The sequence below is a fragment of the Maylandia zebra genome, linkage group LG3 (assembly GCF_041146795.1).
Source record: "Maylandia zebra isolate NMK-2024a linkage group LG3, Mzebra_GT3a, whole genome shotgun sequence".
NCBI lineage: Eukaryota > Metazoa > Chordata > Actinopteri > Cichliformes > Cichlidae > Maylandia > Maylandia zebra.
The window spans coordinates 4,720,289-4,792,040 of NC_135169.1; the positions used below are offsets into that span (position 1 = coordinate 4,720,289).

A 71,752-nucleotide genomic window follows, 5' to 3' on the forward strand; every position below is an offset into this window, starting at 1 on the left:
GTCCTTCATCATCAAAACAGACAAACATGTATTTCCTGTATTAAGTGACGTCATCCTCACTCTGACCTCTTACATACATTCTGTTCAGTTTTCCTGCTGTAAGAAATAAACTGTGTGAAAATAGAAATGCAGGGAAACATCCATTAATCACAGCTGAGCCGTTTGTTTCTGACTCACATTCAATGAGGCTTCAGGTGTAAATACCTCAGAAGTGTTTGTGAGTTCAGTAGAAGCAGACCCAGTCGACCATCGTGGCCTCCACAGCACTACACAATGCAACAGAAAGGCCTTCATCATCTGCTGAACCACCTCTGAACCACGACGCTCTCCCTGCATCTAAAAGCTGTTAGTCAGGATGAGATGCTGCTGTGATCGCTCACAATTTACCTGTGAGACCTTTGTAAATATTGTCTTTGTTTCTGGAGGAAACACCTTTAGTCTGTTTGTATTTGGAGTGCAGATCTGGGCGTCCATCACTTTAACCTGCACACGTTTAGTTATTGAGTGTAGTTGATGTTTGGCAGCATTTTATAAGTGACAGTTCATGAACGGTGAAGGAACAGAGGACGCCTGACCATCCTACCTGTGTCAGTAAGAAGACTTTCATCACAACTTCACAACTTAACACAACTGAAACCTGAATTCAGTGTTGCATAGTTTACTAACAGTGTGTGCTGACACTGAAGTTAGCAGTTTGTTTCCTAAGAGCTGCTGGGACAAACCACAGTGAGCGGCTACAGAGTTTAGTTAAGGTGGTTCTAACATGTGACCTGTTGAATTATTTACAGGGATTTATTTTTCATTTAAAGCATCATTTGTGAAGTTTTTATGAAGTTTACTTCTTTTATGTTCTTTGTGTAACGTTTAGATTTTCTTCTCTGGTGTTTTAACTCTTCAGGTTTCCTGTAACAGAGATGTAAACCACCGTTTTCTGATGCTGCTGCACTGTGACATAGACACGGCCACTTTATTAGGCACACCTTGCTGACTGCAGGTTATAACCCCTGCTGGAAACATCCCACAGATTTGGATCCTTATTGCCATCACAGCACCACACAGCTGCTCCAGATGCTGCAGGATGCTGGTCAGGGCTCTAACAGTGAAACTTTACTGAAAGTAACAAACCTGAGAGGAAATAAACTTCTGATCTAGCGGCTACAAGGAAAGAAGAAACAGGAAAACATGGCAGAGGCAACTGTTTCTGTTAGTTTCTGTTAGTTGGACACTGCTAGCACCACAGCACCCATGCTATCTTGCATAGATGGAGCGCTTTAGGTTGAAGTTGCAAAATGTTGCTTTTTTTTTGTTTCTTTCTTTGTTTTTTGTTTTGTGCAAAGCAGGAGATGAAGCATCACTGAATATGTTTCCAAACCAACTTCATTCTAAGCCAAAGACTAGAAAATATGGTGAAGCAAATCTTCCCTTTGGCTTCACCTGCACAAGTGCCGAGGTAGGTCTCCCTGCAGGGTTGGTTTTCCCTTCATCAGAGCGCGCTGGGCTGTTTAAATCACGGACAAACAGGATCCCACAGCTGTTTATGTTTTTAAACCCATTTTGCACAGAGGCATTTTTTGAAAAATGTATTGCTAACAATGTTGAATATTATTACACAGGAAAAAAAACAACTACAGTAAAATAATCACATCATGATGCCTCTGCCTTTGTAAATGGAGGGACAGTAACTGCCTGTAAAACCTGCAGACAGTCAGATTAACAGTATTTTGTCTCTATCATTCTGCAATTCATCTCATGTAAACAATAACGTGGCGCACAGCGTGACGTGAAAAGAGCCACATACCTTTGACGTTGCGTGACGAACTCTGTATTCCTCGTCCACACGTAAACGTAAAAAATGATTTTTAAAAAAATCTCAGTTTTTGGTGATTTGAAACGCCGTTTACGTGGACGAAACAGCTGCATGTTCAAAAATACACGTGTAGGTGTGGAACCTAGCGTAAAAGAGTTAGTAGTTTATTTTATTACTACCTGTAATTTATTGCAGATTACTTGTATTTGCTTAATTGTTTACTAAATGTTTGAGGTGTGAAATGAAACCACAATGGAGTTTGAAAACAAAATCTGTGTGTGTGTGTGCGGTTGGAGGATGTGTGCGTGCGTGCGCGCGGGGGGGGGGGCAAACATTTTTCTTGTAAAACAAAGGGGGGCCCAGCAAAAAAAGTCTGGGAACCACTGCTCCAGGGCATGAAGCAGGTATGAAGGAGATCAAGACTCCAGACATCCAGAGGCCCCCAGAACACAAGAGACCAAGGAAGACCAACAGAGGGGCAGCCGCGCCACTGTCCCAGTAAGAGCTGAGGAGAGTCCCAGATGAGCAGCAGCCGCGGAGCAGAAGTCAGGGGGGGTTGCAGTGATGCGCCCGTGAGCTCCGCCGGCAGCCAGCTGTGCCTGAGTGACCGAGCCCTAGGCCGAGAGGCCGGGGGCACCCCACCCCCGAAGTGGCCCGAGCGAGCCCCAGTGCTCCAGGCCCCGACAAGCGGCCACCGAGGAGTGAGCCGGTGAGTACCCGGACGCCCATCCCTGGACACAAAGAACCGCCAATGCACCGATGTCTGAGGGTGTCTGCCACTGGCAGAGGAAGTGGTTGGGGGTGGAGATAGGCCTCCAAACCTTGGAGGGCCTGAGATGTCCCCAGAGAGGTGGCGTCTGATACCCAACCTGACATATAGACACAGACATACAGGCACACACAGACACAAACATCCATTCTCACCCTCATGCTCTCATATGCACTTACTCCACACTCAACCAACGTGGAGACAGACATAAAGAGACGCTGTACACACAATCACACTCCCCAAGCGTACTCTACGAACTGGGTCTAGGTACCCTGCACCCAGACCCAGGTGGTGTTACCCTTTTCCCTGGGGTGGGGAGAGGCAGACCGCCCCGACTCCGCAGCAGCAGGGAGGCCCCACACTCCAGACCGCAGTCGGACGGCCAACTCCTCCTCCTAGCCCCCCCCCCCACTCCAACAGGCCGCAGAGAACGGGGGTGAGAGAAGACTCCAAACCTCCCTCCGCCCACTCATATGAAGTGTTGATGCATGTGTGTTCTAAGGTGCATTTAAAACCCAGGAGGGCATGGAGCTACCTGCCAGAGAGCAGCAGGTAAGCGCCTAGTCCCTCCTGCTAGCCCTCAATGTCTACGTGTATTTAAAATTGAGAGGTGGGTAACAACACCGGGGGTGAGGTGTACACCCTCATGGTCTATGGGATACCGTGTAGCGTGCCCACCCGCAAGATCCTATATGTATGTGTAATAAGAGTGTGATTAATGTGAATGTCTAAGTTGTGGGATAAAATTGAGGCAGAGGCAGCCAGAAGGGGACAGAGGGGGGGATGCCACAATCATAAAACAATAATGGGATCCCCTGGGGCCAGCTCCCCTGCTGACCCCAGTAGGCACCCCCATACTCTGCAACCCACTAGGGAAAGGGGGCCCAGGCTCATCCGGTCCGGGGCCTAGTTCAGCAGCGCCGCCTGGCCCCACAGATCCCGGGACAGCCCACCCGACCCCACCACAGAGAAAACTGCACCCACCCCGTCATCCGCTCATCTTCCAGACTACACAAGACAATGGCTGAGATCTTCCTCCACCTCTCCTGTATCTCCCCCTCCTGCAGAGTGAGTTCCTGAAGAACACCCTTATTCACAGTCTTCCTTACACTGCTTCACCTTATCTCTTTTGATTAAGAATAAAGTTACTATTAGTAAAAGCACACAATCTATGTCCCATGTCTCTCAACAGTCATGAAAAATGCAATCAAAATAATTTACTATACTTTTTAAAATCAGGTTATTTAACAGTAAAATGTGAAAGGGTTAAATAATTTTGCAACCAATCAGAAAGATTTCACTATTTCCCTTTTGTGCACTTATAAGGTATTTCCTATGCTCTTTTTCATTTTGTAGGTTAGCCTCCTGTCATCTACTCCCTGTTCTCTGGAGAATTTTGGATGTTTATTTTTTACCTCTGTGCATTGTGAAGGCAAATTTCTTTTCTCACGTATCAATCACATATTTAATCATATCACATTAGTTATAGTAATAACACTTTCTCACTTTACTATAGTAAGAGCACTCCTGTCACTAGTTTGCATGCATGTGGAATGTTAACACAGTGAGGCCATTGTAATGGGAGACATTGAACAGATAGTGAGACTCCTTCTGCTTATCGGGGATGTAAATCCTTAGGTGACGGCCAAGCAGAAATGAATCAAATAGACCAATACGGCAAAGCTGGGATGGCCCATTTGGTAAAGTAAATCCATTGGGAATCTTTTTTTGCCTTTAGACAATAATTCTGATGGCAAAAGAACCAAACGGGACAGGCAACAAAAAAAAAGTCTCAAATTTTGTGTTTTTATGACTTTATGGGTTATAAACAGTTAAAGCAACATGTTGATAAATTGTTTATTTGTCATTGTAAACCAAAAATCTCAAAATTCCCATGCAACCACCAAGTTTTAATCATCATCATACTATAATTTTCATGTGTGTGTGTGTCTCCAGATGTTCCCAAACTCCTCCTAGAATAAAACTGTATCTATAATTTGCTTTTAAAATCTATTTACTTTCATTCCTTTTCAAAAAGACTTCCAAAACCTGTTTTCTACATTGGAATTCAAAAATTGTTGGAATGTGTTTTGCATTAATAGTTTAATTGAATTAAATTGCCTATAGGTGTGAGTGCGAATGTGTCACGATCCTGGGTCTTTTGACCCAGCATTTTGAGTTCATTGGGTTTCCTAAGTTAATTTGTTTATTAGTTTCCTCTTGTGTTTTCAACCCATTTGTTAAGTCTTCCTTGTCCATTTCATGTTTCCTGTTTTATTTTGAAAGAGGTCCTGTGTTTATTGTGTTTAGTTTTACGTTTCCCTTGTGACGTTGTTGTATTCATTTGTTTCAGCTTTTCCCCATGTGTTGCCACTTCTCCTGATCATCTCATGTGTGTATTTCCTGTGTTCAGTTTCGCGTCCTCCCTGATAGCTGTGTGATTCTCCCTGTGTTTTTAATCTATGATTTATTATTAGTTTTCCCACTTTGGTTTTCCACCGTTTTGCCTTGTTTTTAGCAAATAAAGCTGCATTTTTGAGTTCACATTCCGTCTTGGTGACTTTTACATTTGGGTCCTCTCCTGCCTACACACAGCCGTTTTGTGACAGAATGGTTGTTTGTCTCTACGTGTTAGCCCTACGACAGACTGGTGACCTGTCCAGGTTGCACCCTGCCTCTTGCCCTAAGATGGCTGGAATAGGCTCCAAACCTCACAAGGATAAGCGAAAGAGAATAGATTGAATGTCTAAATAAGTAAAACAATCAAAAATAAAATTGTAAGTGAATTTACTGATGCATACTTTATTGCACAATTCATTATTAAAGCACAAAATGATTTATTTGGTGCATGTGAAAATTCTGGTCCTCTATAATGAATGCTGATTAAGCTGTTTAGGCTTATGTGTTGTAGGTATTTTAAGGGTTAAAAATATCAGAAAAGGTATGTATAACAATCACTATAAATAGCTGACTATAATATGAGCCACACCATATACAGGGTGGGACCATTTCCATGGTTAGTAAATACATTTGTTGCCTTTAAAATTCTCACTTTGATTTTGATCAAGGCCATGCAACAACTGCCTATATGGCAATGTTCATGCATGCGCAATCAACCATGTAAGCAGATCCAAAAGGTTGATTCAGTTCATCTGGACGCAGCAGGTCAGCTGAGACTGAAGAAGTCACTTGTATAAGTGACGAAATTTTTCTCCCACTGAAAATGCCACATCCAGATCTTTCAATGTTCATGATGAATACATACACAAAATTATCATTAATCATATTGGATCAATCAGTACATACTCGATAAGATCTCTTATAACAGTGTATAGTAATTACAATTGATTAACATTTTCTGAATATTTAAAATAAGTAAAATCAATTAAATTACTGTTGGAAAGACCATGATAATAGTTTACTCATTGTTAATTAGCAGATGTACTAAGTCTCCTCAGGCTGGTTGTGCTCAGAAATTCCATAAACAAAGACTAAACCTGTGAAAATTTATGACAAACTGCAGGAAGACAGCTGCAGTTTAACAGCTTCAACTCACTGACAGGAAACAACATTAGAAACATCATCATCCTCAACTCATCTGCTGCACGGACACTGACACCTTCAACGGACACACCTTCACTTCATTCCTTGTATTAATGTATGGATACATCTTCTCAGTGAAAGTGTGTGTGAAGGTGTGTATGTGTGTGTTAGTATCAGGATCAGAGAACGACAGCTTTCCTCTGTTCCAGTCCAGATTCACTCTGATCCTCTGGAGCTTCTTCTGTACTGAGAGAGCAGTTTCTGGACCTGATAGAGAGCGTGCTGAATATTTTCCATTATAAAATCCTATTCTCCATGAACCAGACCGTATGGGACCCTTCCTGTGGTCAGACTCTGCTAACACACCGAGTCCCCACCGTATACTGTCTCCAACTTCAACATCCCAGCTGTGAGTCCCTGAGTTAAAGCCCTCAGAGCCCAGGACAGAGCAGTAGTAATCAAACCGCTCTGGATTATCAGGAAGCTGCTGCCTCTCTCCTCCATAACTCACACTGGTCAGATCTTCAGACAGGATGAGCTCTGGACTTGCAGTGTTTGGGTCCAGAATGAGAGGAGTGTAGAAGACCATGTCCTTCTTATTATTCCAGATGTTGAAGGTCAGGTTGCCCAGGTGTTTGGCCTGGTCTATCACAGCTCCTGAGGGCAGCTGTGGATCATCCAGCAGGGGGCAGCGCTGGACTCTTTCCACTGCAGCCTTGTAGTTGTGCAGGAATGAGACGTCTTCAGCTCTCAGCTCCTCCTCTGTGGCTCTGACTGTGTCTGAAAGAGCTGCTATCTCTCTGCTCAGAGCCTCCATCTTCTCCTTCATCATCCCACTCTTCTGCTCCTCTTCCTCCCTCAGTGCAGCCAGCCTGGCCTCCTCCTCCTCTGCTAGAAACTGCTGAAGCTTCTTAAACTGCTCCTTAATCTGCCTCTCTGTGTGTCGGGCCTGGACCTTAATGTGTTCTGCTGTTTGATCAAACTTCACTTGAACTTCTTCACAAACCTTTAACTTCTTCTTTAAGGGCTCCAGAGTTTCCTGAAGTTCCTTTTTGTGTTGTTGTGCAGCTTCATCGATGGGTCTGAATCTGTGATTGGTGTGTTTTTTTGAGTCTCTGCAGACGAGACACACTGGCTGCTGATGGTCCAGACAGAAGAGTTTGAGTTTCTCAGAGTGCAGACTGCAGAGAGCCTCTGAAGCTCTCTGATCTCTCTCCTGTAGGAACGACTCACACAGGTTCTTTAAAGCCCAGTTTAAAGGTGGTGCATCCATTGAAGATCTTCTCTTACAAACTGGACACTGGTGTGTTGGTCTCTTTCTCCACCATCTCTTCAGACAGTCTTTACAGAAGCTGTGGCTACATGACAGAATAACAGGATCTCTGAAGACCTCCTGACAGACCGGACAGCAGAGATCCTCCTCTGATCTGGAAGCCATTGAGTCTGTGAGTGAAGCTGAAAACAGCAGACAGGAAGTACAGTCAGTCCTGGCTCCCGTCCGACCTCTACTACCTTCACTGAAGCATTATCTCAGTTCTCAAGTGTGCGAGTCTGTATTCACATTCTCGCTTAGTCTGGACCTTGTAAGTCCACACGGGAGTCCGGACTTGGCGAGAATGCGAGTATGGAGTTGCGATTTGTACAATTGGAACACCAGCGTACTTGATGATGTCACAGCTCCGGAGTTTTTACTGCCATCCCCTTAATCTAACTGCGATTAATATGGTATGAAGCTTAACTTTAATCTCAGCCAAACTGATTTACTCAGGAACAAATAAAAGACTGAAATAAACCAAACAGATTTAGAAGATATTTAGGAGACTTACATATCATGTTTAACCTGAGCCTCAACCTCCCGGTCTGCTCCTCTCCGAAAACGTCAGATCTTGCAAATATGTGATATCTTGATAAATCGAGCAGATATTTGAAGCTTACACAGCTACAGTCTCACCTGAAAATATCTTCAAAGATTATTTTGTGACCCAGAAAGAGTATATTTAAAAGTCTTTAGCCACACTCCTCCGCCATTGCCCATTTCAGTTTTGGACAAAATACATCCTGGGATATTTAGCTGTACCAAGTACACACAAATCACCACCAACGCATGCTCGATAAAACGAGCAGAACGAGAACACATCTGGGAATTTTTCACGTTCTCGGCTTGACGCGTACTTTAAATTGCAACAGAATGGCACGCCATTTCAGCCAAATATCGCGAGTTTTGTAACACGTCTGGTTATGAAATGGTGTAAAAGAAAAGAAAAAAAAAAGAATGCCATTTAATAATTCAGGACGCTGTAAAAAAACAACAACAAAAAAAACACAAAAATAAAACAGCCTTATGCCGTATTTTATGCCAGAGAGTGGCGCCTTGAACACCCCTTCTGAGCAGCTGAAGAGAACGCAGTTTTTACGTCACTCAGCAGAAAACAGTGTTCAAAGATGAAAGATAAAAATGGCATTTTTTCCAGTGTTCAGCGTCAATCAAAGAAGCGCAGACCACAATAATTCATCACAGATTGTTGCTGCTAAGTGACTGTTTATTGGGTACCAATGCGTGTCACAGTTTTTACTTGTATTATAATCCCACTGTGCATTTTGAATGTGTTTAAAGCACGATCAAACAAGCAAAGAACAGAATGCTTTTTCTGAAACAAGTGGAGGCCTTAACGGTGTCTGTTACAGCAGCTCCGCTCATTTCTGATCTTCTTTCTTATTTTCCCCTTCACTTCTCTTAACCTTTAACTTAAGTCTTAGTACATGATGGCAGAATCTAATTGCTGTGGTTTCATGTTAGTTCTGGTCATTCAAGTGGAGTGTCGTCGCCCAAGAAGGAGACGTTACAGACCATCTCCTCCTTCTGTAATCATTGGAAATGTGAGGTCGCTCCTGTTGAGGATAATAGATTGCTTAATATACATAAGAGTTACAGGGACTATAGTTTGTCATTGCTTGCCATATTATAATATGGCGGTTGCTAGGGGGTAAGAAAACATATAGAATAATAGCTTTGGAATGTAAACAAAGAACTAGGGTGCAGGACAGGTAGCAACAGTTACTTAGGGTGAGGGATAGACAAATGGGAAACGGATATTACCTTAAAAGGAGATGGGGGTTAGTGGGTCACTGTGCATGTGTTTTTCCATTGTGGGGGTGTTTACTGTACAGGGAGGAGACCAGGACTGTTGTGTGTGGAATTCTTTAGATCAGCCATTAGAATAAGACTGGGCTCATCTCCAGATGCATCGCTGGACTCCACACTGCCGACCTTCACCCAGTATGTGACCTGCCCCGCCATAGGCATTAAAACATGATACTTACTGTACGCCAATGCAAAAGAGGCATACAGTCCATGTAGTCCATGTCCCTGTGTACGAGACCGTCGTACGCAGGGAGCCACCAATCACCCACACAGTGCAGAGATGGTCGAAGGAGAGCATGATCAAGCAAATAAATGACAGAAACTTTTATCAAACCACTGTTTTGCTTAGTTTAAAGTAATACCACTGGATAATAGCCTTCGATTTTAAAAATATTAACAGCATCTCAGGAATATTTTTGCCCTTTCAACATGCATTAAAAAAAACAGATATGCAGTTTTAAAACAGACCTGTATGCACGTTTTCTGAACTGTGGTGTAAATAAGTAATCTCAAGAAAAGAAAAAAAAAGAATTGTTTTCCATGTAAACTGGAAATGTCCTTCTCAATGTCACCTGAGTACTCTGGAAGTCTTACACAAATTTGAAACTTAACACCAGAGAGTGGGACATCACACTTTCCCTCTCTCTGTCTGTAGTCCCAGCCTGCTTCAAAATGGCCACCATCGTCCCTGTACCCAAATCCTCCACCATCTCCTCACTGAACGACTGGCGACCTGTAGCCCTGACCCCCATCGTAAGCAAATGCTTCGAGAAGCTGGTCAGGGACTTCATCCGCTCTGCACTACCCGACTCACTGGACCCTCTACAGTTCGCATACCGCCACAACAGGTCCACTGATGATGCCATAGCCCTGACACTACATACTGCCCTGTCACACCTGGAGAAGAGCGACACGTATGTGAGGATGCTGTTTGTAGATTACAGCTCAGCATTCAATACTATCGTTCCCTCGAAGCTGGACAGGAAACTGCAGGATCTAGGACTGAGCAGCTCCCTCTGCAGCTGGATCCTTAGCTTCCTGTCTGACAGACGCCAAGTGGTCAGGCTGGGCAGCATCACCTCATCCCCCGTCACACTGAACACTGGTGCTCCACAGGGGTGTGTACTGAGCCCTCTCCTGTACTCACTCTACACCTACGACTGCACAGCCACTAACAACTCCAACATCATTGTGAAGTTTGCGGACGACACTACAGTGGTGGGTCTTATCACCAATGGTGATGAGACGGCTTACAGGGAGGAGGTCAGCGCCCTGACCCACTGGTGTCAAGACAACCATCTCACCCTCAACATCGCAAAGACAAAGGAGCTGATAGTGGACTTCCGGAGGTGCAGAGAAGTACACACCCCCATCACCATCAGCAGCGCTGCTGTGGAGAGAGTGAGCAGCTTCCGGTTCCTTGGTGTACATCTGGCTGAGGATCTTACGTGGTCAGTACACACAAACAAAACAGTGAAGAAGGCGCAGCAACGCCTCTTCTTTCTCAGGAGACTGAAAAGATTCGGCATGAGCCCCCGCATCCTCAGGACCTTCTATCGCTGTGCCATTGAGAGCATCCTCACTGGATGCATCACCACCTGGTATGGCAACAGCACCGCCTACAACTGCAAAGCTCTCCAGCGAGTAGTGCGGTGCTCTGAACGGATAATTGGAGGTGAGCTTCTCTCCCTCCAAGACATCTACAGGAAGCGCTGCCTGAGGAAAGCGGGGAGGACCATCAAGGACTCCAGTCACCCCAGCCATAAACTGTTCAGACTACTTCCCTCAGGAAGGAGGTTCTGCAGCATCCGGTCCCGTACCAGCAGACTGAGAGACAGCTTTTTCCTCCAGGCCATCAGACTGCTGAACACGTCATAGACACCTCAGCTTCACTACTGGAACTTCAACATTATGCACTCCATACTGTATATAAATGCCACTTGTTTTGCACATGTCTCACTCTGTATATTTTATTTTATATATTCTATTTATTGTTTACTCTATTTAATTTGTAAAATATGTGTACACACACACACACACACGTAGAAAAATATTTAGTATACACATCCAGAAATGCATATACTATTATATATTGTACATATATTTATTAGTTTCAGATGTAGCCATTCTTGTATTTTGCTTGTTTACATTATTGTATTTTGCACAACTCTGTTGCTTGTGAAGCTCGCACACAAGAATTTCACTCACATGTGCTGTACCAATGTACCTGCACATGTGATGTGACAATAAAATTGATTTGATTTGATTTTGATTTGATTTGACACGTACTTCTCTAAAAGAGTGACTCAGGTGTGTAGCTCCAAAGGATACAGGAAATGCACTGATTTCCATGACAGAATCATGTTTGTTTAATGCAGTTTCCTCTGAGCGCTTGAAGATCACTGACATCATGACCCTTAGCCTCATTTTTTCTCCAGAGTCACTGAATCTTTTGATAAAATGTATTTTGATGCTTCCAGAGGATGAAATATTTCAAGTCTTCACAACTTTACAGTGAGGAAAATTATTCTGAAATTGTTGCACAATTTGTTAATGGAGTTTTTTTGCAGATTGATCAACCTCCCCCCGTATTTCTTTCAGATCATCTCTGCTTCTCTAAGATGTTCTTTTAATATTCAATCATGTTACTGACCTGTTGCCAAGTAACCTAATTACTTTTAAAATGTCCCGCCAGCCTTTCCTTTTTAGAACCACTTATTTTTCCAGCCTTGCCCCATACCAACTGTTTTGAAACATCATATTCAAAAGGAGTTATTTTAACGACATAGTCTAGGTTTAAACATTTGACATGTTTTCCATGTTCCACTGTGAATAAATTACGGCTTTGAGATTTGCAAATCACTGCTTCCTTTTTTTAAATTTATATTTTTACACAGGAGTCCTGTCAGAAAGATGTATCTGCCTGGGAAAAAAAGTAATCTGCTCTCTAATGTTAACACTTTTTTTGACCTGTGCACTGCCACAACACCGAACACTAAACCCCTCTATGTCCACTACACTATACTGAAACCTACTATACAGTTTTTTCTTCATTTAATCATTTGCTGTAAATGCTTTATAGCTGTGTTTATCAATATCCACTGCTGTAACGTTAAATTAAGTTTACTTTATGTCATATATATATAGATATCTATATCATGTCCTCCATTTCTGTATGCAATATTTTAAATTAAGTATTCAGCTCATTCACCTAAATGACTCATAAACCAAAACAGGGCAGATTTAATACATTGGAGGTATTCGTTCTTTATTTTTATTATTTAAAGGTTAAGAGAACTGAAGAGGAAAATAAGAAAGAAGATCAGAAATGAGCGGAGCTGCTGTAACAGACACAGTTAAGGCCTCCACTTGTTTCAGAAAAAGCATTCTGTCGTTTGCTTGTTTGAGTGGGATTATAATACAAGTACAAACTGTGACACGCATTGGTACCGAATAGGCAGTGGCCTGCACTTCTTTGACTGAGTGAAAGGAGTTGAAAGTAATTGGATGAGAGAACCATGGGGAAGGCCGTGCATGATTTCAAGAAAAGGGCGTTTTAAACACCGTCACAGCTGACACGGAACACCAGAAAAAACACCGTTTTTATATTTGAACGCAGTTTTCTGCTGTGCGACGTAAAAAGCGGCGTTCAAAGACCGGTAAAAACTTTTTGCTCAAACTCACATTCAGTGTGTGGAGCGTCAGCAGCTTGAAGCAGCAGTGTTGGAGTTTTCCACTTTTCTCTCCTGTAGCTGGACTCACTCAGAGGAAGCTGCTAGTTTGGTCTGAGCTCAGTCTGATCGTCTGTGCGTCTCTCTGCACTGAGGAAGAGGAACAGCCTGTTTCCTGGTTTGTCGCATTTGAATAACGTGAGGGGCGGAGCTTAATTCAACTGCCTTTTAGGTTTTGTTTCACCCAAAAACGAGAGTGTGTTTCATTGCAGAGTTCAGTCGTTTACCTGCCAGCAGCTGTGAAACAGCATGTTCAGGTAATAAATTGTGACTCAGTGGTGCAGCTGTTTGGTAGCTTTTCTTTTAGACTTTGTTCTGGTTATTTGTGGAATAAAATGATTAAATAAAGCTATTTTTTATGATTTTTATATACACATTGCTATGTGTTCATTAAAGATTTGGCACTACATTAAAGCACGGTCAAAAGCTTCAGTGAGTGCTATTACTGAATTGAATTATCGTGATTAACATTTAGAAGTGCAGAGGGTTTTGCAAAACATGCTTACACATTATAAATGGTAAATAGCCTGTATTTTTAAAGCGCTTTACACATTCAGTCCTCCACCCATTCACACACACATTCACACACTGGTGATGGTAAGCTATATTGCCATCATAACTGGTTAAAGTCAGGGGGATATTTTCTGGGCCAAGGGAGTGTGAACATAATGTCCTGAACTTAGATAATAAATAGAACCAGTTAGTTAGTTTGGTTATCTGTTGAAGCTGGGTCTGTTTGTTGGTGTGAAGCCAAACGTACTTAAACTTTTTAGGTTAAACCAAGCAGAAGCTTCACCAAACGTCTGGCCTGTGAAATGTGGTGAGGACACAGACTCAACCATGCTGTGCTGAAGTTTTGGTCTGTAAATGATGCAGCAGATAAGAGATAAGAGAGTTTTACCTGAGACTTACATCACTTATGTCTCCATGCATTGAAAACCTGATATGATTCATACAGAAACTAAAGAGAAGTGAGTCTCGCCCCTCTGTTGTACAGGCACTGCTGATGTTCCTGGGCCTGGAACAAATTTTCCCATAACAACCTCCCATCATGTGTAGCTTTGCTCTCAGGTCCAGGACGTAAAAAGCAATGTTTTTCCTGGTCATTAAACGCCACTTTGAACATCTCGCCGCGCCGTTTATGAGCACCATAAAAAACAGCTTATCCTGTCTCCCTCGTACTATCAAGATTTAACGTGTTTATCATCATGTGTACCAAGAAAACAAAGCATTTCTCTGTACAATGAAATTCTTTCTCTGCTGTCCACACACAGATGTCAGGTAATATGTACAATAGATACAATAAAATAGTACTACAATTCTAAAGTTTGAATGTATTTAATAAAGTAGATCCGTTGTCTCTTTGGAACTACTTCCATGTCTATAAAAAGACTGTTTTGTATTAGCATTAAATCTTGTGAACTCACTGCATTCCTGCGGCTCATTTCCTATTTAAACAGCGTCTCCCACAGGTCACATTTACATTAACAGTATGTGGCAGGATGAATGTTATCCCTCGGTCCAACCCACTTTCAGCCTGGCCCATTAGGGGGCGCTGGTATAAATAGTGGCCATTTGAGTGTCCCTGGGTCGCTTGCCTGTGATCTCCTTTTTGGTCACCTGACTTCCTCTTGGTGTGGTAGAGATCATTTGCGGGTTACTCCTCTGAAGTCTCCATCGCAGCTGGTCGTAGCTATAGAAGCCTCCTCTGAGCTATTCTGCTTACGTTCTATGACACGGCTTACTTGGTACGTAATCAACTTTTGTTACGCCTTCTATTCTGCCTTCTATTGTTCTTTTATAGTAATTATTTATTATGTTTCGCAGGAAGTGTGGGCCTTAGTTTTGCGCCAAGCTACGCGAACTGAAGCTGTCAGCTTTTACAGTGGACGTCGGCGTGGACAACGGCCATATGCATGCCGGTTATCGGAGTCAGCTGGCGTGCATATTGATTGACTGTTAACTTGTCGTCGTGTGACGGCAAGTTGGAGCAGTACGGCGATTCCGTTTGCTCCAGATTTTAGAGTTTTATCCAGATTGTATGTTGTTTTATTGCTTTTGATTTGTAGTTTGGATTTTTGTTACACCACTGGTGGGAGGCCCTTTTTCTAGCTGTAGATCACCAGTGTGGTCTTGCAGGGTTATCCCCCGGTGCTACACATTAGTTTGTTTTAATATATTAAAATTTTCTTTGTTTCTTTTATTCAGATGCGGAGTGCCGACGTGGAGGAGACTAGGGTGCCTTGGTGGTGGGATCCCTTGAGTGTACACACCCGCCTTGTTTAGTTTATTAGTGTGATAGTGTCACAGGCTGGGTCTCCGACCCAGCACTCTGAGTTTTCTTTGTATTTTTTGATATGTTATTAGTTTGTGTTATTCCTGGGTTTTCTATGTTTTGGGGTTTTCTATTTATTTCATCACGTATTAGGTCTGTTAAGTTGTGTTGTCATTTCCTGTTTTATTCTGACAATGTCATGTGTTCTTTGTTCATTATATTTAGCTTTCCTCTCCTGGTCCTGTCATTAGGTTTATGTCTGTCAGCTGTTCCCCCATGTGTCCCTACTTCCCCTGATCACCTCATGTCTGTATTTAAGCCTTTTGTTTTCTTCATGCCATGGTCGGTTCGTCTGTTTAATCTCACCAGAGTTACAGTTATAGTCATGGGCTTAGCCTGTTTACCTCACCTCAGTCATAGTTCTAGTTTTCGTCTGTTATGTATTATTAGTCATGGTCTTTGCTTGTTATTTTCCACCACAGTCATAGTTTAGGTTTTGGTCTCAGTACCGTTTAGTATTTTGTTTCTTAGTGTTTTGCCTGTTTGTTTTGGTCTCTTGGTTCATTCCCTGCCGTCATCGCAATAAAGGTTCACTTTTCTGTTAATCATTACAATTCCTCGTCATCATCTGCTTTTGGGTCCTGTTTCCATTACACACCGGCGCACCCCGCCGTGACAGTGTGTTGCACCTGTGTGTTGGTGTGTTTTCTTTCTTTAGTTTGTGTGTGGCATCCCTGCCCCTCCACTGGTAAGCCTCAGCTCTGAATACCTTTTTAAGCATATTTGTACTTGAATATTTATGATTGTGCTTTTATATGGTGTTTTAAATAATTATTAATAAATTGTCAATTTGTTTATTGTTGAACCTCGTCTCTGGATTGAGTATAGCGAACCTAAGTGCCTTTTCGGTGATTTAGTGTTATTTCCAGTATTCTCTGGGTGAAATTCCCAGGGTGGCGTTGTCATTCCTTAAAACTGTGAAGAGTAATTACTTTATATCCCATCCTAAAACCTTTTAAAAGGGCTGATTCAGTGCTGATTTTAAGGATTTAAAACCAGATTGGAAAACCTCTAAAACATTTTCCTTTCCAGAAAGGTCAGTAAATATAGCTGTGAACTATGTTTTCAAGAACAATACCTACGAAGCCTTAAAGCGAGACCCCACAAGCAGCTACAAAAAGAAAGTTATAGCTTTCCTTCAGGACCTTGAAAATGACAAAATCATTGACCGCCTTACATATCATCGCCTTTATCCAGGGGATGCCATACCCTGCATTTACGGACTTCCTAAAATCCACAAGGAAGATGTCCCACTCAGACCCATAGTCAGTAGCATAAACTCAGCCACTTATAACACTGCAAAACACCTTGCTACCATCCTTGCTCCTCTTGTGGGGAACAACCCACACCACATCAAAAACTCCACCGACTTCACCGAAAAGGTCCAGAAACTTACCCTGGATCCAGATGAAACCATGGTGTCCTTTGATGTAGTCTCTCTCTTCACTTGCATACCCACCACGGAGGCCGTGGAGACTGTCAGAAAACGACTACAAGAAGACAGCTCCTTGGAAGACAGGACCAACTTCACACCCGATCAGATTTGCACACTGTTAGACCTCTGCCTCACCACTACATATTTCAAATACAACGAAGGCTTCTACAGACAAAAACATGGCTGTGCCATGGGCTCCCCCGTGTCACCTATTGTAGCCAACCTTTACATGGAGGAAGTGGAAAGGAAGGCTCTTGGCTCTTTCAAAGGAAGAGTACCCAGCCACTGGTACAGATATGTAGACGACACCTGGGTCGAAATTGAGACACAAGAAGTGGAATCCTTCACTGCGCACATCCACGCTGTGGATAAAAACATCAAGTTCACCAGGGAAGACACAAAGGATAACTGTTTGCCTTTCCTGGACTGCGCTGTGCACATTGAAGAGAACGGCAACCTCAACATCGAAGTTTACCGGAAGCCCACACACACGGACCAGTACCTCCTCATTGACTCCCATCACCCTTTGGAACACAAACTTGGAGTAATTAGGACCCTACACCACCGGACAGAACATGTTCCCTCTAAGCCTGAAGGAAAAAAGAAGGAACACACACATGTAAAGGAAGCACTCAAAACATGTGGTTATCCTAACTGGGTGTTCATAAAGTCAGCAAAGAGGCACAGAAAAGAAGATCTGACACCAGCGAGGGAGGATAAGAAGGACAGACGCAACGACATTGTCATCCCCTATGTAGCCGGTGTATCAGAGAAACTCAGGAGAGTTTTCTCCAAGCATGACATCCCAGTGTATTTCAGACCCAGCAACACGCTCAGACAGAAACTGGTTCACCCGAAAGACAAAACTCCTAAGCACAAACGTAACAATGTGGTGTATGCTGTACAGTGCAGCGAGGAATGCCCAGACCTCTACATTGGAGAGGCCAAACAGCCACTTCACAAGTGTATGGCACAACATAGAAGAGCCACCTCCACAGGACAAGACTCAGCAGTCCATCTGCATCTTAAGGACAAAGGACACTCTTTCGAGGATGCCAATGTTCACATTTTGGACAGAGAGGACAGATGGTTTGAAAGAGCAGTGAAAGAAGCATCTATGTCCACTGTGAGCGACCATCTTTGAACAGAGGCGGGGGTTTATGACACCAACTGTCTGCCATCTATAATCCTGTTTTGAGTTCCCTTCCCAGAGCCATGGGCCATCTGACCTCAGGAATTCGCATGATAAGGTGGGGCCAGGTTTCACAATGAGCTCGCCCGAAACCCTGGCTGATTGGGACCCACACCCATTTTTACACCTTGGCTCAGGCGATTAGAGGATCATCAGGGGGTCCTTTTGTCCCTCTGTGGGGGGTCACTCCCACTGGGTTTAAATCTGGGACTCCCCACCATTTGACCTTAGAACTGAAGAAGCTTCTGGGATGAGAGGTGAAACGTCTTGAAGCAACTTAAAGAAGTCCAGATGCTTTTCTTTGCAAGCTCCTTTGACTACGATGACCCGGATGACTGAGAACCTTCACAGACATCTTTTCAAGAAGTTTTGAAGGAAAATGTACTTTGGAGGAAGGGATTTATTTTGCAAGAAATGTGGGATCAAGAGCAGGTTTTTAATCAGAGGTTTGAGTACAGCATGTTTAAAATCTTTATGGACTACACCTGACAAAAACATGTGGTTTACCATCTCAAAAACCAAAGGTCCAAATGTAGGTAACACCTATTTTAAGAGTCGTAGAAGGAAAACATAATTTGAAGTTCCCGCAGGCTTAAAACAACCAGAAATCTCCTATAAAGAGGACAGAGTCACTGGCTTAAACCTATCAAAGACAACAGAGCAAGGAATAGAGACTAAGAGGTCATGAGCAGAATTAGAGATTTGAGCCCTGGTGGAGGAAACCTTCTTAATAAAAAAGTAAAAAAATGTTCACAGGCTGGAATGGAGGGCTCGATGCAGTCAGTATGTCTTAAATAAAATGCGGGTTGTGACAGTTTGACAGAATAATGTCAGTGAAGTGTTTTCTTTTGGCATCTTTTACAGCTGTTTGATATTGACGCCAACAGTTCTTTTGCATCTGGAATGACACTTGTAAGTTGTCCTTTTTTCACTTGCGCTTAACTCAATGGCATTCACGTCTGACAGCTCAAGTCATGTCAGTCAGCCAGGGCTCAGATTTCGTTTTATGCTGCCTAATATCCAAAGAAGTGGAACAAGTAGAATAAAACATTTCCTCAGTCTGGCTGCATAAAAACTCCAGGATTTTACAGTTCTGGTTAAAAACTGTTCCAAAACTGCTCATCCCCACATAGCAAAATTGGTATGGCCCCGATCTGGCCCACACAATGTGCTTACACATGGCCTCATACAACAAAGAATGATAAACCTTTGGTGGCCCAGATCTGGTTTGCCAGAGGTGGCCCACACATGGGCCAGCACAAGGCCAGTTGCAGACACACTGCTGGCCCTGTGCTGGGCCAGATCAGTTTCAGCTCTGGCCCCAGATGTCAGCCTTATGTGTACCTTAATCAAGCCATGTAATAACAACCTGTACCGGAACATAATAGTGCAAAAGTAACATGACAAAACTCTGTTCAGAAAGTGAATGTACTAATTCTATTATAATACTTTGCTACTCTTGCAGATTACTCAAAGTGCTCAATACAACATGACACAATTTCTCTAAACTGAGTGCTTCCCAACTTCATTCATACACATTCACACTCTTGACATACGGACTGGTGGAGCCAGGGACCGAGCCACTAACCTTCCGATCAATAGGTGACCTGCTCTACCGCCTGAGCTACAGCCACCTGTGGTAAACATGAGTAAATCCTCACTAGGTTTTGGATAAAGTGTACACTCATAAACCTGTCAAACCTGCATTTGAAACATTGGTTACCATAGAATTATAGTATTGCAACATGGCATTTGGGTCTTCTAACTAAAATAGGAAAATAGAAACATAAATAGTGCCATAATTGCCAGGCCTAGCCCACATCTTGTTGACATATACCCTGCCATGACACCAGTCAGTCAGAAGTGCCAGCTTGATGCCGGATCTGGGCCAGACCTGTTTTCTATGAGCCTGAGCCACATACACTAAACCACAATTGGGCCAGATGTGACATGCCATCACATAAACAGTGCCATCATTGCCAGGCCTGGCCAAATCTGGATGACATACCACTTATCATACCAGCAGTCAGCCAGCAGTGCCGACTTGACACCAGATCCAGGCCAGACCTGTCTGCTATGTGGGGCAGTAAATGAGTTTAAAAAAAAAACCGACAGTGTCACGGCGAGTGAAAAGAGCCGTGTAGAAAAGGAAAAGGAGGACCCAAACGCAGGCAGTCGTGAAGGTGTAAAGGTGATTTATTGAACACAAAAAGAGAGGCAAACGGCAAAACGGAGAACTAAACTATACTGGGACAACTAAACTACTGAGCACGAACACGAACCTGAACATAAAGGAAGGAAGACGATGGTACATGATGATGACGGCAGGGAACACACGGATGAAACATGGTGGATACGCAGACGGACCAGCAACTACAATGACAGAGGACACGACTTAAATACACACAGAGAAACACAGGGGAATTACACACAGGTGGTGGACACAGCTGGGAATAATCAACAAGACGAGACAGAGGTAAAACTGAACACACTCGCATGAGACGCAGACCTTCACAATAAAACAGGAACAAGAAACCATCACACTAAGACGCAGACTCGACATAGAGAGACAGACAGAAAATGACACATGAAACTAAACCCACACAAAACATGAGGGCACATGGAAACATGGAACTCTAACAATAATAATAATCATCGCACCCAAAACCACAACAATCATTCAAAAAATAAACTAACAATCAAAACTCAAAATACTGGTTCGAAACTGACCCAGAACCATGACAGACAGTGCCGAGCAGCAGCACAAGGTTTAACTAAGGTACAGGCAAGAGAAACCTCAAACATCACAGGACTATGGTCAGTAAACAGCATCACAAATCTCAACGTTAAACAGAAAAAACATGAGATAAAAAAGATCAAGTGTGTCCACGTTCATGTGTGGAACTGGGCACACATTGCACCAGATGAAAAGAATCAATATGGTTTAAAAAACCCTTTGCCATGGGCATATCAGGACAACACAATGAATATTACGATCCCCAACAATAAATTTTGTCACATTTTGACCTGTATTCTGCCAAGAAGTCAGCGAAGTTATTCACAAAGTCCTTGTTGTATTTTGGAGGCCTTTAAGCCACCTCACGCAACACTGAGTGAGAGCAGCCCAGCTCAGAGATCAGGTTGGATCAAATAAACTTGGACAGATCCCATACATGATTACCTCAATACCTTTCGATAAATTACATAATTTAACATCTGTGGAACAGGATGCCTTGAAAAATCTTATACAAGAAAAGCACATTGTTATAAAAAATGCAGATAAGGTTGGTCAAATCTGTAATCTGGATAAAGAGGATTATTTACAGGAAGTCTACTGACAATTACAAGACATAAAATATTAAAATGTTTACAAGCTCCATTAAAACCAGAGACTCAGAATCTTGTCAAAAGTATTGTGAGGGAGCTAAGAAAAGAGGGTTATATTTCAGGAAAAATATATGTCTGCTCCAATTTTTCCTCGTCCTCGCTTATTTTTTCTTTGACCAAAGATTCATAAATCTCCAGAGACTTCTCCAGGTATGTTGCATTTAAAATCCCTGTAGGATGACCAATTGTTACTGACTGTGACTCTAAATCACAGAATCACAGCATATATAGACTCTTTTCTAAATGCCAGTTATGTGAAAGATACTTAGAGACTTAGACTTACAGCTTTTTATTGTCATTGTGCAGTTTCTTGCACAGCGAAATTGGGTAGCTGGACCACAAAGGTGCTAAATTAAGAAGAAGAGAAACCAATATACAACGAAGGTGGAAAAATAAATAAATAAATAAATAAATAAATACTTAATTAAATAAATAGAATAAAATAAAAAGCAGTGTATATGTATACATAGGTGAGTGGAACTATATACATGGTGTATGTGTAGAAAACATTGAAGCAGACTGAGACCAAAATAATTGCACATGAGCCAAAAATATTGATAAGATAAGATAAGATAAGATAGAACTTTATTAATCCCTCGGGTGGGTTCCTCTGGAAAATTCGATTTCCAAAAAAGCACAGCACCGACAGAAGTTACAGAGTTATACACACACACATATATATAAATACAGAGACAATATAAATAAAATATACGAAGGGGATAAATAGAATAAATAGGAATAAAAATAAAAATACAAGTGAATTGCACATTTCAAGTATTGAGTCTATTGCACCACTGACTATTAACAAAAGTATTGCACAGTGAAGTGAAGAGGCACTACAGCTTAGTTGTTCCCTCCTTTGTCCTCCTGTTTCCCCTCCCTCTCCCCTCCAGAGAGGAGTTAAACAGTTTGATGGCGTGTGGGACAAAGGAGTTTTTAAGTCTGTTAGTTCTTGTCTTTGGGAGAAGCAACCTGTCACTGAACAGACTCTTCTGGTTGTTAATGGCCGTGTGCAGAGGATGCCTGGCATTGTCCATAATGTCCATCAGTTTCTTTAATGTCCTTTTCTCTGCCACTGTCACCAGAGTGTCCAGCTTCATGCCGACCACAGAGCTAGCCCTCCTGATCAGTTTCTCCAGCCTGGATGAGTCCTTCTTTGCTGTGCTGCTCCCCCAGCACACCACAGCATAGAAAAGTACTCCAGCAACCACCGACTGGTAAAACATCCTCAGGAGCTTCCTGCAGATGTTAAAAGACCTCAGCCTCCTGAGGAAGTACAGTCGGCTTTGGGCTTTTTTATACAGGTACTCTGTGTTGCATGACCAGTCCAGTTTATTGTCCACCCACAGCCCGAGGTACTTGTACTTGTTGACCACCTCCACCTCCTCCCCCTCTATCTGAACCGGCAGTGGACCTGCTCTAGACCTCCCGAAGTCCACAACCAGTTCCTTAGTCTTTGAGGTGTTGAGTTGCAGGTGGTTTGTGTGACTCCATGCGACAAAGTTCCTCACCAGACTTCTGTACTCCTCTTCCTGATCATCCCAGATACACCCCATGATGGCCGTGTCATCTGCAAACTTCTGAATGTGGCATAATTCAGAGTCGTAGCAGAAGTCAGAGGTGTACAGGGTGAAGAGAAGAGGGGACAGCACAGTTCCCTGTGGTGCTCCTGTGCTGCTGACCACAGTGTCAGACGTGATGTCCTTCAGCCTGACGTACTGTGGTCTGTCGGTGAAGTAGTCGGAGATCCAAGCCACCAGGCAGGGGTCCACCTCCATCCTGTTCAGTTTTTCTTGAAGCATACAGGGCCGGATGGTATTAATTGCACAGAACATGAAAACATACATATGACTTTATTGCCAAACTGAAAGATGTGAATGATCCATATGATACCTTACTTTTTACAATAAATGTGGAGTCCGTCTTTACCAACATAGACACAGGGTTGGGCTTACTGGCAGTGGATAAAATCTTTAACCCTTTACAGTTTTTTCTGAATGCTTAAACCCTAACTGTGATTCCTGTAGCACAATTTCTAAAACTATTCAGACTTATAGCAAAACCACTCACTGAGTTTGCAAAACTAAAAGCACAAAAACTGCTTTGCACTCAGTTTGCAATTTTGTAACACACACTTTGTAAAACTGTAGGCACAATTCACTGCACAACACTCAATTACCAAATTTCCAACACACTCCTAGCAAAAGTATACACATGTATGGCTATCATTAACACTAATTTGCCAACTGTCTGGCACACTTTCACATGTGAAAACTGTTTTAGATAATTAGTCCACTTTGCAATCAGCCTAAGCACTATAAACAGGCCACAGGTAAGCTATCTATGTGGAGTACAATGGAAGGAGCAGTAAGAGTGAGAAGAGTGAGAATCAGAGGAGGCCGAGGGAGAGGACGTGGAGGTGAAGAAGTAGGATGAAGAGGACAACAAGGACAAGGAGGAGCAAGAGGAGGACGAGGAGGGGGGAGAGGAGGATGAGGAGGGGGGATAGGACATAGTACACATATGACTGTGTGGCCACTACCAGCTCCACCACCATCATCAAGTTTGCTGACGACACCGTCGTGGTGGGCCTGATCTCTGATAACAACGAGACGGCCTACCTGAAGGAGATTAGGAATCTGGAAAACTGGTGCCAGAGGAACAACCTCCTTCTAAACGTCAGTAAGACAAAGGAGCTGATAGTGGACTTCAGCACTAAGCAGGAGAGGAACTACCAGACCCCTGTCATCAACGAGTGCCCAGTGGAGAGAGTGGACAGCTTCAAATACCTCGGAGTTCACATCACGCAGGACCTGTCATGGTCCTGTCACATCAACACCGTGGTGAAAAAGGCCCGACAGCGTCTCTACCACCTCAGACACTTGAGAGACTTCCAACTGCCCTCCAAGGTGCTCAGGAACTTTTACTCGTGCACCATAGAGAGCATCCTGACGGGAAACATCTTTTCCTTTCTTGTTTTCTTTAGGTCACGAGCAGTTGTCCAAGCATTTCACTACATATCGTACTGTGTATGACTGTGTACGTGACAAATAGAATTTGAATTTGAATTTGAATTTAGGAAGGGTAAGAAGAGTAAGAAATAGAATTGCTGATGACATCAGAGCTACAATAGTGGACCATGTAATCAACCGTGGAATGACCCTGAGGGTAGCTGGCCAACGGGTCCAGCCTAACTCGAGCCGCTACACTGTAGCAAGTACCATAAGGACATCTTGAAATGAGAATCGGTGAGTACAGTCACTGCGCACTAAGATTTGTAGCACTGCCATATGCCAATGAGAAACACACCAATACCATTGATGTAAAAATACGGAAATTGTTACTTTACAGAATTGCTAGATGACCAGATGCTGGGGGCAGAGGAAGCATGTTCACTGCAGACCAAGTAACCCATATAGTCATTATGGCGATTGCAAATAATCCTATGCTTGGAAATAAACACTTGTGTTTGTTTTGATGTGTTTGAATAAACACCAGTACTTGAAGTTTGGATCCCTCCATGCTTATGGATCTATGACAGAAGTATGAGCTCAAACTGACATAGCCTACCTTGTGCACAGAGAAAGCAAAAGCCAGATGTGTTTTGTATTCATACCATCAGTGTGCAGTTGGCGCATTGTGTGCTTAGTAGATGATGGCTTGTGTGTACTGTTTGATACGGAAACACCATTTTTACGAAGGTGTGAAGAGTTAATCTAGCTGTGTTTGCTTTTGCAAGAGAACTACAATGTTTTGATTATTGGGTGACAGGTTTTCTTATTTGTGTGAAGAGTTTTGCAAAATTAGCCAATAGTTACAAAAAATGTGCTTAAGCAATCAGAAAAAACTGTAAGAACAACTGCAGCTCTGTCACCCTGCAGTCGGGATGCTGCGGTGGTTTTACTCCATGAAGGTTCTGTGGAGGCTTTGCTCTCCCATTTGACGACTGGTTGCTCTGGTTGCCTAGGTGATCCTCTAATGTACAGTATTTACTGCCAGGTCATATATCAAGTAATAGCATAGTATATTACAGTTTTTTACAGTCGCTAACAAGCGTTTGTCCAAACAGTTGTCACATTTGCAAAACTCTAAACACAATTAGCACAGGATCGGTCTGTTGTGGCCATACCATTCACACATTTCATGTCGTGTTCACCCAATATGCAGTCAGTGAACACATTTCCACAATGCTTACATTTTCTTAACAGACAAGTTATACCTCCCAACAAAACTATGGACTGTTCTTGTAGTATCTACGAATGTTAACACACAACATCCCACAATAGCAAAAACAATATTCCAAACCGTAGATACAGTATAAAAACCTCTGCCCCTGCAATGATATCAGTACAAAAACAATATCAATATCAAAAATATATCTCAGCTGTAAACAAACAAACAATTGAATAATTGACACACAGCTGATTTATGTTGGGTAAATTGGGCCAACCACACCTTCTTCCATTCTGGCTTAGACTCAGTGGGGTTCATAAGGCAAGACCTTGAGGAGTGATGTTTTTGGAAACAAAAAAAAGACAAACACTGTAATGTCTGGTCGAGGAGGAGTAAGAGCAAGGGGCCCAGAGAGAAGAGCAGGCCCAAGGAGAGGGCAAGGTATAGGTGTAAGAATGCGTGGTGGTGGCATTCCAAGGGCTGCAAGAACAGTAGTCAGTGATGAAATCCGTGCCACTATCATTGACCATGTAATCAACCATGGTCTTTCACTAAGAGAGGCTGGTGAAAGAGTGCAGCCCAATTTGAGGCGGTCAACGGTTGCCTCCATTATACGCACCTTTCAACAAACCAACAGGTAAGTATTGCATTTTACATGGATTGTTCCTATTCTCACTTGACATGTCAATATGGTCATACAGTAATGCATATGTTGAATTGTCTGTCTTTCTAAAGAATGCAACGTCTTCCACCCTCTGGGGGAAGAGGAAAGCTCCTCAGTAATGATCAGGAGCTTGCCATTGTGGAAATGGTTACTGCAAATAATGCAATAAAACTGCGTGAAATACAAACCAGAATTGTGGCGGACCATGAGATATTTGACAATATCGATAGAATCAGCCTCACAACCATTACGCGGACATTGTCCAAACACAGAGTGCGGATGAAGCAGCTCTACACTGTTCCCTTTGAGAGGAACAGTGAGAGGGTCAAGGAGCTACGACGACAATATGTCCAGGTACAGTGTATATTCAATCCAATGTCCAGTTCTATAAGCTTTGCACTTTGCAAGTAGGTAACCTACACAATACTAGGTTACAGTACAGTATGGTATACAGTACTAACATGACTTACATAAACTTTGTTTCAGAGAGTTATGGAATTGGAGGCCAACCAGGCCCCTCATGAATTCATATACATCGATGAGGCAGGATTCAATCTGGCCAAAAGGCGTCGACGTGGACGGAATGTAATTGGAAAAAGGGCCACAGTTGATGTGCCAGGACAGAGAGGGGCAAACATTACCATGTGTGCAGCAATTGCAAATGCAGGATTACTCCTTCACAAATGTCAGGTTGGACCCTATAATACAGAGCGCTTGCTTGCCTTTCTCAATGATCTCCACCAGCGCCTGGTTCCAGAGCAGGGTCAGGAGGGTGAAAACATGAGGACCTTTGTAATTACCTGGGACAATGTGGCTTTCCATCACTCGCAAGCAATAACAACATGGTTTGAAGTCCACCCAAGACTGGTGAGTCTCTTCCTTCCACCCTATTCACCTTTCCTCAACCCCATAGAGGAGTTCTTTTCTGCATGGCGGTGGAAGGTTTATGACCATCAGCCACATGACCAGATGTCCCTCCTTGAAGCCATGGATGCTGGCTCCAGGGACATCACAGTTGACGATTGCCAAGGGTGGATCCGACATACCAGGCGGTTTTATCCCAGGTGCATCGACTTGGCTGACATCAGATGTGATGTTGATGAAAACATGTGGCCTAACCCTGAAGATCGCAGAGATTAGATGCAACTTTTTTGCCTTTTTTTAGCCCCCCTCCCCCCCTTTTTATCTTGGCTTTTTGCTGTTGTTTTTTTGTTCAGAATGCTCTTGTGTGTTTCATGGATATTTTGTTCACTGTAAGCAATACTGTAAAACTTTCTCTGTCCTATCATACCGTGTTTCTACTGTACCTCCTGTGGTAAACAGTAAAGAAACAAAAACTTGTTTGCTTTTTACTGGAATGCTTTTGAATGTGAACATTACTGTACATGTGGACATACAGTTACCAACCAAGACATTTCTGGTGTCAATATGGTGGATTGCATGTTTCGCATGCAAATACCTGTGACACTGAAACATAAAAGTCTATGCAGTTTTTGTAATGTCAATAATAGCCAGTATTTTGAAACCTGGTGTACTTTGATTGACTGCATGTACCTTGTGAAGTGAAAACAAGTGTTATTCTTTGACAGACTAATTTCATTTTGAGTCAGATTTATAGTGTTTTTGTACAGTTAGTGTGTGCAGAGAAAGATGTGTTCTAATTTTGAAATGAGGAGTTAGTATATATTTAACAAAGTGTATTTTTGGGAAGGATATTATCCATTTGGCCAATTGTGTTTTGTAGGTGTGGGTCTGTGTTAAGAGTTTAGAAAAAGTCTTTTCTTATTTCCTTCCAACCTTAACCCTTTTTCCTGTTTCTTTCTTAAACCTTTTTTCCCTTTTATTTTAGAGGTAAATTCATTCATTCCCTTATCCTTATCTTATTTCTTTCTCGAACCTTTCTTTCCCTGTTCCCTGATATTTTACAGCTAAATTAATTTTCTTATTCTGTGTTTGTACTTTTGTTTACTTTCCTTATTCCCACTTATAGTTTTTTTGGGTTATTTTTTTATTCGGTCTTTCCTGTGACATTTTATGACAAATTCTGGTTGTGGAGGTCAGGAGGAAAATAAATCAAAGTTCATTTTTTCACTTTCATCTTTTTTATCTTAAAGAATAATTTCTTCTCTTTTGGTGTGTTTTATTTGGGATTCAAAATGTGATAAGACATTTAATTTTGGTTTGGATGTAAAAATAAATTGTGTGTATAGGTTGATTTGTTTCTACATTTTTCATCACTGTAATATATTTTCTCTCCTGTCACCTGTATTAATGAATGGCCCTAAGATTGGTTTGGATCATTTTTATGGCTCAAATTGATGGATCTTAGTTTCTGACCCTCCTCCAATTTTTACTTCCTGTATTTCTCCAGGTGATGGGAGCAAATATCCACAAATAAATACGATGAATGATGATGTAGTGCCCCAACTCTGAGTTTTCACTCATTTAATTCTCTAATCTAACCCTAAACAAAACTATACCCTAACTGTAACCCTGACACTAAAACCATATTTTGAGTCTCAAAAGTACTTTCAAAGTCGTGAGGAGGGCACTTTGTCCTCATAAGTAACTGTTGGTCCCCACAAGTACAGTAGCATGCCAATTTTCTGAACTCACAAAGATGTCTAAACATGTATATATACACACACACACACACACACACACACACACACACACACACACACACACACAGTCAGATGTGTTTAGAAAGAGATGTTCCTTTGGTATAACTGAGCTGCTAGCTTTGATCTTGCTAAACACACTGAATAATTGAGAATTATGGAGTCAACAATAATGATACTCTTCACACATAACATGTCAAATGAAAGGGCCCAAAGGTCAAAATAATAATTATTATGATACTTTCCACAAAAACAGACAGAAGTAGGTCAAAGGTCAAAATGGATGTAGTTATAAAACAGTCAGCAGTGTGTTAGGTTTGCACAGATATCAGTGGAGGACTTGACCCTGAAAAATGCAGAGTGTAATGTAGAGTTTGATGGTTTTCCCAGAAAAGGAGGAAGAAGAGATGACTGAGATTCTGTGGCTGGGATTTCATTGTGGATCGAGGTTTCTATCAAATCACTTTGAACGTCTATGTGGTGATAAGGTGTTCACAGCTGAAAATGACACAGTGGGGTCTAAATCTTCTGACAGTGGTTGGACAGCATGAAGGAAAATGGTGGAGCAACTTTATTTGTAAAGAGTTGCTTTGTTGGTGCTGTGAACAGACACTTTATTTCCTGCTTTGAACTGTTTGTTTTAATGACACTTTGAAATTGTTTATTCGACCTGACAGTGAGCGTTCTGTATCCACACACACACTTTCAGTTCTTTTTCTGCTGTAATGAAGGAAAAATTGATTAAATGAGCTCCGTCGAACTTCCTGCTGATGTTTCTATGTGAAGCAGTCAGAGACGTTCCTCCGGCTGGACGACACGCTCTGCTTTGATACAAAATAAAGCTCCGATATTTTCCTCTACACTAGTTTATCTCATGACTTTGAATCCCCCTGAAGATACTGACAGTGAAGCACGTACATAATACTCCAGCCTTTCAACTCTGATCTTATTTAGTTCAACAACATATTTATTGTTGTCATAAACAGCCAAGAAAAAAACAACAAACTGCTCCCCCCATTCAACACATGTCAGTCCATATCCCAGCAAACTAAATCATCTCCATTTACACGTCAAATAGAAACATGAATCACTTGTAATGATTAGAAACTTGATAGAATTTCAAATCTAGTTTGGGGAGTCATTCAGTGAGAAACAGTGAAATGATTTTCCATGTGAAAAGGTGGACAGCAGAAACAGAAAGAAACAGTGAGAACTAAAAGAGAAACAAAGAGCTTTGGAACAACGAGGCAGCAGGAGGACAGCTGCAGTTTAACAGCTTCAACTCACTGACAGGAAACAACATTAGAAACATCATCATCCTCAACTCATCTGCTGCACTGACACTGACACCTTCAACGGACACACCTTCACTTTACCACCAGTGTTAATGTATGGAAACATCCTGTGATTGAAAGTGTGTGTGAAGGTGTGTATGTGTGTGTTAGTATCAGGATCAGAGAACAACAACTTTCCTTTGTTCCAGTCCAGATTCACTCTGATCCTCTCGGGCCTTTTCTTTACTGAGAGATCAGTATAAGTGGATGGTGAACATGCTGAATATTTGCCTTCATCAAACCCTATTGTCCATAACCCTGACTGTTTGTCTCCCTTCCTCTGCACAGACTCTGCTAACACACCCAGTTCCCACCATGTACTATCTTCAACCTCGATATCCCAGCTCTGAGTCCCTGAGTTAAAGCCCTCAGAGCCCAGGACAGAGCAGAACAAATCAAACCTCTCTGGATTATCAGGAAGCTGCTGCCTCTCTCCTCCATATCTTACACTGGTCAGATCTTCAGACAGGATGAGGTTTGGATGAGCAGTGTTTGGATCCAGAATGAGAGGAGTGTAGAAGACCATGTCCTTCATGTTGTTCCAGATGTTGAAGGTCAGGTTGCCCAGGTGTTTGGCCTGGTCTATCAGAGCTCCTGAGGGCAGCTGTGGATCATCCAGCAGGGGGCAGCGCTGGACTCTTTCCACTGCAGCCTTGTAGTTGTGCAGGAATGAGACGTCTTCAGCTCTCAGCTCCTCCTCTGTGGCTCTGACTGTGTCTGAAAGAGCTGCTATCTCTCTGCTCAGAGCCTCCATCTTCTCCTTCATCATCCCACTCTTCTGCTCCTCTTCCTCCCTCAGTGCAGCCAGCCTGGCCTCCTCTTCCTCTGCTAGAAACTGGTGAAGCTTCTTAAACTGCTCCTTAATCTGCCTCTCTGTGTGTCGGGCCTGGACCTTAATGTGTTCTGCTGTTTGATCAAACTTCACTTGAACTTCTTCACAAACCTTTAACTTCTTCTTTAAGGGCTCCAGAGTTTCCTGAAGTTCCTTCTTGTGTTGTTGTGCAGCTTCATCGATGGGTCTGAATCTGTGATTGGTGTGTTTTTCTGAGCCACAGCAGACTAGACACACTGGCTGCTGATGGTCCAGACAGAAGAGTTTGAGTTTCTCAGAGTGCAGACTGCAGAGAGCCTCTGAAGCTCTCTGATCTCTCTCCTGTAAGAACGACTCACACAGGTTCTTTAAAGCCAGGTTTAAAGGTGGATCATCCTTTGAAGATATGTTCTTACAAACTGGACACTCACGTATCTGTTTTTTGATCCACCATCTATTCAGACAGTCTTTACAGAAGCTGTGGCTACATGACAGAAGAACAGGATCTCTGAAGACCTCCTGACAGACCGGACAGCAGAGATCCTCCTCTGATCTGGAAGCCATTGAGTCTGTGAGTGAAGCTGAAAACAGCAGACAGGAAGTACAGTCAGTCCTGGTTCCCCTCCCTCCTCTACGACCTTCACTGAAACTTCCTTTGAGTCGTGTTTTTGCTCAAACTCACATTCAGTGTGTGGAGCTTCAGCAGCTTGAAGCAGCAGTGTTGGAGTTTTCCACTTTTCTCTCCTGTAGCTGGACTCACTCAGAGGAAGCTGCTAGTTTGGTCTGAACTCAGTCTGATCGTCTGCGCATCTCTCTTTACTGACGGAAGAGGAACAGCCTGTTTCCTGGTTTCTCTCAGGTGAGTGACGTGAGGGGAGGAGAAAAATGTTGCTTTACCTGTAACATAGTTTAGTTTCATTCCAGAGTTAAACTGTCATCCTGCCTCTTGCTCACAATTTATAAAACAGACTTTTCATGTCCACAGATCACAGCATGAAGCTCAGATGTGACTCAGTGGTGCAGCTTTTTGGCAGATTTATCTCAGACTTTGTTCTGGTTATTTGTAAGATTCCACAGCAGTGGGGGTGTAATGCAGTCACACAAACACAGGTGGTGTTAAGGTGGATTCACTTTGTTATAGACCTGTAAAAGTTAAATGGATTGCATGGGTGGGCAACTCCAGGTCTCAAGGGCTGCTGTCCTGCAGGTTTTAGATCTCACCCTGGGTCAACACACAAATCAAATGATTAGTTCATTACCAGGCCTCTGGAGAAGTATAAGACATCTTGAGGAGGTAATTTAGCCATTTAAATCAGCTGTGTTGAATCAAGGATACGTCTAAAACCTTCAGGACATCGGTCCTTGAGGCCGGGAGTTGCCCACCCCTGAGTTACTTTAACTGCAGCTACTTTTCAGACCAACATCAAATTCTGTCTGACACAAACAACAGCTGTAGATGAACCTTTGTCCTCCTTTTTACTTTCTGAAGCACAGTTTAATCAATTTGAGCTTTTTAATTAATGTTGTTTAAAACTTTCTGCTGGAATTCTTTCAGGAAGATACCCACATAGCAAAATTGGTATGGCCACGATCTAGTCCCACATACCGCAAAGAATGATGGCCCTCCGGTGGCCCAGATATGGTTTGCCAGAGGTGGCCCACACATGGGCCAGCACAAGACCAGTTGCAGACACACTGCTGGTCCTGTGCTGGCCCAGAACTGTTTCAGCTATGTGGGAAATACCTGCTAAGAAACCACTACCAGGGAAAAGCAACAAGCAGAAGAGATTTGTTTAGGCCAAGAAACACAAGGAATGGATATTAGACTAGTGGAAACTGTGCTCTGGTCCAAATTTGAGATCTTTGGTGGAACCAAAGTTCTTTATGTCTTTGTGCAAAACGGAAAAGGTGAAAGGTGTGATCGTGTGGGGGTCCTTTGCTGGTGACTCTCTATGGGATTATGATTGAAATCTCTTTATTTTATGTATTTATCACATTTTAGTAATAATAATAATAATGGATTGGATTTATATAGCGTTTTTCAAGGCACCCAAAGCGCTTTACAATACCACTATTCATTCACTCTCACATTCATACACTGGTGGAGGTATGGGCAGAAATCTTTGCCATCAGAAACTGAATTTGAATAAGTTAAATTTGAATTGCTCAGATTGAATCTGAATTGTAACTTGAATAAATGCTTTTGAAAACTGAATTTGAATTAGTCTAATTTGAAATTGAATTTATGGTTTGAAAATGATCATCACTAAATTGAAATTGAATTTTATATTTTGAAAATGAATTGATTTGCTTTGAAACTGCATTTTATCCTTTAAAGATTCAGCTCTCGAATAATTTCAGTTTCACTTCTCACCATTCAGTTTCAGTTCTACAATTCAATTTCAGTTCTACAATTCAATTTCAGTTCCAAAATTCAGTTTTTTGGAACTTACATCCGGTTCCGGTTCAAGCGCAGATTAATAGAACTACGTTTTACTAGCGGACCGAAAGTGTTACCGACAGGAATCTACAGCATCTTGAGCTGAATTAAGACTTCAGAAGTCATTCGTCATGTCGAATGACCAGCGGATAAACTCTCAGGTTGGTAATAAATATATTACATGTATAAGAACAAGCGTCATGTTAACAAATCATAGCCGTACGGTAACTTTCATGCTTATTGTAGCTGCTAGCTAAAAACGCTAATTTAGCGTAGTTTGCCCTGAATTCAGCTTTGACAACCAATATGATCGACTGTTTCTAGTAGAATTCCAAAGTTGTCATCTTGGACCCTCTCAGAGTACCCCCTCTGTATGCTTGCAGAGACCCCTAGAGTAGGGAAACATGCAAAACGGTGTCCAAACCTTTGTATTTTAGCTTTATTTATGTCTTACACAGCATCCCAACTCTTTAGCTAACTTAATAACTAAAATGTGATAAATACAAATGGCTGCCATATCACGCCATCGGCCCCTCTGGCCAACACCAGTAGGCAAGTAGGGTAAAGTGTCTTGCCCAAGGACACAACGACCAGGACAGAGAGCCCAGGGATTGAACAGGCGACCTTCCGGTTACAGATGCGATTCCCAACCCCCTGAGCCACGGTCACCCCAGCGAAGTAATATCACTTTTGTGTCACTTATATACATATAGGAGAGCATGACAAAGGTGTTCTACACACACACACACACAGTGGGGCATTGTAAGCTCATGGGAGATATTAAGCAGTTAGTGAGACTCCTTGTCCTTATCTTGGGAAGGGGGGGATTCGGGATGTAAATCTTTAGGTGAAGACTAAGTGGAAAACAAAGTCGTAACTTTCTCTTTGAAGAGAAGGTTTGAAGGACAGGGCTGAGATTATAGCCCCATATAGAGTATTGCTAGCATTCAAATGACACTATTTTCAGGAACCTGAGAACCATTCATAAAGAGTTGACACTCAACAGGAAACCCTGTTGGAATTTCCATCACTAATAGGGGATATTTAAAAGTTGATGTGTACAGCAAACCAACGCATACACTCATCATCCACTCAAGCCCAAACTGGATGTCATCAGGCCACTCCAACACAGAGCGAACACCATCCCCACAGATACAGCGGCCAGAGAAGTAGAAAAAAATCATATCAAGAGTAAATATGGTTATCCCATCTGGACAATTGTCAAATTAGGAAGGCACCTAAAGAAAACTTCAGGTGATCCAGGAGAAAAGAAGGACAGCTGCTGCTGTCCAGATGTTCGTTTATCCACTACAGCAGCGGTCCCCAACCCCCGGGCCTCGGATCGGTACCGGTCCGTGAGTCATTTGGTACCGGGCCGCGAGAGTTGAAGCTCAGGTGTGAAATATATGCTTTTCAGGGTTTTTATTGGCTTTCAGCGTTATTTTGTTATCGTTTTTATCGTTAACTCGGTTTTCCTGGGTCTTTTCAGGTGTGTTATGAATAAATCTTCTTTTTTGCGGTACCGGTACTAGTTTTATTTTGTTGTATTTATCCGTGACACCTTAAGGCCGGTCCGTGAAAATAATGTCGGGCATAAACCGGTCCGTGGCGCAAAAAAGGTTTGGGACCGCTGCTGATTTATACATTGGGGAAACCAAACAACACCTGGTGAAGCGGATTGCACAACACAGAAGAGCTAACTCGTCAGGCCGGGACTCCGCAGTGTATTTACACCCACAGGCCTGTGGCTAATGTTGTGGAAAATCTTAAATAAAACTGCAACTAGCTAGTGAGTTTGTCTTTTGAAGTGAGGTTTATTACAGAAGAAGGAAAAAAGAAAACCACTGCAGAGGATAAAACGTTCAGATCAAACACCAAACAGTTTTCTGAGGAAGGACACCCCCCTGAACTATACCTTCCCAGAACACTTCTCAAAGAAAGAACACTCCACAGCATACCAACATAGCAAGCAGGTCTGGCCTGCTGGCTGACATCTGGCATGATAAGACGTATGTCATCCAGATATGGGCCAGGTCTGGAATAGATGGCACTGTCTATGTGATGGCATGCCATATCTGGCTCGATTGTGGTTTGGTTTATGTGGCCCAGGCTCATACAAAACAGGTCTGGCCCAGATCCAGCATCAAGCTGGCACTTCTGACTGACTGTGTCATGGCAGAGTATATGTCAACCAGATGCAGGCCAAATCTGGCAATGAGGCACTATTTATGTTCCTATTTTACTATTTTAGTTAGAAGACCCAAATGCCATGTTGTAATACTATACTGCTATGGTTGCCAACATTTCAAATACAGGTTTGACAGGTTTGTGAGTGTACTTTATCCAAAACCTAGAGAGGATTTACTCATCCTTAGAGCAGGTCACCTATTGAATGGAAGGTTAGTGGTTTGATCCATGGCTTCTCCAGTCTGCATGTCGACAGTGTGAGTGTGTATGAATGTAGTTAGGAAGCACTCAGATAAGAGAGTGTGTGGTTGGGTGAATGTGGCATGTTGTATAGAGCACTTTGAGTAATCTGGGAGAGCTTGAAAAATACTATATAAGAATCAGACCATTCACTGTTCAAACAGAGTTTTGTCATGTGCTTTTGGACTATTATGCACATGTTTTTATTACATGGCTTAATTAAGGTACACATTAGGCTGACATCTGGGGCCAGAGCTTAAACTGTTCTGGGCCAGCACAGGGCCAGCAGTGTGTCTGCAACTGGCCCATGGCTGCACACAACTTACACATGGCCCACATAGCGCAAAGAATGATGGCCCTTTGGTGGCCCAGACCGGGTTTGCCAGAGGTAATCTACACATGGGCCAGCAAAGGGCCACTAGTGTGTCTGCAGCTAGCCTTGTGCTGGCCCACACGTAGGCCACCTTTGGCAAACCAGATATGGGCCACTAAAGGGTGGTCATTCTTTGCAGTATGTGGTCCATGTGTAAGCACATTGTGTGGGCCAGATCCAGACCATACCAATTTTGCTATGTGGGTATCATATATCTCTACATCTTCAGTCTAGCTCATCCTTGCCCCTCTGCCACTTTAAAGAGTTTGACCATCCGTCACCTCCCTAAAAACAGGCTGTCTGGAAATCTTAAAATCTATAATACACCCTCTGTGCAGGTGCAATAAAACCTCAGTCCCACATGTGATAACATTCGATATGCATGCACACACTTGGTGTCAGGAGAGATCTTGCTATACTAAAGCGATATGATTAAAATATGTGATTAATACATGAGAAAAGATATCGGCTACCACACCACTCTTTCAAAGATGAGGATGTACACATGCTGGACAGGGAGGAACACTGGTTTGAGTGGTAAGTCAAGGACACCATTTACGTGAAAAGGGTGTATTGGAATTTCTTTCATTTATGTATTGGTCAAAATGTTTTATTGTATAATGCTTTGGTGCCACTGGGGTGTCTACCTCACACCCTATTCAAGCAGTCAGATAGATGGTGGGGTTCTGGTAAGGAAATGGGGACATTCACACAGGAAGCCTGGCAGCAATGTTTGGAGAGAGAGAGTCTGCTGGTCACGTTCCCTGCTATGGCTGCTCTCACCAAACTTGGTTTTGTTCTTTATTAAAGGATGGTAGCTACCGCTCACAGTTTGTCTGCAGGCTTTATTAAATGAAAACTTCAATAACAAAGGAATCGAATCGGCCTAAGGGTACATCTTTCACCATCTTACAATACTGTGGTGGCAGCGATTCCCCAAATGGTAATCATGGCCTTTGATCAATAATCATTTTTTTCTTTCCTTTTTTTTACTTGTCCCATTTGAGTCTTTAGCCGTTAGAATTGTTGTCTGAAGGCCAACAAAGATACCCAATGGATTTAATTTACCAAGTGGATCGACCTTTGTTGTTATTATTTATTTATTTTATTGTTAGTTGTTACAGATGGGAAAGACATAGCTGAGGGATAGGAAAGGGGGGAAAGAAAAAGAGGAAGGAAAAGAAAAACAGGGTGGGTTGTGCGAAATCCCAGAAATAAAGTCTAGACAAAGCATATCTGTGAACTAAGGTGTAGGTCTATTAGGTTATGTTCTGGTTATCCTTGGGTTGGGGGATGGGTGTTGTGTATCAGTTTATTTAGTCTGCTGGCATCTGTGACCCTCAACCTGCTGCCCCAGCATACAACAGCATAGAGGATAGCACTGTGTATTTTTTTACTCTGATTAAATTCAGTATGGTTCCGACAACTGTTTTTACAATGTGCTTTGAGGTAGCAGCCAAGAAAGGTTTAGTTTGTGCCTATGAACAGTGAACATCTGTGTGGATTAGCGGGCTTGTATTCAAAAGGTTTCTCCTTGTAATGATCTGCAAGAGGGTGCGGGGAGCCATAGCCCCATCCCCCAGGGCATGAAGGAGATCCAGGCCCCAGGCATCCAGAGGCCCCAAGAGTGTGAGAGAGGGGGCACTGCAGAGGGGGCTGCAGTGTGTGTTGGCAGTCAGCTGTGCCAGAGTGAACCGAGCCGCATTATATAGTATACCCCATAGTAATAGATACAGAGAAAAACCCAACAGTCATATGACCCCCTATGAGCAAGCACTTTGGCGACAGTGGGAAGGAAAAACTCCCTTTTAACAGGAAGAAACCTCCGGCAGAACCAGGCTCAGGGAGGGGCGGGGCCATCTGCTGCGAACGGTTGGGGTGAAAGAAGGAAAACAGGATAAAGACATGCTGTGGAAGAGAGACAGAGATGAATAACAGATATGATTCAGTGCGGCGAGGGCATCATGGGAATCCCCGGCAGCCTACGCCTATTGCAGCATAACTAAGGGAGGATTCAGGGTCACCTGGTCCAGCCCTAACTATATGCTTTAGCAAAAAGGAAAGTTTTAAGCCTAATCTTGAAAGTAGAGATAGTGTCTGTCTCCTGAATCCAAACTGGAAGCTGGTTCCACAGAAGAGGGGCCTGAAAACTGAAGGCTCTCCCTCCCATTCTACTTTTAAATACTCTAGGAACAACAAGTAGGCCTGCAGAGCGAGAGCGAAGTGCTCTAATAGGGCGATATGGTACTACAAGGTCATTAAGATAAGATGGGCCTGATTATTTAAGACCTTGTATGTGAGGAGCAGGATTTTGAATTCAATTCTGGATTTAACAGGAAGCCAATGAAGGGAAGCCAAAACAGGAGAAATGTGCTCTCTCTTTCTAGTCCCTGTCAGTACTCTTGCTGCAGCATTTTGGATTAGCTGAAGGCTTTCTAGGGAGTTTTGTGGACATCCTGATAATAATGAATTGCAGTCGTCCAAACTGGAAGTAATAAATGCATGAACTAGTTTTTCAGCGTCACTCTGAGACAGGATATTTCTAATTTTAGAGATGTTGCGCAAACGGAAGAAAGCAGTCTTACATATTTGTCTAATATGTGCATTGAAGCACATTTCTTGTTCAAAAATAACTTCAAGGTTCCTCACAGCATTACTGGAGGTCAAGGTAATGCTATCCAGAGTAAGAATCTGGTTAGATACCATATTTCTAAGATTTTCAGGGCCGAGTAAAATAACATCAGTTTTGAATTAAGAAGCAGAAAGTTAGCGGCCATCCAGCTCTTTATGTCTTTAAGACATTCCTGCAGTTTAACTAATTGGTGTGTGTTATCTGGCTTCATGGACAGATAGAGCTGCGTGTCATCTGCATAGCAGTGAAAGTTGCAGTAACAAGTTAGCTCTTCTGTGTTGTGCCATCAGCACATCTGACAATTTGCATATTAATGATCAAGAAACTGACCTTACAGCCTATTATTTGCCAGTGAATCACATCAGGTTGACATACACCCTGCCATGAAGCTCGACCATTTAATTGTTGTAAGGAGAGCCATATAGCAAATAAATACTTTGTTCCACTACACTTGCCTTGGTCTGTCTCACTGTGTTTCCAGCCGCTAAGGGCTGCCCTGTTACAAGTGGTGTCAGGAGTGTGTCACTCATGCCACAGTGAGAAGATGATGACAAGAGGTGGAAGAAAGCCAGGCCAAGAGGAGCAGCCTGATGAAGGAGTTGGAGCTTCATCTGAGCTAGAGGCCATGGCAGCAACAAGCCCTGAGGACAAATTGGAGAAGTTAACAGGGTTGGTGAAATCTCTTATGCGGTCTCAAGCAGCCAGAGACCAAAAGTGGGAGAAGGATTTGTCACATCAGGGGCAAAGGTGGAAAGGCATGCAGCATCAATTTCAGCAAATCCAGCTACAAGTTAATGCTGTAACTGATAAGCCTGATCCACCAGAGGCACTAGCGCCCCCTACAACATCTGAAGAACAAGAACTTGGATTCAATGGTGAAGACATTCCAGTGGCCAGTGGGTCCAGGTCTTTAATTGAACCAAAACTTTTTCCTCTGTCACCAGAAGATGACATTGAACATTTTCTGACTACGTTTGAAAGAATGGCAAACGTGTGTTGATGGCCCAGAGATGAGTGGGCTATTCGTCTGGTTCCCCTGTTGACAGGTAAAGCCCGCACAGCCTACATTCTTATGGATTTAACATACTCTGAGAATTATGATAAGGTGAAAGAGGCAATTCTGGCAAAATATGAGATCACTGCTGACACCTACAGACGCCGCTTCAGATCTCTGAAAGTTGAGCCAGGTGAGACGCCACGTGAACTTTATGTTAGATTGAAAGACCTGTTTTCAAGATGGATTAAACCTGAAAAATCAACTGTAGAAGAAATATCTGAGCAGATAATTCTGGAGCAGTTTTTGAGAATGGTTAACCCAGAGCTGGAGATTTGGATACGTGAGCATGACCCGAAGACGGCAAAGGAAGCAGCAGAGGTTTTCACTTCAGCCAGAAAAGGAAGCAAGAGCACCTACTTCAGCCGGGAGACCCACTACGCCCAACCAAGTAAGTCCATTGGGGGTGAACAGGGTTCTGGTCAAGTTCAGGCTAGAAATCTTTCTAGTTCTAGGCAGCTCCCTTCCCATAGACCTCACAATGTGAAGAAATCCTTTAAGTCTTCAGTTCAGGATATTAAATGTTATCACTGTCATAACTTTGGCCATACACAACAATTTTGCCCTGCCCTTAAGTCAAAACCATCTCTTTTGTGTGCAGTTCCAAGACCAGCCACAGAGCCGGTAGGAAGGAAAGCTTGTACTGTCCCTGTTTTAATTAATGGGCGTAAAGAGGAAGCTTTGCTTGACTCTGGGTGCTTCCAAACTCTTGTACATTCTAGCATAATTTCAGGAGAAAAGCTAAGTCCGGTTGGGGCTACAATAAGTTGTGTGCATGGAGACGAACACAGGTACCCCACTGCTGAGGTTTACCTGACAGTGGGAGGTCAAACCTACTTGTTAGTGGTAGCTGTGGTTCCCAGTTTGCCATATTCAGTGATACTTGGTAATGACATCCCCACTCTTTTTGATCTAATACATCAGTCAGATTATGACCCTCAAGTGAGTGCTGAGAAAGACATTCAAGGCTTAGGTGATGAATCTGGAAGCTCACTTCCTCTAGATATGACAGTTGAACCATTTAAACCATGTCATGTAGTCACAAGAGCACAAAGTGCAAAGGAAATGATGCAAGAACTACCCTTTTTTGAGGAGTCTCTCGAAACAGAGCCAGGGAAGATTAGGAAGTCTAGGGCTCAGAAAAGAAGAGAAAAGTTCAAAGGCTCAGGGGAAAAAGGTACAGCATTGTTCCCTAAGCCAAATAACCAACTTGAGTTTGATGTTCCCTCAGATTTAGGTGCACTCCAAAGAAGCGACCCTACTTTAAAACCCTGGTTTGAGAAGGTAACAGAGGTAGAGGGGGCTAGTCAAGGTCAGGTAAGCTGTCTTGCAGACACTGTTTACTTGATTAAAGGAGGCATCTTGTACCAGAGAAAGGGGAAGTGCGAAGCTGTGGCACTCCCACAACAGTTCAGGAACAAAGTTATGGATTTGGGTCATTCAATTCCATGGGCAGGTCATATGGCTTTTCACAAAACACTGAATAGGATCAGCAGTCGTTTTGTTTGGCCAGGGATGTATGTCCAGGTTTCTGAGTTTTGCCGTTCCTGTGAAAAATGTCAGTTGACCTCAGGCAAAGGAGTAGCACGAGCCCAGTTGCAACCACTGCCAATTATTGAAACACCGTTTGAGAGGCTAGGCATGGATATCGTGGGCCCTTTAGAGAGGAGCTCCACCGGTCATCGCTACATATTAGTCATATGTGACTATGCAACACAGTTTCCTGAGGCCTTCCCACTCAGATCAATTAAAGCTCGTCACATTGCTAATTGTCTTCTGCAGCTTTTCTCTAGGGTAGGCATACCAAGAGAAATTCTGACGGATTGTGGAACGAACTTTCTATCCAAGTTGTTGCAGCAGGTTTATAAGTTGTTAGGGATAAAGGGACTTAAGACCACCCCTTATCACCCCCAAACGGACGGGCTAGTGGAGAGATACAACCAGACTCTCAAAAGTATGCTGCGCAAGTTTGTCTCTGACACAGGTGCTGACTGGGATCAATGGCTGCCCTACCTTCTGTTTGCCTACCGGGAGGTCCCGCAGGTTTCCACTGGCTTCTCGCCTTTTGAACTTTTATACGGTCGCCAAGTGAGAGGCCCCCTGGATCTGCTTAAGGACTGCTGGGAGGAATCCAAAGCAGAGGGCGAAAACATCGCAGCCTACGTCATCACCATGAGAGGGAGGTTGGAGAAAATGGCATCATTGATGCAAGACAACATGAAAGCTGCACAAAAACATCAAAAGACTTGGTATGATCAGAAGGCCAGGGATAGGGTCTTCCTTCCAGGTCAGAAAGTACTGTTATTGCTTCCCACCAGCGATAACAAGTTGCTGACAAAATGGCATGGACCATACGAGATCGTCAGACAAGTGAGTAAAGTCACTTATGAGCTGAATATGCCAGAAAGAGTTAAAAAATATCAGACATTTCACGTGAACTTGTTGAAGGAATTCCACAGCCGACAAGAGCCGGTCTATCAGTTACTGGTGCGTTCAGTTAAGGATGAGGAGGTGACTGAGAAGTTCTTTCCAACTAACATTCAAGTTTGTGCTTCAGTTGACCTTTCTCATTTGTCTCCTACTGAGCAGGCTGATATAAAACCACTTGTGGACCCACAGCTCTTTCGAGAAACACCGGGCTTCACATCACTGGTTCAGCACAAGATACGGGTGAAGGAGGATGCACCCGTTCGACAAAAGAGCTATAGAATTCCAGAACGGTTGGTGCCAGTGCTGCAGAAAGAAATAAAACTGATGTTGGACCTGGGAATCATTGAGGTGTCAAGTAGTGAGTGGTGCAGCCCGATTGTTTTGGTACCAAAGAAAGATGACACCCTGAGATTCTGTATTGATTTCAGATATTTGAATGCAGTATCCAAGTTTGATCCCTACCCAATGCCCAGGGTGGGTGACCTGCTGGAGAGAGTTGGATCAGCAAGGTACATTACAACACTTGATCTGTGTAAAGGATACTGGCAAGTGGCTTTGGCACCAGAAGCGAGAGAGCTGACAGCCTTCAAAACTCCTTTTGGTATGTACCAATTTAAAGTCATGCCATTTGGGCTTCAAGGTGCACCAGCGACATTCCAACGATTAATGGACCATGTACTGAGAGATGTGTCAGCATTCTCTGCAGCATATCTGGATGACGTGGTGGTGTACAGCCAGTCCTGGGAAGAACATGTCGTTCACCTGCAGAAGGTGCTACACTCCATCAGAATGGCTGGACTGACTATCAATCCCAAGAAGTGCTCCATAGCCAAGAGAGAAGTGGAGTACTTGGGCTTTGTAGTTGGCTCTGGGGAGATAAAGCCGCAGGTTGGAAAGATTGAAGCAATTCAGTCCTTCCCAGTTCCGACAACAAAAAGGAAGGTGAGAGGTTTTCTGGGTCTAGTAGGCTGGTACAGGAAATTCATACCTTCTTTTGCAGAGCGATCCACTGTACTGAATGACCTCACAAAAGGCTCAGCCCCCAACAAAGTGCGTTGGACAGAAGACTGTGAGCAAGCATTCAGAGACCTCAAGGAAGCAGTTTGCACACGTCCAGTTCTACACAGTCCAGACTTCAACAAGCCATTCATCTTGCAAACTGATGCTTCAGGAGTTGGCCTTGGTGCTGTCCTTCAGCAAGAGGTGGATGGTGAAAGAAGGCCTGTGGTGTTTCTGAGTCGGAAACTACTCGACAGGAAGACGAGGTATTCGACGGTGGAGAAAGAGTGCTTGGCCATGAAATGGGCTATTGAGGCCTTGAGGTATTATCTTCTGGGACGTCACTTCACTCTGGAGACTGATCATCGTGCCCTCCAGTGGTTGAACCGCATGAGGGATGCGAATGCCCGCATTGCAGGATGGTACCTGTCTCTGCAGCCTTATGACTTTACGGTCCAGTATAGGCCGGGGAAGTCAAATGTGGTTGCTGATTGTTTATCTAGGATGACAGAGGACTGAAGCACTTCGCGCTTAAGAGAGGGAGGAGGAAATGTAAGGAAGAGGACTCCCTTACTGCATTTATTTATATTGTATTGTCTGTATAGCACTTTAGAGCACACCTTTCACTTTATTAAAAGCACCTTATCAAGCAATTTATGAGCATTGCACTTTAAGCATGGATTTGCACACAAGAAGTTTAAATATTTATTGACTATTTATTGGGAATTTTAGAATCAGTTGGTGGCCTTATTTCAGATCCTGCACAGCTGCTCCTCGTCAAGGAATGTGGTGGTTGTCTGTCAGGAGAGAAGAATGGTGATTGTGATTAAGGTTTACCAATAAGGAAAACTAATGCAAATGTGTGTGTGAAATCAAGGGATAAAAGTGGTGCAAATAAGTGTTTGTAAGTTAATGATTACTCACCTTTCTTGCCTGTATCCTCTTCAAGGTGTTTGGGCAAATGTTTCCCCGGGGGTCCAGACACCATTTAAAGGTTCCGGGAGAGACCATGGGTAAAGAGTGTGGTGAATCTTTTTGTGCTTGGGTTTCTGGGTTTTTATAATATTGGGTTTGGTGTAACATTAAAGTGTGAAATATTTATTAATATGTAAATGTGAAAATGTATTTATGTATTTATTTATTCTTATTGATATATTGTATACTGTGGTGGAAGGTTGGGATTTAAGAATTTACCTGAGAGTGGAATAATGGTTAAGTCTGTGACAGCTGAACATATTTAAGGCTGCCAGTTGTCATTAGAGGGTGGATTTTTTTTGTGCTGTGAAGAAGCGCGACCATTTAATTGTTGTAAGGAGAGCCATATAGCAAATAAATACTTTGTTCCACTACACTTGCCTTGGTCTGTCTCACTGTGTTTCCAGCCGCTAAGGGCTGCCCTGTTACAACGCCAGTCAATCAGAAGTGCCAGCTTGTTGCCGGATCTGGGTAAGACCTGATTTCTATAAGACTGGGTCACATAAACCAAACCACAATCGGGCCAGATATGGCATGCCATCACATAAACAGTGCCATCATTGCCAGACCTGGCCCACATCTGGTTGACATAAACCCTGCCATGCCCAAAGTCAGCCAGCAGTGCCGGCTTGACACCAGATCCGGGCCAGAGCTGTCTGCTATGTGGGTATGTGGCTAGTAAAGTTTAAATAAGCTGCTAATGTGTTAGGAAAATAATAATTAAATAAAGCTTTTTTTATATATATATACACATTTTGATGTGCTATTAAAGTGTTGGCATCCCATGTTTTGAGGGTTAAAAGCTTCATTCAGTGCTATGAATGAATTGAAATATTGCGATTAACCTAGAATGACAGTTTTTGCAACATGCTTACACATCACACTGGTCATGATAATATTTTCTGGACCAAGAGAGTTTGAACAGAATATACCAAACTTAGAAAATAAATAGAATCAGTAAGATAATATTAATAATCAGGTGTTATCTTTTTCTGTTTCTTATAGGGAAAAGAGAAGATACAAGGCAAGGTCGGACGTGAACGGAGAGAAGACCTGTAGGGAGACTGCCATGTCGCTTCTGGAAGAAGATAGTCATAATAATACTTGCTGTTGCTCGGGTATAAAACTGTACAACCTGATCCAGTGTCATCCTTCGTGTGAATATGGTTGATTTCACTAATTTATCTCATGACTTTGAATCCCCCTGAAGATCCTGACAGTGAAGCACGTACATAATACTCCAGCCTTTCAACTCTGAGCTTATTTAGTTCTATTAATACACTGAAATCTCATTTGTGTCATGAAGAAAGTCTTTAATCAAACAGAATTCAAAGATCAGAAACATTTCATATATGGAGTTAAACATGAATCATTGTTTCAACAACATATTTATTGTTGTCATAAACAGACAAGAAGACAACAACAAACTGCTCCTCCCATTCAACACATGTCAGTCCATATCCCAGCAAACTAAATCATCTCCATTTACACATCAAATAGAAACATGAATCACTTGTAATGATTAGAAACTTGATAGAATTTCAAATCTAGTTTGGGGAGTCATTCAGTGAGAAACAGTGAAATGATTTTCCATGTGAAAAGGTGGACAGCAGAAACAGAAAGAAACAGTGAGAACTAAAAGAGAAACAAAGAGCTTTGGAACAACGAGGCAGCAGGAGGACAGCTGCAGTTTAACAGCTTCAATTCACTGACAGGAAACAACATTAGAAACATCATCATCCTCAACTCATCTGCTGCACTGACACTGACGCCTTCAACGGACACACCTTCAGTTTATCATCAGTGCTGATGTATGGAAACATCCTGTGAGTGAAAGTGTGTGTGAAGGTGTGTATGTGTGTGTTAGTATCAGGATCAGAGAACGACAGCTTTCCTCTGTTCCAGTCCAGATTCACTCTGATCCTCTGGAACTTCTTCTGTACTGACAGAGTCATTGATCCAGCTGATGATGACCATGCAAAGTATTTACCTTTATACAACCATATTATCCATAATCCAGACAGTTTGTCTCCCTTCCTCTGCACAGACTCTGCTAACACACCCAGATCCCACCCTGTACTCTCTCCAACTTCAACATCCCAGCTGTGAGTCCCTGAGTTAAAGCCCTCAGAGCCCAGGACAGAGCAGAACAAATCAAACCTCTCTGGATTATCAGGAAGCTGCTGCTTCTCTCCTCCTCGTCTCACACTGGTCAGATCTTCAGACAGGATGAGGCTTGGATGAGCAGTGTTTGGGTCCAGAATGAGAGGAGTGTAGGAGACCATGTCCTTCATGTTGTTCCAGATGTTGAAGGTCAGGTTGCCCAGGTGTTTGGCCTGGTCTATCAGAGCTCCTGAGGGCAGCTGTGGATCATCCAGCATGGGGCAGCGCTGGACTCTTTCCACTGCAGCCTTGTAGTTGTGCAGGAATGAGACGTCTTCAGCTCTCAGCTCCTCCTCTGTGGCTCTGACTGTGTCTGAAAGAGCTGCTATCTCTCTGCTCAGAGCCTCCATCTTCTCCTTCATCACCCCACTCTTCTGCTCCTCTTCCTCCCTCAGTGCTGCCAGCCTGGCCTCCTCTTCCTCTGCTAGAAACTGGTGAAGCTTCTTAAACTGCTCCTTAATCTGCCTCTCTGTGTGTCGGGCCTGGACCTTAATGTGTTCTGCTGTTTGATCAAACTTCACTTGAACTTCTTCACAAACCTTTAACTTCTTCTTTAAGGGCTCCAGAGTTTCCTGAAGTTCCTTCTTGTGTTGTTGTGCAGCTTCATCGATGGGTCTGAATCTGTGATTGGTGTGTTTTTCTGAGCCACAGCAGACGACACACACTGGCTGCTGATGGTCCAGACAGAAGAGTCTGAGTTTCTCAGAGTGCAGACTGCAGAGAGCCTCTGAAGCTCTCTGATCTCTATCCTGTAAGAATGACTCACACAGGTTCTTTAAAGCTCGGTTTAAAGGTGGTTCTTCCCTTGAAGATCTTCTTTTACAAATTGGACACTCGTGTGTTATTTGCTCTCTCCACCATCTCTTCAGACAGTCTTTACAGAAGCTGTGGCTACATGACAGAATAACAGGATCTCTGAAGACCTCCTGACAGACCGGACAGCAGAGATCCTCCTCTGATCTGGAAGCCATTGAGTCTGTGAGTGAAGCTGAAAACAGCAGACAGGAAGTACAGTCAGTCCTGGCTCCCCTCCCTCCTCTACCACCTTCACTGAAACTTCCTTTGAGTCGTGTTTTTGCTCAAACTCACATTCAGTGTGTGGAGCGTCAGCAGCTTGAAGCAGCAGTGTTGGAGTTTTCCACTTTTCTCTCCTGTAGCTGGACTCACTCAGAGGAAGCTGCTAGTTTGGTCTGAGCTCAGTCTGATCGTCTGTGCGTCTCTCTTTACTGAGGTTGAATAACATCCTATTTACTGGTTTTTCCCAGGTGTGTCAGGTGATGGGTGGATCTTCATGGCACCTTTCTGTTAAATGTTTCTTTTCACCTGAATCTCAGGTATGTTAATTCCAGTGTTTAACTGTCATCCTTCTTTTACATCAAAGGTATAAAACAGGTTTTGCTCCATTTCAGTTTCACATGTCACAACATAAAGCCTTTTCTGAAGCTCAGAAAATTGTGACTCAGTCGTGCAGCTGTTTGCCAGATTTTCTTCCAGACTTTTATCTGGTTATTTGTCAGGTTCCAGCAATGGTTGTATAATGTGTGGTGTATTCATAATCGTCTCTGGTACATTTGTTGTATGGGCAGTATGTGTTCATTGTTTGATTGTGTAATTACACACTGGCAATGCATGCCGGGAGATGGTAATACAGTGAGTAAAGAGTTGGTCTTACCGCACACAGTGGTCCCGCGTACTTATTCAGATTCAGTGTAAGAATCACACATGGTGTCAGAAGTGCTGTGTGACTTGTAAGACTCCATACATCTGCCGAGTGTGAGGAGAAGGGGAAGGTGGAAACGAAATGCCGAATGACGACGTAGACGATCGTCCGAGAGCAGGAGTTAGCACCGCGGCTAGCACCCCCAGCGCTACGTTGAGCATCCAACTAATCAAATCAAATCAAATCAAATCAAATCACTTTTATTGTCACATCACATGTGCAGGTACATTGGTACAGTACATGTGAGTGAAATTCTTGTGTGCGAGCTTCACAAGCAACAGAGTTGTGCAACATACAATAACGTAAACAAGCAAAATACAAGAATGGCTACATCTGAAACTAATAAATATATGTACAATATATAACAGTATATGCATTTCTGGATGTGTATACTAAATGTTTTTCTACGTGTGTGTGTGTGTGTGTATACACATTTTTTACAAATTAAATAGAGTAAAAATAAAATAAAATATATAAAATATACAGAGTTGAGACATGTGCAAAACAGTGGCATTACTGTACAGTATGGAGTGCATAATGTTGAAGTTCCAGTAGTGAAGCTGAGGTGTCTATGAAGTGTTCAGCAGTCTGATGGCCTGATGGAAAAAGCTGTCTCTCAGTCTGCTGGTACGGGACCGGATGCTGCAGAACCTCCTTCCTGATGGAAGCAGTCTGAACAGTTTATGGCTGGGGTGACTGGAGTCCTTGATGATCCTCCCCGCTTTCCTCAGGCAGCGCTTCCTGTAGATGTCTTGGAGGGAGGGAAGCTCACCTCCAATTATCCGTTCAGAGCACCGCACTACTCGCTGGAGAGCTTTGCAGTTGTAGGCGGTGCTGTTGCCGTACCAGGTGGTGATGCATCCAGTGAGGATGCTCTCAATGGCACAGCGATAGAAGGTCCTGAGGATGCGGGGGTTCATGCCGAATCTTTTCAGTCTCCTGAGAAAGAAGAGGCGCTGCTGCGCCTTCTTCACTGTTTTGTTTATGTGTACTGACCACGTAAGATCCTCAGCCAGATGTACTCCAAGGAACCAGAAGCTGCTCACTCTCTCCACAGCAGCGCCGTTGATGGTGATGGGGGTGTGTACTTCTCTGCACCTCCGGAAGTCGACGTTGAGGGTGAGATGGTTGTCTTGACACCAGTGGGTCAGGTTGCTGACCTCCTCCCTGTAAGCCGTCTCATCAACGTTGGTGATAAGACCCACCACTGTAGTGTCGTCCGCAAACTTCACAATGATGTTGGAGTTGTTAGTGGCTGTGCAGTCGTAGGTGTAGAGTGAGTACAGGAGAGGGCTCAGTACACACCCCTGTGGAGCACCAGTGTTCAGTGTGATGGGGGATGAGGTGATGCTGCCCAGTCTGACCACTTGGCGTCTGTCAGACAGGAAGCTAAGGATCCAGCTGCAGATGGAGCTGCTCAGTCCTTGATCCTGCAGTTTCCTGTCCAGCTTCGAGGGAACGATGGTATTGAATGCTGAGCTGTAATCTACAAACAGCATTCTCACATACGTGTCTCTCTTCTCCAGGTGTGACAGGGCAGTATGTAGTGTCAGGGCTATGGCATCATCAGTGGACCTGTTGTGGCGGTATGCAAACTGTAGAGGGTCCAGTGAGTCGGGTAGTGCAGAGCAGATGAAGTCCCTGACCAGCTTCTCGAAGCATTTTCTTACGATGGGGGTCAGGGCTACAGGTCGCCAGTCGTTCAATGAGGAGATGGTGGAGGATTTGGGTACAGGGATGATGGTGGCCATTTTGAAGCAGGCTGGGACTACAGACAGAGAGAGGGAAAGGTTGAAGATGTGTGTGAACACTCCAGCCAGCTGAGCCGCGCATGACTTGAGGACGCGGCCGGGAATCCCGTCCGGACCAGTAGCTTTGCGCGCGTTCACCTTCCTGAAGCACTTCCGCACATCCTCCTCAGACACAGTGTGCGCACTGACGTCATCCGCGGTGCGCACACTGTCCGGATGACGAAGCCCTTTGATTTTACCAAACCACACGAATCGACAAGATGGGTCCGTCGCTTCGAGAGATTCCATCAGGAAAGTAATCTGTCTGCGAGCTCGGAGCAAAATCAAGTGAACACTCTCATATATTGTATGGGAGACGAAGCGGATGACGTCCTGAGCGGACTCGAGTTATGTAGTGATGTAGACCAGCGGGACTATGCTAAAGTGAGAGATAGCTTCCACAACTTTTTCATTGTCAGGAAAAATGTTGTTTATGAGCGCGCACGTTTTAATATGCGCAAACAAGAGCCAAATGAGACTGCATTCGTGACTGCCTTGCATGCATTAGCAGAGCACTGTAACTACGGACCGCTCCACGATGAGCTGATAAGAGACAGAATAGTAGTGGGCTTGGTCGACACGAGGCTGTCTGAGCGCATGCAGATGGAAAAAGACTTGGACTTGGATAAAGCTATAAATATGGCCAGGCAGTCAGAAGAAATCAAAAAGCAACAGTCAGCTTTGAGAAGTGAAACAAATGTAATGCAAATAAATGCGAAAACAGTTGACAGAGTGATACAAAAGCACGACAAAACGAAGTTCAACATGTTCAAAAGTAAAACTGTCAAAACAAAACAGCAGTATAGCAAGAGACAAAGTAATAAATGCTACAAGTGCGGAGGCTCTCCACAGCCGAAACCTGAGTGCCCAGCGAATGATGCAAAATGTCATTTATGTGGAAAAAAAGGTCACTACCAGCGTGTCTGCAGACAAAGCAAGACAGTGCAAAGTATTGAGGAGGGAGAGGAGCAAGGTTTCTTCCTAGGCTCAGTTTCCAGTGACGGCCAGGCGTGGACAGCCATCATACAAGTGAAAGATGCAAAACTCACTTTCAAACTGGATACTGGAGCAGATATGACTGTAGTAGCTGACTCGGACTTATCAAAGATTTTTGCTAACGAACACAGACCAGTTCTCCAGCAGCCAGAAAAACCTTTGTCAGGCCCTGGATAAACACCACTGGACGTTGCTGGTTTTACAAAGCTACAGCTCAACTACGGATCAAAACAGACAACAGAGAAGGTCTATGTTGTAAGAAACCTGAACACTCTACTGCTAGGCCTGCCCCCCATTACAGCTCTTGGCTTGCTGGTGCGAGTTGACGCGGTTTTAATGGACACTCTGAAGACTACTTACTTGCAATGGTCTAGGGAAAGTGCAGCGGGCCTATCACATTAAACTCAAACCGAACGCTGTGCCATTCTCGCTCAAAACTCCGCGAAGGCTTCCTCTGCCTCTAATGGGAAGGGTAAAGGAGGAACTCCAACGAATGGAAGAGCTTGGTGTCATTACCCGAGTTGAGGTGTGCCGGCATGGTTGTTGTTCCAAAGAAAAACCATCAGATTGGTGTGCCGGCATTGTTGTTGTTCCAAAGAAAAACCAACAGATTGGTGTGCCAGCATTGTTGTTGTTCCAAAGAAAAACAGCCCTAGGCTGAGACTTTGCGTAGACTTTACCGGACTAAATGAGTATGTGTGCAGGGAAAAATATGTGCTGCCATCGGTTGAACAAAGTCTCGGAATGCTCACAGGAGCCAAAGTGTTTAGCAAACTGGATGCCAAAATGGGCTTCTGGCAGATTCCCCTTTCCGATGAGTCTGCCAAACTCACCACCTTCATCACACCCTGTCACGGCGGGGTGCGCCGATGTGTATGGAAACAGGACCCAAAAGCAGATGATGACGAGGAATTGTAATGATTAACAGAAAAGTGAACCTTTATTGTGATGACGGCAGGGAATGAACCAAGAGACCAAAACAAACAGTTAAAACACTAAGAAACAAAACACTATAAGGTACTAAGACCAAAAACTATAACTATAACTGAGGTGGAAAATAACAGGCAAAGACTAAGACTATAACTGTAACTCTGGTGAGATAAACAGACGAACCGACAATGGCATGAAGAAAACAAAAGGCTTAAATACAGACATGAGGTGATCAGGGGAAGTAGGGACACATGGGGGAACAGCTGACAGACATAAACCTAATGACAGGACCAGGAGAGGAAAGCTAAATATAATGAACAAAGAACACATGACATTGTCAGAATAAAACAGGAAATGACAACACAACTTAACAGACCTAATACGTGATGAAATAAATAGAAAACCCCAAAACATAGAAAACCCAGGAATAACACAAACTAATAACATATCAAAAAATACAAAGAAAACTCAGAGTGCTGGGTCGGAGACCCAGCCTGTGACAGAGCCCCCCCCCCCCCCCCCCCTTAAGGGCGGATTCCAGATGCCCGAAAACACCCAGAAAACAAACCCACAACACCCCACCAAGGGCGGGCGGCGGGGGCCCAGGACGGAGGGCCAGAAACAAGGCCACAAAAAACAAAGAAGCGAAAACACACAGAACAAACACAACAAAGGCACAAAAAGTCCGAGACCCGTCTTCAGGAGGAGACCCGGCAGAACAGGAGCGAATGGCGAAGCGGTTCAGGTGGCCGCCCCCGGAGGTCGACAGCAAAACAAAAGAAAGTTCAAAAGTTCAGGAGGCCGACCAGGAGGCCAACGGTCCAGCAGTCCAAAACCCATGAGCTCAGGGGGCCGACCCGGAGGTCGAGAGCACAGCAGGTCAGAAGACAAAAGTTCAGGAGGTCGACCCGGAGGTCGAGAGCACAGCAGGTCGGAGGTCAAAGGTTCAGGGGGCCGACCCGACGGCAATGATGTCTAGCTGACGGCCCGGAAAGCGGCCGGCGATCCCGAGGGACAAAACGAGGCTTGGGCGACAGCAACACAACCGCAGAACCAGGCGAGGCCGACACAGAAACAGAGGCCGAAGCCGGACCAGGCAGAGGCGAAGCAGGAACAAAAGCCGAAGCTGGACCAGGCAGAGGCGAAGCAGGAACAAAAGCCGAGGCCGGAACTGACGACAGCGAAACAGGAGTCGAGGCCGAAGCCGGACCAGGCGAAACAAAAGCAGAAGCTGGACCAGGCGTAGCAGAGGCCGCAGCCGGACCAGGCGTAGCAGAGGCTGCAGCCGGACCAGGCGTAGCAGAGGCCGCAGCCGGACCAGGCGTAGCAGAGGCCGCAGTCGGACCAGGCGAAGATGAAGACTCTGACGAAGCCGGACCAGGCGAAGATGAAGACTCTGACGAAGCCGGACCAGACGAGGCTGAAGACACGGAGGCTGGACCAGACGAGGCTGAAGACCCGGAGGCTGGACCAGACGAGACTGAAGACACGGAGGCTGGAGCTGCAGCAGACGAAGCACAGGCTGGAGCTGCAGCAGACGAAGCACAGGCTGGAGCTGGACCAGGCGAAGCACAGGCTGGAGCTGGACCAGGCGAAGCACAGGCTGGAGCTGGACCAGGCGAAGCACAGGCTGGAGCTGGACCAGGCAAAGCACAGGCTGAAGCTGGACCAGGCGAAGCAGAAGCTGAGGCTGAAGCTGGACCAGGCGAAACAGAAGCAGAACCAGGTGACAGTGAGGCAGCCGTAGGTGGTGGCTGGACGGGCTCCTCAGGCCCCCCAGCTGACGTGGCAGGAGGCTGTGTAAGTTGCAGCAACACACAGTCTATAGTGGGTGAAATGAGTTTGTATAAGTTCTCAGACTGAGGTGTAGCAGAACCAGGCGAGGTGTCGTCCTCAGGCTGAGGCGCAGAAGCAGCAGGCGGTAGCGCAGCAGGTGGTGGTCCTGCAGGTGGCGGTCCTGCAGGTGGCAGCACGGGAGCCACAGGTGGTGGCACTACAGCCACAGGTGGTGAAGCAGAAGGTGGCCGGACGGGCTCCTCAGGCCCTCCAGCTGACGTGGCTTGAGGCTGAACGGGCTCCTCGGGCCCTTCAGCTGACGAGGCGTGAGGCTGGACGGGCACCTCGGGCCCTCCAGCTGACGTGGCGTGAGGCTGGACGGGCTCCTCGGGCCCTCCAGCAGATGAAACTTGAAGCTGGCTGGGTTCTCCTGAACCTCCAGCAGACAAAACATGAAGCGGGCTGGGTTCTCCTGAACCTTCAGCAGACGAAACATGAAGCTGGCTGGATTCTCCTGAACCTCCAGCAGACGAAGCATGAAGCTGGCTGGATTCTTCTGAACCTCCAGCAGACGAAGCATGAAACTGGCTGGGTTCTCCTGAACCTCCAGCAAACGAAGCATGAAGCTGGCTGGGTTCTCCTGAACCTCCAGCAGACGAAACATGAGGCCGGACGGGCTCCCCCGGCCCTCCGACTGACACTGAAATTGGCTGCACCAGCTGTACCTCCGTCCCCGGCTCCAAAACGGCCTGGTTTGCAGTCCCACAACAGCTTAGCTGAGCCTGATGGCTAGCATTTCCTGTGCAAACAGTCTCTTTGCAGCCGGGCTCATGAACCGGAGAAGCAGTGTCAGTTTCAAAAACCTCCGGAGAAAAAACATGAGGAGCCAAGATATAGTCACTCACTTGTGTTTGTGATACGGAGCGTCGGTGGCGCGCACGCCGCTTTTTCTTAGGAGTGGAAGATGGCGGAGCAATGGGTGGAAGTCCCTGATAACTCCGAGGTCCCCCGAGAGCCAGTCGAGTTCCCCGGAAAGAGTGCTCGTGCTCCGGAATGAGCCACGGCTTCCACCGGAGCTCCTCCTCCAAGAGAGCGCAGAATATAGACTGACGCTCGTCGTCGTCCAAGTCTATGGTGTGCGGCGCTTCCTCGCGCTGAACTGTGACAGGAGTATGGCGAGACTGTGATGATGGCGTGGAAACTGGTGAGCTGAGAGGTGGTGACGCTGCGGCGAATCTCAGCGAACCGACACGAACACACTCAGGTTCCGGAGGCAGCAATGGAGAAGACTGATTGTGGGGTTGTTGTGACTGGTGGGTGCTGGAAGCCATTTCCTGACTCGACAGTCCCTGGGCCTGCAGCATCTCCTTTATCCTCGTAAAGGCATCAACTATGGCAGGTGAGTCCGGGAGCTGGAGAAGGCGGGGATCCCTCTCCATAATAGCTTCAGCAACGTTAATCATTACCAGCTTGCTCTTCAAATCGGGCGCTGTAAAGATGCGGTCGAGGATCGCTTGGATCCGAGCAGTCTCCTCCAGACACTCGGTGAGAGCAGAATCCGCTGGGTCCATGACTGGTCGGTTCGTTCTGTCACGGCGGGGTGCGCCGATGTGTGTGGAAACAGGACCCAAAAGCAGATGATGACGAGGAATTGTAATGATTAACAGAAAAGTGAACCTTTATTGCGATGACGGCAGGGAATGAACCAAGAGACCAAAACAAACAGGCAAAACACTAAGAAACAAAACACTATAAGGTACTAAGACCAAAAACTATAACTATAACTGAGGTGGAAAATAACAGGCAAAGACTAAGACTATAACTGTAACTCTGGTGAGATAAACAGACGAACCAACAATGGCATGAAGAAAACAAAAGGCTTAAATACAGACATGAGGTGATCAGGGGAAGTAGGGACACATGGGGGAACAGCTGACAGACATAAACCTAATGACAGGACCAGGAGAGGAAAGCTAAATATAATGAACAAAGAACACATGACATTGTCAGAATAAAACAGGAAATGAAAACACAACTTAACAGACCTAATACGTGATGAAATAAATAGAAAACCCCAAAACATAGAAAACCCAGGAACAATAACTGCCTAAACTAAAGGCAAATAGGAAATAACACAAACTAATAACATATCAAAAAATACAAAGAAAACTCAGAGTGCTGGGTCGGAGACCCAGCCTGTGACACACCCTTTGGGCGGTTCCACTTTAACCGCCTACCGTTTGGGATCAACTCATCGCCCGAACACTTTGAGCGCATGATGGCGGAGGTCATCGAGGGTCTCGAAGGAGTGGTGTGTCACATTGATGATGTGTTGGTGTGGGGACATAACCATCAGGAGCATGATTCCCATCTCCATGCTACACTGCAAAGATTGGAAAAAGCAGGCACAACGCTGAATGCTGAAAAATGCGAGCTCTCCCACAGCAAGGTTGCTTTCTTGGGTCACATCACAGCGGATACAGGAATCAGTCCTGACCCGAAGAAAACGGAGACGATTACAGAAATGACAGAGCCAACTAATGTGTCAGAGTTGCGCAGTTTTCTGGGTATGGTGAATCAAGTGGGCAAGTTCATCCCCCATTTAGCTGAAAAAGACAAAGCTTTGCGAGATCTTCTTTCCAAAAAGAACGCATGGTATTGGGGAACTGACCAAGCGAGAGCTTTCAAAACATTGCGAGATGCCCTGACCTCACCCCAAGCGCTCCCAATGTATGACCCCAACAGAGACATTAAAGTATCAGCAGATGCTTCATCCTATGGTCTCGGAGGTGTTCTTTTGCAGCTGTGGAAAGAAGGATGGTGACCAGTGGCGTATGCACCGAGGTCCCTTTCTCCTACAGAACAGCGATACGTACAAGTGGAAAAAGAGGCACTGGCGTCTAGATGGGCGTGTGACCGTTTTCGTGATTTCCTGATTGGTAAACATTTTTGTCTTGAAACGGACCACAAACCTCTCGTTTCCTTACTGGGAAGTCAAGCTCTGGATCTCTTGCCACCCAGGATCCAGCGATTCAGAATGAGACTCATGCGTTACTCGTACACTATGCAGTACGCCCCAGGGAAATCGCTCTGGACAGCAGATACTTTGTCCCGCTCACCTCTGAAAAAACCAATGAACCTGTCAGACAAAGAGCTAATGGAAAGCACAGACATATATGTGGACAGTACTGTAGCACACATGCCTGTCAGTTCATCATATATGCAAACACTGAAGGAACAACTGAAAAGCGACAGTGTGTGTGCTCGCGTCATGGACATGTGCACCAAAGGCTGGCCAGAACATGCAAAACAAGAGTCTTTACTGCGAAATTACTGGCCTGACCGAGCCACGCTCACTGTTGAAGACAGCCTTTTGCTAAAAGACACACGGCTTGTTATTCCTTCAGCAATGAGAAACGAGGTACTGGAAAAACTACACGAAGGACATCAAGGTGTTGTAAAATGTAAAGGTCGTGCACACCAAACAGTGTGGTGGCCCGGGCTGAGTCAACAAATTTCTGAGATGGTGCTCAAGTGCAAAACGTGTATTCAAGAAAGACACAATAACAGTGAGCCACTTATGCCAACAGAATATCCTGCCCACCCATGACAGAGAGTGGGCACAGATCTTTTCGAGCTGGGGGAAAACCTACCTTCTCGCTGTTGACTATCACTCTAGATTTGTTGAGATTTCTTTGTTAAACAGAACAAAATCAAACGATGCGTCATTACTCACCTGAAATCTTTCTTTGCCCGTCATGGCATCCCAGAGGTCCTCATGTCTGATAATGGGCCGCAGTATTCAGGTCAAATCTTTACAGACTTCACAGCAGTGTACGGCTTTAAACACATCACAAGCAGCCCCAAGTTTCCGCAAAGTAATGGAGAAGCAGAACTTGCTGTGCAGACTGTAAAAAATCTTCTGAAAAAAGCAGCTGATCCTTATTTAGCTCATCTTGCCTATAGAGCTACACCACTACAGTCCGGATACAGCCCCGCAGAGTTTTTAATGGGCAGACGTCTGCGAACCAAACTGCCGATACTTCCATCGCAGCTGGAGCCTACACTGCCGGACGACGCACTGCTCGCTCAAAAGGAAAGGGAGAAGAGGATGATGGACATGGCAAACTTCAACAGGCGCCATCACGCAAAACCTTTATGCAGCAAAACTGCATGCACTGTTATCCAAAATCATTCTCCACCCCAATCATACACAGTGGAGTTACCACAAGGGACTGCGAGGTGTAATCGCGTGCATTTGATTCCTTTAAGTTCACCAGTGCATGAACCTGCTAATGTGCCTGTGTTGCAGAAGCCTCAAACACCCAGTGTGATCCTTGCTACAACTGTTAACACTAATGTGGTCAGAACCAAGTCAGGGAGAGCAATAGTTAAACCTAAAAAGTTAGATCTGTGAGAGAAAAAAAGAAGTTGTTATATAACTGTGTTACAATGGTTTTGTAGAGCACAGTAAATTAAATCTAAAAAGAGTTGTCAAAAAAAAAAAGAAGAAGAAGAGAGAAACGGGGGGAAAAAGGAAACAAAAACAAAAGGTCAAAAATGTAATGCAGATTGTTTGCCAGATGTTCTTGTATGGCTTTGAAAAAGAGAGAAAAAAAAAAGAATCAAAAGGTAGTCTGGTCGAAAGTTCTGTCCTGAGCAAAGTAACATTCTGTTTTTGTTTAAAAGGGGAAGATGTGGTGTTCATAATCGTCTCTGATATATTTGTTGTATGGGCAGTATGTGTTCATTGTTTGATTGTGTAATTACGTGTTACACACTGGCAATGCATGCGGGGAGATGGTAATACAGTGAGTAAAGAGTTGGTCTTACCGCACACAGTGGTCCGCGTACTTATTCAGATTCAGAGTAAGAATCACACATAATGTAGCCGCTCAAACACAGATGGCGTTAAGATGGATTCAGTTTGTGGCTACAGATCCAGATGGAATTAGCCCCAGACCTTTGAGGAACTGTGCAGATCAACTCTGTGAGGTTATCACATACATCTTTAACCTTAGTCTCAGTCTGCAGAGGGTCCCCATTCTGTGGAAAACCTCCTGCATTGTGCCGATCCCAAAGACAACACACCCCAACGAGCCGAACCACCTCAGACCTGTTGCCCTGACTTGACACCTGATGAAGGCCATGGAGAGGATCATACTGCACCACCTTCGTTCACTAGTCGGGAGCGATCTAGACCCACTGCAGTTTACCTACCAGCCGAACATCGGGGTGGATGACGCTGTCATCTACCTGCTGCACTGGGCCTTCTCTCAGCTGGAGAGTGCCAGGTGCACTGTGAAAGTCATGTTTTGTTTTGTTGTTTCAATTTTTCCAGTGCCTTCAACACAATGCAGCCCTCAGTGCTAAGTGAGAAGTTGGAGTGGACCATCAGTTGTCCACTGACTATCTTACCAGGAGACCCCAGTATGTGAGGCTGTGAGACTGTGTGTCTGAGGAGGTTTTCTGTAGCACAGGGGCCCAACAAGGAACAGTACTCAATCCTTTCCTCTTCACCCTGTACACTGCGGACTTCAGTTACAACAATGACACTTGCCATCTCCAGAAGTTCTCAGATGACACCGCCACTGTGGGTCGAGTGTCGGAGGGAAACGGACTGGAATACGGGGGGGGGGGAGTCATCAACAGTGTTGGGCAAGTTACTTTGAAAAAGTAATTACTTATAGTTACTAGTTACTTCTTCAAAAAAGTAACTGAGTTACAATATTCTAAAAGTAATTAATTACTTGAAAAGTAACTATTGCGTTACTTTAAAAAAAAAAATTTTTTTATCCCTCTGGGGTCCAGGGTATAATTGATCATTTTAACTACTTTTGATTTTCCCACATTTTACCTTTAAAAACTATTTACTTTGCCTTGTTTGGTCTCATTCTTTTCAGCACAACCTCACATGTCTGAATTTACAGTTATGTTTTAATTTTGACATACTGTATTAACACTATTGATCTAAAATCAGACAAAAAACATAAAATCCGACTAGAAAAAATGATATTTTTACTGTAACAACCACAAACATGTTTAATGAATCATATTTAATAACCTTAAATGCAAATATAAATTGTCAATTTTAAAATCCTATGCACAAGTTTTGCAAACAACAAAGTTATTTGCATCCATTTACCTTTTACCTTGATTTTTTTAAATAACCATTTGAAACTATTTACAGAACAATCAGCTGTTCTGCATTCAGTAAGATGCCACACAAATTATTTGAGCCTCTCCAAAAAAATAATTTCTGTCCACTATAAAGGAGAACATCACAGCCTGATACCTGCAGGTCTGACAGCAGCAGGTGTATCACTCCTGTTTCTACCTGGAGACAGCAGTCGCCTCATTGTTCTGACCCACAACACAAAACTATCCACAACACTAAACACTAACTACACAAGACAACACATTAACTACACACTCCAAACACGCTAAACGTCACAAATCTCTCACGTCTCAAAACTCGCTCTCTCTCTTTTTCTGCTCTCTCTCTCTCTCTCTCTCTCTCTCTCTCTCTCTCTCTCTCTCTCTCTCTCGCTCGCCGTCATTCCTAAAACTTCCTCCTCTTCCTAAACAACCAAATCTCCTGTCGCCATATCATTTTTTGATTCGTCGACATGGTGCATTTTTTCACCAACAAGAACATGCTGGATGTGGGGGTCCTTGGCTGGTGTGGTTACATGTGGTCTGCGGTTGTGAGGCCGGTTGGATGTACTGTCAAATTGTCTGAAACGCCTTTGAAGATGGCGTATAGAGAAATGAACATTCATTTCACAGGCAACAGCTCTGGTATACATTCCTGCAGTCAATTACACGCTCCCTCAAAAGCTGTGACATCTGTAGCATTGTGCTGTTTGATCAAACTGCATATTTCAGAGAGATCTTTTATTTTGGGCAGTCTAAGGCACACCTGTGCAATATTCATACTTTCTAATCAGCACATGCCACACCTGTGAGGTTGGATGGATTATCTCAAAAACGAGAAGTTTCCACTAACACAGATTTAGACAGATTTGTGAAGAATATTTAATAGTAAGAGGTCCTTTGTGTATGTAGAAAATGTTTCAGATCTTTAAGTTCAGCTCATGAAAAATGGGAGCAAAAACAAAAGTGTTGAGTTTATATTTTTGTTGAGTGTATAATGTAAACAGAATTAGTCCTGCTGGGCAGTTAATTATATAGTTACTTCTTCAAAAAAGTTACTGAGTTTGGCAAACAACAAAGTTTTTTGCAGCTATTTTTTATGAATGCAGCGAAGCCGTTTTTAAATAAACATTTCAAACTATTTACAGAACAATCAACTGTTCTGCATCAAATTTGATGCCACACAAATTATTTGTGCCACTCCACCGTCACTCCTAAAACTTCCCGCCGTTTCTTAACAACTAGATGCCACGTTGCCATATCATTTTTTGATTGGTCGACATGGTACTTTTTTGGACGAATAGGAAAGGGAGAGGGAGTTTGTTTTTGCTCACAGGCTTTCAAGCCTTTTTTCTTATAAAACGCTGTTTTTACCGTTTCTTCCCGCAGTAAATATAAACAACGACAGTATTCAGGAAGAAAAACAAACATTGCAGATATTTTTATCATAACTCTGGTTTTACGTGGCCGATCAACACAATTTAAAAACTGGTATAAAGTCCACACTTTTTCCGTCAATTGTTCCGTCTGTCCTGCTCACATCTCCAATGGCCGCTTTGCTCGCTAAAACACCGGTGTCGGCACATAAGGACGCTGTCATAGCCTGTCAACGACGTTGATTAGCTGCGTATATACGAATATGAATCACATCATTGGCTGGACTATGGGATACGGTGGCATCGTTCTAATCCTTCTAATCCATCGAGGACGGAGTGAGTCCCCTCGTCCTCAAGACCTGTGCCCCCCAGCTGTGTGGAGTCTTTCATAAACTGTTTATGCTGAGTCTGAGTCTGCAGAGGGTCCCGGTGATGTGGAAGACATCATGCCTCGTCCCTGTACCAAAGACGCCACGTCCCAGTGGCCCCCAGGATTACAGGCCCGTGGCACTGACCTCCCACATCATGAAGACCCTGGAAAGGCTCATCCTGGACCAGCTGCGACCCATAGTAAGACCACATCTGGATCCTCTTCAGTTCGCTTATCAGCCTAGTCTCGGAACTGAGGACGCCATCATTTACCTGCTCAATCGTGTCTACACCCATCTGGACCAGCCGGCAAGCACTGTGAGGGTCATGTTTTTTGACTTTTCCAGTGCTTTCAACACCATCAGGCCGACCCTCCTGGGTGATAAGTTAGCAGCGATGCAGGTGGATGCTTCTCTGGTGTCCTGGCTTATTGATTACCTGACAGGAAGACCACAATATGTACATCTCCCACAGTGTGTGTCTGACAAGGTGATTAGCAACACAGGGGCACCACAGGGGACTGTCCTCTCCCCCTTCCTCTTCACCCTCTACACCACAGACTTCAGCCACTGCACAGAGACCTCCATCTTCAGAAGTTTTCTGATGACTCTGCGGTGGTTGGATGCATCAGCAGGGATGATGAGACAGAGTACCGGGCTGCGGTCGACTCCTTTGTCACGTGGTGTGAGCAGAATCATCTGCAGCTCAACGTGGCAAAGACCAAGGAACTGATCGTGGACTTCAGGAAGACCAGGAAACACTTGACCCCTGTTTCAATCCAGGGGGTCAGTGTTGACATTGTGGAGGACTATAAATACCTTGGAGTACACATTGACAATAAACTGGACTGGGCTAAAAACACCACAGCACTTTACAGGAAGGGCCAGAGTCATCTCTATTTTTTGAGGCGACTGAGGTCCTTCAACATCTGCCAGAAAATGCTGAGGATTTTCTATGAGTCTGTTGTGGCCAGTGCGATCCTCTATGCTGTTGCATGCTGGGGGAGCAGGCTGAGGGTAGCAGATGCCAACAGACTTAATAAACTAATCCGTAAGGCCAGCAATGTTGTGGGGATGGAGCTGGACTCCCTCAAGGTGGTGTCGGAGAGGCGGATGCTGTCCAAGATAAAGACAATGTTGGATAACACCTCCCACCCACTCCATGACATGCTGGTCAGTCACAGGAGCACGTTCAGTGAGAGACTGAGATTACCGAAAAGCACCACTGAACGACACAGGAAATCTTTCCTGCCTGTGGCCATCTCCCTGTACAACGCATCCACTTAACACACTGTTTGCTGCTACAGCTACACATGTTTCTTTTCCAACTATTTATTTATGAGTGACTTATGTATGTATGTATGTATATATATGTATATATTGTACTATTCTTAGTTAGCGTATTGTCTGTCTTGTCTTAATGTTGGTTTAAAATGGAGCACTGTAACAAAAAATAATTTCCCCCAGGGATCAATAAAGTATTCTGATTCTGATTCTGATTCTGATGATTCTGATCCCATATGGGAGCAGCCAGTCACTCACTGACTAACACTGCAAAACAGAATTGTTAAAGTATTCATTTTAATTTCAATTCAGGTTAATGTTTTTTTTTGTGCGCAATGCAGATTTTCTGTGCGCAGAGACCGTGGCAGCAGTGCGCAATTGCGCACGCACGCAGCTTAGAGGGAACATTGATTATGAGTATTTCTTTCTCTAATGGTTACATTTTATTTGTAAAGAAGTTTATGAAGTCATTACTAGTTAACGTTAAAGGGATGGTTGGGTCAACAGAGCTCTGACTTTTTTTCAGCCTGGCTACAGTGCTGAAGAGAAACCTGGGGTTGTTCTTATTTTCTTCAATCAGTGACGAATAATAAGATGTTCTGGGCCTTTTTTTTTTTTTTTATAAAGCAGCAAACGGTGTTTCCAGGCTTAGTGATGATCTTCCAAATTTGTAATACACCATTTCTTCTCCAGCTTATGAGTTATCTGCTTTAAGCTTTTGTTTGAGAGTTATACCAGCGAGACAAGGCTCTCTTGATCTAAGGCTCTCTTTTTCAGAGGAGCTACAGTATACAGTGTAGAGTGTGATTAAAGTGGTGGGTGGGTTCTTTTAGATTTTGAGATTGAGTTTAATAACGGATAATAACTGTTATTGACGGTTAATAACTGTTATTAATAACAAATTAAATGGTGTGGTTTTTTTAGTATCTACATGGCTGTTAAAATCACGCACAACAATTGTTTTATCTGACCCCCTGCAGATGTGTCAGCGAGTGGGACAATTTGGTTTGTGAAAGTTAACATGGCCTACGCTACCTGCGGTTCACTGGCTATAGGCGCCTGGCTAAGTACCCATTTTTCAAAGGTGCAAATCCCCAGTTCAATTATCCTGGCCCCCCGCAAATAGCCTGAGAGATGATGAGATGAGATGGCCTTTATTTGTCAGTTGCAGGTCTTTTGCCCACAACCGAGATGACAGACCTTGCCGACCGTACATACAACACACAAACATCACATTGGGGAGACAAGTCAGGCTAGGTAGCGAGGAAAAAAACATCGAAACGTGTAACACAGAAGGATAATACAGGAATGCACAGATATCAACACACCATAGCACAATAAACACAGACAAGCAACATGGGAAAGAGTTCCAGTGTGTACATCTGATCTGGGACCGCTGCAATCTTCGACTGCGCCTCCAGCTGACCCGATGTCCACATCATGGGGGAGGTAAGCGTTGGAGGTGGCGTTGGATCCGGGGTAGGGAGGGTGATGCGTCGGTGAGTGCTTATCAGTATCAGTATATGTATGTGTTTGCGTGTCCATAGTTCAGCTGAGACAGTGTCCTTCGCCCTGCTAGGCTAAGTAAACAGTCTTCCAGCCAACCCAGGTGGCCTTGCATGGAATGGGAAGGAACAGACTAAACACAGTCGTTATCAGGGTGTTTTGTTCAGCTCCGGCCTTGAGCCCACAGTTGGCGCCAAAGGGGTATCCGCATAAGTGATGTTATTTTTTTACTTTAGTGTGAACAGCTCATATGAATTTCAAAGCAGTTCTACCGTCCAACACTGGTCTCTCAATCTCCCGTTGGAGATCCGCGAGCTTCGCCATACTTTCGTTCTTTGATGTTGTCATTTCTTGTGCTCAAGGAGCCAAATTCTGAGAACTCACGGCAGTGTGCCTCCCCGAGATGTCATCCAATTTTGCACCCAGAGATGTTATTCCGGGCTAGCCCTTCCGAGATGTATCCAGTCTGCAGTCAGAGATCTTATTCTGAGTATTCACAGGAGCCGTAGCCTCTCCAAGATCTTATCCGTGCTGACTCAATGAGCCCATTTTGACAAACTCACGCCTCTTCCCATCGTTTCAATCCCAGCGGGCAGCCTTGTGGGGGTTTGAACAGCCGGTTCCGCTCTTCTTAATTCTTCGATAAGTCAGGACCAAGCCAGCTCCGATCCGCCAGAACCCTGTTACCATGGTTCCGAATAGGTAGATATCTTCAGCACTCAGGCTCACCCAAGCCCAAACTTCTCGTTGAGAAAGGGGTGTCAATTGCATTTAGGGACCAGTTGATCCAATCCATAATTCCTCTTTTAGGTTTTAGAGAACAGACTGTGAGAGAGTGTTCCTGGGAGAATACAAAAAAAAACATGAGACAAGACAAGGACATAAGCAGGGAAGATAAGGGAGAGGAGAAAAAGTGCGTCCGCCTCCTCCGAGAGCCAAAGAAGAAAAAAAAAACAAAAAACATTTATTACTACATTTATTACACTAAAGGAGGCCAAGGAGTAACTAAACATCTGAAATAAAAGAGCAGGAAAGTGCAGAGAAAGAGACAGGTGAAAAGCATGCTGTTAGCAAGTCGGCTATAAGCTATGCTAAACTAGAAAATCCCAAAAGACACAGTGAGTGAATGCTGTGACTATAATTAGTGAGTGAATCAACAGAGAATGTGCTTTGGATAAAACAAGCCAAAATTACACTATGAAATAAGATGTTATCTAAACGCCTAGTATTCCAGATTACCAGTTCTGCCCTGATTGTGTGTATTATTATGTACCTGCTTGTTTTTCAATTGTCTTAATTGTAGCAAAATAACCAAATTTTACCAAATATAAAGATCCTGCAGTGGCAAAGAGAAGAGTCACACAGAACACTCTAAATAAATGTCTTGATGCTCTGCTCAATCATCCAAGTAAGGAAATCCCCAAAATTTGATTCTGTTCATCTGGACGTAGTGTTTTCAGTGGGAGAAACTTTTTAATCACTCATCCAAGTGACGAGGTTTCCCCAACCTTATAAAGAGTACATTTGCATAATGACTGAAACTAGTATCACTGGCAAATAATAGGCTGTAAGGTCAGTTTCTTGATCATTGATATGCGAATTGTCGGATGTGCTCATGGCACAACACAGAAGAGCTAACTCGTCAGGCCAGAACTCTGTGGTCTTTTTAGACCTACAGGCCAGTGGACACTCTTTCAATGATGATAATGTACACATCCTGGAAAGGGAGGAACGCTGGTTTAAGCGTGGATGTGTGAGGTCCAAATCATTCACACTTTGTTTTATGTTATACAGAAAATGTATAACAAAAAGTTAATCTAATCTCCTACTGAACTGAAAAGTAGTAGATTGAAATGTCTCAGATGTCTGCAGACTCAGATGGTATCAGCCATCAGCCACTTAACTGTTAGTTTGCTTTTGGGTTCTCTCAGCTTCAAGCTGCAGCTTTTCTATTGTATAACAGAGGTGTCCTTCGCTGCTAATTTGGGGAGCATACCAGAGGCAATAAATATTGCAATAAGTTAGAAAAGCAAGTTTAAAGAGTGAAGCAATGCTGAAGGTGACCTAGTAGCAGGTGGAAGAGACCAGCTGCAGGTAATGTGGGTAGAGATGACTCAGTTAACTGAAAATACTGGAAACAGGAAAAAATCTAGTTCACTAGAAACTCACAGCATTACAAGGAATTCATGGAATAAAATATAATGTTCCTCATATAACTCTACAGGAGCGCACAGACCTCAGACCTCACTCTAGACCAGGGGTGGGCAATCTCAGTCCATGAGGGCCGGTGTCCCTGCAGGTTTTAGATATGTCCTCGAACCAACACAGCTGATTGAAATGGCTAAATTAGCTCCTCAACAGGTCCTGAAGTTCTCCAGAGGCCTGGTAACGAACTAATCATGTGATTCAGGTGTGTTGACCCAAGGTGAGATCTAAAACCTGCAGGGACACCGGCCCTTGTGGACTGAGATTGCCCACCCCTGCTCTAGACGAATCCTCTTTTATATACTGCCATGAGGTTTTACTTGGACACAAAGATGTTTATAAATGTGTCTTTTTAAACTTTCTGTAGCAGCTTCTCTGTATATGTATTGTTTGATTACGTTTTGAATGTGTTTTAATATGTAAGTGTGAAACAAATACAGTGGGGCAAAAAAGTATTTAGTCAGCCACCGATTGTGCAAGTTCCCCCACTTAAAATGATGACAGAGGTCAGTAATTTGCACCAGAGGTACACTTCAACTGTGAGAGACAGAATGTGAAAAAAAAATCCATGAATTCACATGGTAGGATTTGTAAAGAATTTATTCGTAAATCAGGGTGGAAAATAAGTATTTGGTCACCTCAAACAAGGAAAATCTCTGGCTCTCACAGACCTGTAACGTCTTCTGTAAGAAGCTTTTCTGTCCCCCACTCGTTACCTGTATGAATGGCACCTGTTTGAACTCATCATCTGTATAAAAGACACCTGTCCACAGCCTCAAACAGTCAGACTCCAAACTCCGCCATGGCCAAGACCAAAGAGCTTTCGAAGGACACCAGGAAAAGTATTGTAGACCTGCACCAGACTGGGAAGAGTGAATCTACAATAGGCAAGCAGCTTGGTTTGAAAAAAATCAACTGTGGGAGCAATCATCAGAAAATGGAAGACATACAAGACCACTGATAATCTCCCTCGATCTGGGGCTCCACGCAAGATCTCATCCCGTGGGGTCAAAATGATCATGAGAACGGTGAGCAAAGATCCCAGAACCACACGGGGGGACCTGGTGAATGACCTGCAGAGAGCTGGGACCAAAGTAATAAAGGTCACCATCAGTAACACACTACAACGGCAGGGAATCAAATCCCGCAGTGCCAGACGTGTTCCGCTGCTGAAGCCAGTGCATGTCCAGGCCTGTCTGAAGTTTGCCAGAGAGCACATGGATGATACAGCAGAGGATTGGGAGAATGTCATGTGGTCAGATGAAACCAAAGTAGAACTTTTTGGTATAAACTCAACTCGTCGTGTTTGGAGGAAGAAGAATACTGAGTTGCATCCCAAGAACACCATACCTACTGTGAAAGTTGAAAGTCCGTATTGCTCAGCGACAGCCCCAAACCATCACTGCTCTCGAGAAGATCTGCATGGAGGAATGGGCCAAAATGCCAGCTACTGTGTGTGCAAACCTGGTAAAGACCTATAGTAAACGTTTGACCTCTGTTATTGCCAACAAAGGTTATGTTACAAAGTATTGAGTTGTATTTTTGTTATTGACCAAATACTTATTTTCCACCCTGATTTACGAATAAATTCTTTACAAATCCTACCATGTGGATTCATGGATTTTTTTTTTTTTTTCACATTCTGTCTCTCACAGTTGAAGTGTACCTCTGGTGCAAATTACTGACCTCTGTCATCATTTTAGGTGGGGGAACTTGCACAATCGGTGGCTGACTAAATACTTTTTTGCCACACTGTATTTAAAACAGCTCTTTTGCCAATAACAACACTGGTCGATAGCATGTTCAAACTAAGTACTACGGTCAGACTAATTGAACTGTGAGAATTAAAAGCTTTTGTTTTCATTGTCCAAAAGTTGATTCTGTTCATCTGGACGTAGCGTTTTGTGGTTTACAGTTTATAAAACTGTTTATAAGATTTGGGGAAACCTGCAGTCAGCTGAGACTGAAGAAGTCACTTGGATGAGTGACGAAACTTTTCTCCCACAAAACGCTACGTTATGCTATGTCCAGATGAACCGAATCAACTTTTGGAGATTTACTTACCTGGATGATTGAGAATGCATCAAGATGTTTGTTTTCATTGCTTTTCAGTGTCTGTTGGTTATTTATTTGAAGCTGGTCCACATGCATGAAAATCCTTCAGTGAATGATTTTAGAATTTTGGCTTCCACCACGTTCACCTAAAATCACCTCTGGTGATGTTCATAGCATGTGTGATTAAATCATGGTTTATTTACACAGAAATGCATATAATGTTCGTTATTGTATAGCAGCCTTCAGTATTATCGTGAGTTATTATTATTTACTTCAGGTACACTGGGATAAGTAATCCAAGGAGAGGATTTTATTTTGTTCATAGAAATCCTAAACAAGGAGGACAAAATGAGTGATCGTATCACTATTTTTCAGGAAAATATGAGAAAATAAAAAGTAATTAATTTTATAGGCTATTGATTGAGTGGGGCAAATGACTGCTTCTGAAGCTTCAATCCCAGGGTGATCTTCTACAGTCAACAATAATTTATTCACAAAGAATCAAAATTCTGGCAAGAGAAGCAAACTAACAGCTCAACAGCAGATTAACAGCAGAACTGAGGAAGGAGCGAGTGTCAGGTCTGACATGTTCACACGTGTTCCTCTCTGTAAACTGTGAGGCAATTCAAATCAGTGAAAGGAGCCTGAAGGAGGAAATTCGTATGATGTAAGGTACAACACATACACTGATAGAATTTACTATCAGTTTACTGCGCACGGGGTTCTGAGGATTAAAACTCAGGTGGCGTGCCAGATTTATCTAGAGGAGAGCTGCATGTTCCACCCTAGATACTTGAATGACACTAACATGGGTTGATCAATAGCTGCCTTTTTACAGTGGTATTCATGTTGGTCATTACAGATTCAATATCCAATCCAACTTTATTTATAAAGCACCTAATAAAACACAATGGAAAGAAATGTGATGATGAGATAATTTTCACATCTGTTCTTATTTAAATGACACACATGAAACAATAGGGTGAGAAAAAGTGGTGAAGTAAGATGCACATCTTCTCAACATTTTAGTTTTAACATGTCAAACATCTGGCATCACACTTTGAAGAGACTAGTGTAATGGTGTGTTGAGTCTTAGTGCACCACATTTCTCTTTTCATTGTTCGTTATCACTTCTCCTGCCCACCTTTCCTTGGCACCAGGGCCCCATACAAGACAAACTGATTATTTTAAACTGTACATCATGCAAAGATAGAGGATTTCTAAAATAAGATGGCAGAGCTGGAAATAATATGGAAAAAACAGTAAGTGAAACTTGGATGGATGCATGACATTTAAGGTAATGTGAGAGTTGAAAAGTCAAGTTTCTGTACTTTGATGTATACTTAATCACTGTCATTGAATAACTATGGCACTGGTTAGGTTTTTTTTCTTAATTTCAGTTCAGCTTCCTTTCAGTTTATGTTTAAAGTTGTTTCACTTACTTTCACTTTTTTTTCTTACCATGGTATGTGAAAAGGTGGACAGCAGAAACAGAAAGAAACAGTGAGAACTAAAAGAGAAACAAAGAGCTTTGGAACAACGAGGCAGCAGGAGGACAGCTGCAGTTTAACAGCTTCAACTCACTGACAGGAAACAACATTAGAAACATCATCATCCTCAACTCATCTGCTGCACTGACACTGACACCTTCAACGGCAACACCTTCACTTTACCACCAGTTTCAATAAATGGAAACATCCTGTGAGTGAAAGTGTGTGTGAAGGTGTGTATGTGTGTGTTAGTATCAGGATCAGAGAACGACAGCTTTCCTCTGTTCCAGTCCAGATTCACTCTGATCCTCTGGAGCTTCTTCTCTACTGAGAGATCAGTAAACGATGATGGTGACCATGCTGAATATTTACCTGAACCAAGCCCCATTTCCCATAATCCAGCCCATATGTGCTGCTTCCTTTGCACAGACTCTGCTGACACACCCAGTCCCCATCCTTTACAGTCTCCAACCTCAACATCCCAGCTGTGAGTCCCTGAGTTAAAGCCCTCAGAGCCCAGGACAGAGCAATAACTCTCAAACCTCTCTGGATTATCAGGAAGCTGCTGCCTCTCTCCTCCTCCTCTCACACTGGTCAGATCTTCAGACAGGATGAGTTTTGGATTTGCAGTGTTTGGGTCCAGAATGAGAGGAGTGTAGGAGACCATGTCCTTCATGTTGTTCCAGATGTTGAAGGTCAGGTTGCCCAGGTGTTTGGCCTGGTCTATCAGAGCTCCTGAGGGCAGCTGTGGATCATCCAGCAGGGGGCAGCGCTGGACTCTTTCCACTGCAGCCTTGTAGTTGTGCAGGAATGAGACGTCTTCAGCTCTCAGCTCCTCCTCTGTGGCTCTGACTGTGTCTGAAAGAGCTGCTATCTCTCTGCTCAGAGCCTCCATCTTCTCCTTCATCATCCCACTCTTCTGCTCCTCTTCCTCCCTCAGTGCAGCCAGCCTGGCCTCCTCTTCCTCTGCTAGAAACTGCTGAAGCTTCTTAAACTGCTCCTTAATCTGCCTCTCTGTGTGTCGGGCCTGGACCTTAATGTGTTCTGCTGTTTGATCAAACTTCACTTGAACTTCTTCACAAACCTTTAACTTCTTCTTTAAGGGCTCCAGAGTTTCCTGAAGTTCCTTCTTGTGTTGTTGTGCAGCTTCATCGATGGGTCTGACTCTGTGATTGGTGTGTTTTTCTGAGTCTCTGCAGACGACACACACTGGCTGCTGATGGTCCAGACAGAAGAGTTTGAGTTTCTCAGAGTGCAGACTGCAGAGAGCCTCTGAAGCTCTCTGATCTCTCTCCTGTAAGAACGACTCACACAGGTTCTTTAAAGCTCGGTTTAAAGGTGGTTCATAAACTGATATTTCCTTACAAACTGGACACTCGTGTGTTGGTCTCTCTCTCCACCATCTCTTCAGACAGTCTTTACAGAAGCTGTGGCTACATGACAGAAGAACAGGATCTCTGAAGACCTCCTGACAGACCGGACAGCAGAGATCCTCCTCTGATCTGGAAGCCATTGAGTCTGTGAGTGAAGCTGAAAACAGCAGACAGGAAGTACAGTCAGTCCTGGCTCCCCTCCCTCCTCTACCACCTTCACTGAAACTTCCTTTGAGTCGTGTTTTTGCTCAAACTCACATTCAGTGTGTGGAGCGTCAGCAGCTTGAAGC

The 71,752-nt window shown here is 43.9% G+C and overlaps 5 protein-coding genes across 5 annotated transcripts in view; 1 reads left to right on the top strand and 4 right to left on the bottom strand.

Annotated features, from left to right (window-relative positions):
- Positions 1-5,357: 5,357 nt before the first annotated feature.
- LOC106677001 (nuclear factor 7, brain-like) lies at positions 5,358-7,604 on the bottom strand. Its single transcript, XM_024800435.2, has one exon. The coding sequence runs from the start codon at positions 7,555-7,557 to the stop codon at positions 6,166-6,168; it is 1,392 nt and encodes a 463-aa protein (XP_024656203.2). The 5' UTR covers positions 7,558-7,604; the 3' UTR covers positions 5,358-6,165.
- Positions 7,605-25,377: 17,773 nt separating this feature from the next.
- LOC143414464 (uncharacterized) lies at positions 25,378-27,947 on the top strand. Its single transcript, XM_076878861.1, has 3 exons — positions 25,378-26,151; positions 26,250-26,532; positions 26,665-27,947. Exons 1-3 carry the CDS (start codon positions 25,889-25,891, stop codon positions 27,316-27,318), a joined length of 1,200 nt encoding a protein of 399 aa, XP_076734976.1. The 5' UTR covers positions 25,378-25,888; the 3' UTR covers positions 27,319-27,947.
- A 1,918-nt stretch (positions 27,948-29,865) lies between these two features.
- On the bottom strand, positions 29,866-31,575 carry LOC106676209 (nuclear factor 7, brain-like). Its single transcript, XM_076882605.1, has one exon. It carries the CDS (start codon positions 31,506-31,508, stop codon positions 30,120-30,122), a length of 1,389 nt encoding a protein of 462 aa, XP_076738720.1. The 5' UTR covers positions 31,509-31,575; the 3' UTR covers positions 29,866-30,119.
- Positions 31,576-45,566: 13,991 nt separating this feature from the next.
- Positions 45,567-47,792, bottom strand: LOC143414489 (nuclear factor 7, brain-like). Its single transcript, XM_076878951.1, has 2 exons — positions 47,527-47,792; positions 45,567-47,425 (listed from the first exon to the last, which is right to left on the bottom strand). The coding sequence occupies exon 2, from the start codon at positions 47,406-47,408 to the stop codon at positions 46,017-46,019; it is 1,392 nt and encodes a 463-aa protein (XP_076735066.1). The 5' UTR covers positions 47,409-47,425; positions 47,527-47,792; the 3' UTR covers positions 45,567-46,016.
- Positions 47,793-68,845: 21,053 nt separating this feature from the next.
- Positions 68,846-71,752, bottom strand: part of LOC112433981 (nuclear factor 7, brain-like) — a 3,011-nt gene continuing 104 nt past the window's right edge. The window contains exons 1-2 of the mRNA XM_024801876.2: positions 71,721-71,752; positions 68,846-71,619 (exon numbers count right to left, since the gene is read on the bottom strand). The exon at positions 71,721-71,752 is cut by the window's right edge and continues 104 nt beyond it. Coding sequence (XP_024657644.2) covers positions 70,217-71,602 — 1,386 coding nt within the window. The 5' untranslated portion in view covers positions 71,603-71,619; positions 71,721-71,752 and the 3' untranslated portion in view covers positions 68,846-70,216. The remainder of the gene's footprint in view (positions 71,620-71,720) is intronic.

Excerpts from the sequence above, each read along its gene's own strand:
- LOC106677001 (XM_024800435.2), bottom strand. The coding sequence starts at position 7,557 with ATGGCTTCCAGATCAGAGGAGGATCTCTGCTGTCCGGTCTGTCAGGAG.
- LOC143414464 (XM_076878861.1), top strand. The coding sequence starts at position 25,889 with ATGTCTGGTCGAGGAGGAGTAAGAGCAAGGGGCCCAGAGAGAAGAGCA. Across the intron at positions 26,152-26,249 it reads ACCTTTCAACAAACCAACAG|AATGCAACGTCTTCCACCCT; the intron begins GTAAGTATTGCA and ends GTCTTTCTAAAG. Across the intron at positions 26,533-26,664 it reads TACGACGACAATATGTCCAG|AGAGTTATGGAATTGGAGGC; the intron begins GTACAGTGTATA and ends ACTTTGTTTCAG.
- LOC106676209 (XM_076882605.1), bottom strand. The coding sequence starts at position 31,508 with ATGGCTTCCAGATCAGAGGAGGATCTCTGCTGTCCGGTCTGTCAGGAG.
- LOC143414489 (XM_076878951.1), bottom strand. The coding sequence starts at position 47,408 with ATGGCTTCCAGATCAGAGGAGGATCTCTGCTGTCCGGTCTGTCAGGAG.